A 72,089-nucleotide genomic window follows, 5' to 3' on the forward strand; every position below is an offset into this window, starting at 1 on the left:
GAAAACTTGAATGGTATACTGACTACATACTGTGTCGACGTCCTAATGCTGTATCGATTGGGAGGTACAGACTGAGCCTGGGGAGCGCTGCTGGAAGGAATGGACCTAACAGAGTGAGTGGACGCTCGCGGGGCGAGGCCCGGAGTGCCTGCAGGTGCTGTTCAGGTGCAGCTGTGGAGGACCTGGGGCGGGTCCTGAGTCTGCTGCCCACAAGCCCAGTGCTTACAGCTGCAGCGCTTGTCAACTCAAGTCCCAGAGACACGCTGCTCGCTGCCCACGTGTTACACGCTGAAGCAGGACTCACTCCTGGGAGGAGAGGACCGCGTGCTCGTCCACAGGTGTCAGGCGTGACATCCTATGACGACGTCGGAGAGGACCACAGTGGCTGCATCCCCTCTTCACACGTGATGAGGGCATCACCATGCAGATGATCTGAGTGCACGTGAAAGAAAGAAAACCAGCCACGAGAGCTTCATAAAAGTTTTTAGCAAATGCTTCTGTCCATTTATTTTCTGTACTCCTTAAAAACAAAACATCACGTTTCATACTGAAGCTCTGAAATACCGTATGCGAAAGAAAGGCACCTCCCACTCATGCTGCAAGCTGGTCCACGTCCTCTCTGCTTCTGTCCGCCAGGTGAGCTTCAATAATTTCTGCAAAGAGATTCCTCTTCAACAGATTATATGCAAGAGGTAAAAGCTGGCCAGCAACTTTATGAAAATACTGAAAAACAAAAGAAGATGACATTAACCAGCGGACGCAGCAGGTAATAAATAGAAAAAGCAGTTGTTGACAAAGCCCACTCCCCACATGCTGGGTTTCGTCTGCGTGAGAACAGTGAGTTCTGAGACAGCGCCTGGCACCGTCCCTGGGGCAGTCGTGCAGCTCTTCAGGACGAAGGGCACTTCTTGAAGGAAACTCAGAAGAAAAGCAGGTAAAAACTGTAAGCGTCCTTATTCCCTCAGATACGATTTATTCACCCCCTTTTGCCCCCAGTACGCTCAGATGCCTTTTCCTTCTCGGCGGCGTGTCCCCACCCGTTAAGACTTCAATCATCACTTCCGTCAGCTGACGCTGTCAGAATAAGGAGCTGAATGTGAGTTTTCACATCGCACTGAGGACTCCGTGTCTTCGGTTCCTTCTCTCCCCACGTGGGCCCCATGTCAGCCTCTGCCCCTGAGGTCGCTGCCTCCATCTGTCAAGGGCCCAGACGCGCTCCGAGGACAAGGGAGGGCAGCCGCCGTTGGCGCCTGCTGCCTGCCTCACCGTCCCTTGTCTTCTCAGGTGCTGCTGGATTCTCAAGACAACAGAGTTTCTGTGAAGCTGGTCAAGCACTATTCTGACCGGTCACTGACTGAATCTGGCTGTTAACCATTCTGATTATTTTTACTGCTAACAAACAACCAACCAGCCCTACACAAGGAAGACAGAGTCCCGAAAGAAGACTCCCCCGACAGCGGCGTCAGCCTGACCCAGTAACTGTCGATCAGACACGCAAATGCTCAGGCCCCAGTGGGAAGGGAACTCGGTGAGGCCCGGGGGGCTGGGGGGTCGGGGGCGCCCGGGGCACCCTGACGCTGGCGGGGCACTGCTCCAGCCCCGCGGCGTCTCCAGGTGACCCTGCACTTCACAGCCTGCAGTCAGCTTCTGGGGTAGAGGCTGACGCAGGAGCCGCCTGCCCGTGTGGCCCTGAGCACCCGGGGCTCTTTCTGTGCCGCAGGTGACACGGTAGGTGAAGGGAGAATTAGGTGGTCTCCACAGCAGGCAGACGGCCTGGGAGGGCCCCGGGTGGCGCGGAGGTGCGGGGAGCACGGCCCACGCTCACACGGCTACTCCCGGGGAGACGGGACTCAGGCCGGGGCAGCCGAGAGCCTGCCGGATCCCCAGCCAGCCGCGGCTCAGCGGCCTCCTGCAACTGCCTCGTACGTTCCTCCTACGTGATGAGCAGGGAGGTCACGGTGAAACGGCCTCTCCTCTATCGTAAAGAATTTCAAGCATATTTACAGCCAGCATTTCCTCGTCATCCAGGAATTCACGCACAAGAACCAACCCCCCCATGGAAAGAGAGGCGGAGCCAGGAAGGCGTGTCCACACCCAGTGAAGGGCACAGCCCTATACGCAGCTAATAAGTCACTTGGGCAAAACATCCGGGTCATTCACCTCAGCCAGAGTACAAGATGAACTTCAAATAAAAAATAATATGCTCACAACATCTGCTTAAAAATCATTTCAAAATGTTCATTTTGAAATTCAAGCTGAATCCGTACCCTGCGCATGCTGGACGTGGGGACGGCAACGAGCAGGAGTGCGTGTGTGGGGAGGGGCGGAGGGGAGGGAGGAGGGGGCAGGGTGTGCTCACTCACGTGGGAACCGTGGCAGAAGAGGTCCATCCCCAGCTCCAGCCCCATCCCATAATCGCACTCGTCATTAGCAAACTGCACGTAAGTCATCATTTCCTGAACAGGAGCAAAAGCTTTGAGTCTCTCAGCATCACTGGGGGCCTCCACGATCGTCCTGCAGATTCTCCTGAGACTGGCTGAAAGACCAAGGACACAAGGTTACCTGTAACCACGGTGGCGCAGACGGTGACCTGGCCGCTTCCTCGTGACTCTGTCCTAGTGCACCGGATGCCTCCTTGGTTGGCACTATAATTTACAGTGGCCATTCTATGGGTTTTCTACTTAACGATTCAAGCATGAAAATGGCTTACTTAACAAAACAGACTTCCGGTATTAGCACAGTGGGACCGTTTCCTGATGACGCTAGCTGCAATCAGCAATCAATCACAGCAGCTTCCAGAGGTTCTCCTGGGCTAGTCCAAGGTCCAGACTACGGCCAAACCTGACCCACCTGTTTTTAACTGCCCTCAAGCTAAGAGTGTTTTTCCATTTTTAAATGGCTGGAAAAAACAAAAACAACATGGAGACGGAGGACACGTGCAGCCCACCCCGGGCTCATCCACACTAGGAGTGGGATTAAAACAAATCCAGACAGAGAGTAAAGTTTGCTCGTTTTGCCCCCTCCTACCTTACTTAACAAAACAAAACAAAACCCAGAAAGAGACATACAAGAGACAAGAAATCATTGTAGAATTAAACCTTTACCAGTACTTTTACCAAAGTGGGGGAAGTGCAGCTACGGCCAAGGTGTAATCTGAGGTGAGAACAGAGAAAATTGCTAACAAACATTTATCTAAATAAAAAAAAGCGAGTGGTTTAACATTTCTATCTGGACTTTCAACGTTTTTCTCCCTGCTTTCGGATGCCAGGGTGCGTCAGCTCCCACGAGGCCCGTGAGAGGGAAGGCACCGAACGATGCCTAATTAGACTTCCTTTCTGACAAACTGGGAAAATCCGACAACGCAGACGGGCTGTCACTCACTCGGAGCAACAAGACACGTTCCTGGACACGGGGCTGCCCTGCCGGCGGGGACGAGGTTCGGTTACGACATGAACGGTCACGCCTGGAACTCGCGGTGCCGAGTCTCGTGCACGAGGGACTGATGTTACACACCTACTGACACTAACCTCAAACACAGGCTGGCGACAGCGGTGAGCGGCTGCCAGGGCTTGACCTCGGAACGCGAGCTCCCGGCACACACCCTGTGCGTGAGGTCACGGGCTGCGCTCTGGCCCCTGCCCCGTGGCAGGCAGTACTGCACTGGGCAGACAGCAGTGACGTTCACTGGAGGACAGACATGTTCTTCCCCCGGCAACATTCTGCAGCGCGTCACCTCACAGAACCCAAACTGCGAGACTGTGTAAGCAGCCTTCACCATCACTACGCTTCAGTACCTGCTGCTGCTCCGCTCCCGCTGCCACCACCGCCGGCACACCGACACGGAGCCACAGGCTGCGGCACAGGGAAGTCAGGCCGCCAGCTCGGCGATCACGCGACAGTCAGAGCCACATCTCAGGTCCCCACCTCCCAGATGTGAGAATAAGACCTGCTGTGAAGGCCTGGGTGCGGATTAAGTTAACACTGTGTACACATCCCCTGACAGTGTCAACCACGACACGATCCAGTGCTCAATAAATGGTACCCCCCCGGGCCCCGTTACAGTGTTATGTGTAGAGAGCCTTGGGGGAAACTGGTCAGGAGCAGACTTTACTGTGACCCGCTGAGCGCTGTCACCCGTCCACAGACCGCCAGCCACTTACACCTCCTGGCAAACAAAACAGTGAGACACTAGATCCTTAACTATGTCTGCTACCACTTCTCATTCAAAAATAATTAAACCACGGAAGGATCTAATGCTAGAATGTTAGAAAAAAGTACAAGTAGATAAAAGTGACCCTGGACATAAAACCCAGGGCACTGCAATTTAACACCCACCACGATCGCTATAACAAATGTCCTCCATCTCCCCAACAGGATAGTAAAGCTGCTGCTAAAGCGCGGGGTGGACTGGCTCACAGGGAGGCGGCGAAGACCAGGGTTTGCCCCCGCCCCCAGGACAGAACCCCTCTCCCCTCCAGCCTCAGGGAGGAGGTCCAGGAAGGTCCAGCGTGTGCAGCGCGTGTGCAACAGGCTGCGTGTGTCACCCACCTTGGCATCATACCAAAACAGAAACGTGAAAGTAGTTTTAAGCTGTCTAACCCAACATATCCGAAACAGTATCATTTCTACATATGGTCAACGTAGGAAAAACTTAACGCTGCTGCAGTTTTTACATCGAAGTGAGTTAAAACCAAGCCAGACTACAAGTTCAGCTCCTCCACTGCGGGGCCCACGTGCAGTGCTTTTCCCTGGGAGTCCTCCAGGCGGAGGGCAGCCGGGGCCACAGCTCTGTTCTGAACAAGGGAGGGCCTGCATTTTACGTGCTGCGCAGGGGCACCTCCAATTCCCTCTCGCTGAGTGCCCCTCACCCCACTGCCCCCAAGCGAGCAGGGTGACGAGAAGGTGGTGCCCTCGGGGGTGCTCAAGTAAAGAGGGGTGGGCAGGGGGAGCTGAGAAGCGATTTCATCCTCTTTTTTCAACGTGGCAATTCATTAGATTTTGTGTAGTTTTTATACTTAACAGATGAAGTAACTCAGCACTGGCTTCTAAAAGCTAAACAGACTTACATACAGATGAAAGACTGCTCACAAAGCACTACACAAACGCGTGCTGTCTCACTATACTGTACGTTGTTCGCTACAATGTCAAAGGTTCAGAAAAAGTCACCTAGACCAGAGGTTCACATTCTTTAAACGTGTAAAAACACTCTGTTTGTTTTGAGCGCTATCAGGCAAGCAGTGTGGTAAGCCCTTACGTGCTCGGTTACACCCCGAACACCCCTACGGAGGGTATTCACCATTACTAACCCTGTGGCGGATGAAGAAGACCACGGTTCAGGGTAGTTCAATAACTTGCTAAGGCAACACAGCAGCAAACCCAGCTTCAGTTCAGGCTTCACTGACCGTAGAGCCTGAGCCCTTCTTCACTAAGGGGAGGTGACTGTCCCCCAAAAGGCACATGTCCTCACCTACTTCTCAACGTAAGGAAACCTTTCTCCACATACATTAACGCACATGCACATGTTCATGTGAGAAATACGTTACCATCCGTTTCAGGGAGCTCTCTGTATCCCACATCATTTTTGTCTACTGGGACAACCAAGCCTGCCCCGTGAAAGGTCTTTGTCACGACCTAAATAAAAGGAAAAAACAAAACAAAAAAACCAAATTTAGTCACCGTAAATAGACAAAAACAACAACGGGGGGAAAAAAACCCCCAAAACAAAGCACACACACAAACCCTCAAGACTTCTGCCAAAACGCAACATTCAATGCCCTTTTATTTCAGTAAATTTGGACCCCAGGGCACAAGTTTAATATTATTTCTTTCCTTTAAAATTAGCCAGAAGTCAAGCACTTGAAGTAACTACGACAGCGGAACAGCCGGCTTTTATTAACTGTGTCAGCTGTCTGGAAGTCCGCGCCGTGCGTCCCACTACAGGAAGCAGGGCGCGGTGTCAGTTCCAGCCACGGCCACGGGATCTTCTAGGCAGAGAGCCTGAGGGACTGGGCCCTGCAGGAGAAGGAATGGTTTTTGTCAGCAGGAAGACGTGGAAGGCAGAACTCCTTTCCATCTTGTGAAATTCAGGTCCCCCATTTCTACCTGGAAAATTCAGGCTCGTCAGCAAACTTCCCCAAAGTAGGGCAGTTTCTAGTTTTGTGGTGCCCTTCACGGAGGCAAACAGCATAAACCGGTGAGCTTTTCTCAAGTGTTCATTTTCAAAGACAAACAGAGGTCCAAACACAACCCCCATCATAACCCTTCCAGTCTGCGTTTTCCTCTTACACTAGTGGCATTCTTTCTTAGGTCTTTCCTGAACAAAACATCTGCTTCCAGTATCTCTCTGTGCAGTCCAGTGACATTCCCGAGGGAAGGACGCTCTCAGTTTTAAGGTCCTCGCCCCCAAGTCTCTGTACCAGCTCTCCACCCTCTCGCTGCTTTCACTGTCTTTCATTAAGCAACACAGGGGACAGGTTATTCCAAACAAGTCCCAAGACAACTGCTCACCCCTTGGGAAAAAACAAATGATGTCACAGTTATGTTGTATCTTACTCCTGATACCAAAATAACTTGCAGTTGGATTTCAGGATTAAATGTAAAAATAAAACCATAAAACTACTAGAAGAAAAGGCAAATATTTTATATGATTTTGGGTTGGAGAAGGAAAAGACTTATAGACTTGACTACATTAAAAAAAAAAAAAAAAAATCAGACTTCCCTGGTGGCGCAGTGGTTAAGAATCCGCCTCACAATGCGGGAGACAAGGGTTCGAGCCCTGGTCTGGGAAGATCCCACATGCCGCAGAGCAACTAAGCCCGTGCGCCACAACTACTGAGCCTGCACTCTAGAGCCCGTGAGCCACAACTACTGAGGCTGCGTGCCGCAACTACTGAAGCCTGCAGGCCTAGAACCTGTGCTCCGCAACAAGAGAAGCCACCACAATGAGAAGCCCGCGCACCACAACGAAGAGTAACCCCCGCTCGCCGCAACTAGAGAAAGCCCGTGCACAGCAACAAAGACCCAATGCAGCCAAAGATAAAAAAAATTTTTTTAAACCAAGTAAAAACCAAGAACAAAATTAACACAAATTAAATGATGAAAAACATCTGCAATATATACATATAACAACAAAGTTAATAAAGATGAATGTCTTTAAACTATAAAGCATGTCTTAAAAATAATGGAAAAGACTTAACACCCAAATGAAAACACAAGTAATTCTAACCTGACAGGAAAAGGGGCAAAGTTCAAGCAGTTCACAGAAGAAATATAAATGGCCAGGGGAGAAATGAAAACGATTTAATGTCCTTTACAATCAGAGAAATGCTGATGAAAACAATGGTCGATCATTTTATACTTTTCAGGATGGAAAGACCAAAGGGACTGTTAAGACCAGCACCGGCGAGGGCCCAGGGAAGGGGGCGCACAGCCCTGCAGGTGGGGTGCGAAGGAGTCTAACTCCTGGGGGGGTTCTGCAAACAGAGAAAACACACACACACACTTTTTTTTTATACCTGTATAGATTTCTTTTAAAAACCACTTTGGACCTGGCAATACTACATCTAGGAATTTCTTCTAAGGAAATAATCAGGTAAGTGTGCAAGTAAAGGTACGAACGGTTACTTATGGCAGGCTGTCTGCACGTGTGGAGTTTTCGGCAGCCTAAGCCCTGAACGTAAGCGCAGCGCCCTCATGAGGCAGAGCTGCCACGCAGCACGTGGAGTGATGACCGCAGTGCGTTCACAAAGCAGTGCTGACGAGGGACGCAGAAGGGCACGGTGACGGCGCGACTGTCTTCTGCCCGACTCAGGCCGACACCCGACAAAACCACGCCGTGTACGCATTTTCACCAATGAGAAACTGTACTAATTGTCCATAAAGAGCTATCAGTTATTAGTAAAGCATCAGAACCCTAATTTTATTACGAAGAATCAGATTACCAGTTTAGGAAAACCCTGCACAAGGGTGGGTGATGTTGTGAGGCATCAGAACCAGAGGTGGATAGAATGATGGACCCTCATTTTACAGCAACATTAACTCAATGTCGATTTTAAAAGTGCCATCTAGGTATTAGAAAAGGTAAAGTGGCACATAGCCAGTGAGTCAGATGGGGTGAAAGGAATGCTAGCTATGAAAGATGTGAGCTTAGGTCTCAGATCTGTCATGTAAAATTCTGCACGAGGAGCAAAGCCTCTGCAAACCTACTGTGCTTGCCTGCCTGTCGCAGGGGTGGAATGAGCAGCTCACGGGGACTCGGGGCCAAAGCACTATAAGGCACGGCTGGTATAAACACACACATTCCCAGTGTGCTGTGGAGAGCTCCACTATCCTAGAATGCACGTGCTACTGTCACACGTAAGGACCAAGTCACTAACTCACATATACTGGTGGGGCTGAGTTTTTTTCAGGACTAGAAAAATATCTATTCCAGGAAGATCTCACAATAACAATAAACTTACAATAGAAAAGGATCTGGAAGCATTATCACCACATGTTGTCTTTGGGAAGATAAAATCATGGTTGCCTTAGAAGTTCTTTTTTTCTTTGAATTTGTGTTTACCAGCTATTTTTATAAGAAGAACAAATACTAAAAAGAAACCTCATGGGGGGAGGGGGCCAGGACAAACATTCCTATGAAACTTAATCTAATAAATTTAGATTAAGACTCAGATTAGATTAGACTCCTATCTAATTTGTAGTTATGGGGAAGGATTAATGAAATCTCATCTGAAATTACTGTTGATGACAGAATGTGCTGCTGGCAGCTGTTCTGCTCAGAGAAGCTTAGTCTTTAGTCAAGACAAGTTAGGATACGTCGCAACGGGGTGAGAAATGCTCCCCTTCCTACCCTATAAGGTGGGAGAGGCTCCCTATGAAAACTAGAAAGGTGAAACGGCAATATGAAATCTTGGAGCAACTGAAAAATGCCCCATTGCAAGGAGTTTCATTCAACTGAACATTTTTAGAAACTGCTTCTGATCTCAAGGACTAAGGAAAGAGTTGATCAGACTGCGATTCCGTGACTACAGCTTATCAGAACATCACCCCTGCAGCTGAGTCGAGATCAGAAAAACCGCTGAAGTAGGATTTTCAATACCTAAGTAAGCTGACGTACTTAGCCGCCAGCACTCGTTTACTCCGGGTTACCTAGCACTTTACTTGGCCTAGAACGTGCAGACGAAGCAGCCACACACAGGAGACACTGCCGAAGGCCGGCTGCCCTGACTCCGGTGATGGATGCCCTCCTTCCCCAGGGTGATGAGGACAGACTCCTACACGATTCTCATTCACCCCGGGGCAGAATTCTTCTAGCTCCTCTATTTACTTACAAGTGAAAAACCCAAAGGATCCAAAACCCAGAACTATTTGCTGTTTACAAAACCACTCACACTGCAGGCACCAAGGGAAGCGCTGGGCGCTGGGCTCCGTAAGGCAAGGAGAGGGGCCTCCTCACGCACCACTTCCTGGAGAAGTTCACACACCTCAGTGCACACGGCTCTCAAACGCCAGCTGCCTGAGGGGCTGTAACTGTAAGGCACCGTAAAGCAGACCTTTGCACATCTACCCCCAAAACACCTGGCACGAAGTCAACAGACCTTAGCCATTAAAAAAGAAATTCAACGGGGCTTCCCTGGTGGCGCAGTGCTTGAGAGTCTGCCTGCCAATGCAGGGGACACGGGTTCGAGCCCTGGTCCAGGAAGATCCCACATGCTGCAGAGCAGCTAAGCCCATGAGCCACAACTACTGAGCCTGTGCGTCTGGAGCCTGTGCTCCGCAACAAGAGAGGCCGCGATAGTGAGAGGCCCACGCACCGCGATGAAGAGTGGCCCCCGCTCGCCGCAACTGGAGAAGGCCCTCGCACAGAAACGAAGACCCAACACAGTCAGTCAGTCAGTCAGTCATAAATAAATAAATAAATTTTTTTTTAAAAAAAGAAATTTAAGCAAATATTATGTACAAAGCCACTTTCACTCTTCTTCTACAGGAGAAACTGGTAAATCAAGATTAACGAGCGAGAAGGCCTGGCTGAGTTCTGCACCCGCGGCAAGGGCACTGCGTCACGTGACCCAGCCTGGCCGACAACCTGCAGGACCTCCCAGGCCAGATCCTGGACAACCTCCGAGGGAGCCCCGCAAGGGCAGCGTCCAGCTCTCCCCAGGACAGGGCAGCGAGAGATGGAGAGAAGGTGCAGGTGGGAAGGAACCAAGAGAGGAAAACCCCCTATTAAAACAGCAAAAGAGTCAGAGACTGTTAACAGACGTAAATCATACTTTCTTATCTCTCTGTTTCATCTTCACGGTTCTCTGTTCCAGTGAGAACCCCAGTTCTCTGGCTGCTTCTGTGAGTTTCTCATCTATGGTTTTCAAGAGACTAGTTTTCTTTTTATCTGTTACTTCTTTAAGTTTTTTCATCAAAAATAATCTGAAAAAGAAGTAAAAGCCCTCATTAGTATGCAGGCCACTGTACTAAGCACACAGACCTTGGGAAGTTACGGGGACAGACATCAAACTCCATGCAAGGGAAAGACTGCAGAACCACCACCAGAGCCCCCCAGAATCCCGAACAGGTTCTTCAAGCAAGAGAAAAGCACTATTAATAAACAGCTGCCAGTCACAGAAACAGCAAACAAGATTTGTCTGTATTATCTCTGGAATGTCTACAACAAAGACATACAGTATTAACAAAATGAGGTTAAGCTAAGTTCCTGTCCATCGCTTGATGCTAAGATCCGGCAAACCGCCTTGGAGAAGTCTGACGTAACAGAAGAAAAGAGTGTGGAGACACCAAAAAGGATTTTCTACTTTTAAAGAGCCAGAGGACGTTTAGAATACTTAAGCATCAGCAGAGTCTTTTCAATGTTACCTTCAAATGTGCATTAAGATAAATTTTAAAAACATAAAAGGAAAGCAAAACTATTTTATAAGCTGATACAAAAGCACAATTCAAAATATTTTTTAAAGGTATGTGAATAGTACAACATATTATTGCCAGTTACGGAAATAATTTTATGTTAAGAATGCTGCAGAGGGTGTGGAAAAAAGGGAACCCTCTTACACTGTTGGTGGGAATGCAAACTGGTACAGCCACTGTGGAAAACAGCATGGAGGTTCCTTTAAAAACTAAAATGAGGGTCACGAGATGATCCAGCAATCCCACTCCTGGGCACATGTCTGGAGAAAACCCTAATTCGAAAAGATACATGCACCCTTATGTTCACTGCAGCACTATTTACAATAGCCAGGACGTGGAAGCAACCTAAAAGTCCACTGACACAGGAATGGCTAAAGAATATTACTCAGCTATAAAAGAACGAAATAATGCCATTTGCAGCACATGGATGGACCTAGAGATTGTCATACTGAGTGAACTAAGTCAGATAGAGAAAGACAAATATCATATATCACTTATATGTGGAATCTAAAAAGGTACAAATGAACCTATCTACAAAACAGGAACAGAGTTAGATGTAGAAAACAAACTTATGGTTACCAGGGGGTAAGGGGGAGGGATAAATTGGGACATTGGGACTGACATATACACACTACTATATACAAAATAGATAACTAATAAGGCCCTACTGTATAGCACAGGGAACTCTACTCAGTACTCTGTAATGGCCCATATGGGAGAAGAATCTACAAAGGAGCGGATATATGTATATGTGTAACTGATTCACTTTGCTGTACACCTGAAACTAACACAACATTGTAAATCAACTATACTCCAATAAAAATTAAAAAAAAAAAAAAGACTTTTGCCATCAGAGCAAGAGTGAAAGGAAGAGCTGGAAACAGTGCCCAGCTGGACACAGTTGGTCCCCTTCCTGCACCACTACCAGGCTCCCAGGAGGAAACCCGCTCCTGCCCACCACTAACGTTCAGCAGTTTGCTATGGGCTGGGCGCTGTGGGTGCTATTCTGATCCCCGTTTTACAGATCAGGAAACTGAGGCACAGAGGATAATCAACTTACCCAAGTTGACAGAATTAGTGCGCGTGGATTAAAGTGCCACAGAAGCTAAGACCACCAAAATCACGGTCTCATGATTACAGCACAGCATCACAGTAAACCTCACCTTCAACCTCACCAGCCGCGTATCAAGAGGCTCTGTCTACGACAACCATATGAAGCACACCGGCGACGCCAGGGCCCCGGGGCTGCTGTCCTCACTGTGCTGTTCTCTGTCCACAGCACCCTTCCTCCCGGGAGGCTCTCGCCTTCATCAGCGGGAAACACCCGCTCAGAAGACGTCCACCTCTCCTGACGGCCCTCGGTACTGGTCTTCTCTTCCTTACTACATTATAGGACCACTTCCTTCCCAGTTTATTAAGCTTTTGTCTCTCAGGTTCAAACCTGCTCTCCAATACTCTGCTGCAGTGTGCACACGGAAACAGCCAGAACGTTCTGTGCTGTCCCATTAAACCTAATGGGAGACTGTGAGCCTTGAGTGAGTCCTGCAGTCTGGGTCATGCAGAAAACACTGGCTCACTAAGTTATGCACATCTCCCAAAGACTGACCCCTTTCACTGTATCTGATTTACTCCATTCTATCACAATATGAAAAAACCACATTTGTTAATAGTACCACCAACCTCGTTAGCGAAGTCTTCAGAAGGTGAGAAGCTGTCAAGCTCACAAGGGTGGTCACAACTGACCCCAATTCTAACGTTTGCTTTTGAAATCTTAAATTTTAACACTGGCAACAAACACAGTCAGCTGTTTTCACCGGTTCGTTTGAGACAACGCCGGCCAAACACTCCTGTCAGTAGCCAGTGTCTGCCAGTCTCTCTCCAGCAAAGTGGAAGAAAGCTGGGCTCACAACTCGGCCTCACAACACCTTTTTCCTCGAGACAAACCCTAACACCTAAGTGTGCGGAAGTGCCTTTTCCGTACCTCCCCTCCCGTCACACAGGACGTTAAGAAGACACGTGCCCAGCGGCAGGGATCCGATCCGCCTTTACTGTCATCACGGACCTCCGCAGTGACACCCGCGTCCCGTTAACCCACCAGGCCCACTGCCCCGACCCCGTCGCGGCGCCAGCAGGGCTTCCCGCCTCCACCTTTGTGCTGTTGGTGTGAGAACGACTGTCATCACCCAGAGTTTGCAGCTCACAGGCCTCCTGGGAAGTGGGCAGGCACCCCTGGGGGGCCACACCCCACTGTTTGATAGCTGCTGTTAATGGTTTTAAACGAGACTACACGTCAGAACCTCCTGGGTTCCTGGTTGAAAGTGCCCAGGACAGCTACGCAGGGTGGCAGAGAACACTGGGGGGTGCCGACAAGAGGAAAAGAGACTATTTAGCAGCGCGTCTCGACCCAAGCGCTGATACCCTGCCTGCACGTGCTCTGTACTACGCACCAAGTGTTTTAAGTGGTCTTTGGGCCCGTACAAAGGAAGCGTTCATTAAATGTTCGTTAAAGTGAATGTTCATTCACTTACAACGTTCATTTGAAATGAATTTTTTAAACTTAAGAATTAAAATTATAGATGTACAGGTTTGAGATTTCTACGTATATCCACACTTAGATACGCCTGGAACATGTATTTTTAAAGAACGTTCCCGAGTCCTGCTCTAGACATGCAGAAGTGGAGCCGAGGTGAAGCTCTTAACCACAGGCCTGGGAGCCTTCCGTGTGTAGTCAGGTTTGAAACCATTAACTAAACAGCAGTGGTCAAATAGTGGTCTGTGGACCCCAGGGACCCCTGAGACCTTTTAGGAGGTATGTGAGGTCCAAACTATTGCTACAATTATTTTAGGAAAAAGAACAGAATAAAAAGAAAATCATTCCTAATTTTGTTGTCCAAAGGTAAGTATTTTAAAACTTTCAATCTATCTAGATTTCTCTCCATGTGCATTAGAGGATGTGAAAAGGGAACCTGTTCCACACTGTTCTGTTATTTGACCTCTTCACATAATGTATCAACTCCTTCCCAAAACAACGGATCAATATCCTGGTGTTACACTTTATGGACATTTTCTATTTAGTTACCTAATTTTCTCTAACTGCTGGATATGTATGTTTTTTCTAATTTTTCCTTTTTATAAATAATCTGAAATATACACAGATATTTATGTGTACCCATCCAAAATTTCTTCAGATAAATAGCTAGAAATGGAATCACTGATTTAAGGTATAGCATATTAGCTGGCAATGTTCATTATCTGTTAAGAAATCTTTGAAAAAATATTTAAACTACCTTATTCCAACTGCTTTCCACAAACGTCTTACCAATTAACACATGTCAGAAAGGTTTCTTCTACCCTAACCATCCTTGGGTATTACCATTCTTTAATCTTTACTCATCTCTGCTAGATGAATTTGCATTTCTTTGGCTACTATTAAATCTTACACAAAGAGAACTAGTTTCCCTGGGCATAAAAATAATTTGTGTATAACAAACGGTCTGCCTTAAAAGACATTACTGAGGCTGATATAGAAATTGTTTTGATTAGCTGATTTAAGTAAAGTCTCAAAAAAGTATACTATATATACTGTAACACTTGAAAGTATTATAACCTTTTTACCTTTATGTTTGAGATAAATTATTGGAGGTGCAAAACATTTTTTGTGTGAAATAGCATTAGGTACTCAAATATACTCACTTGCTGGTCTTCACCTAAGTTATAAATCACCAATGTATTTTTGTTTTCTATTTCCTTTTCTGTATTCTCCAATAAGCTAAAAAAATACCAGAACGATCTTGCATTATTTTTGATAACAACTGTATCTTTCTTTTTTTTTTTTTTTGTAAGACCACTAGGACTAATGAAAACTTAGTTGTTTTTGCTGTCAGAGTGTTTGTGGAATGATTCACCGAGCATCTACAAGGCAGGTGCTGTGCACAAGAAAAAGCCCCTGCCCTCATGAACTTACACATTAGTGCAAGAGACAGACAATAAGGAAATAACTATAGTTGTTTCCAATAAAGACAGCACCAATTTAAATTCAACAATAAATCTGAAGGGTGTAAAGAACTATAAATTATAGACAGCAAGCAACGTTTTCTATAAATTTCAGTTATCAGAAGAGAAAAAAGAGCCTTTCTGGGACATCTCCCACGCCCTTTAGATACACCAGTATGCACACAGCAGCCCAGCAGGTGCACTGATCTACTTAGTTTCAGTTCTGTTTACTGCAAATTTGTGCTATTAAATCACAGGGAATGAAAGTCTTCTTAAAAAGTAGGGTAGGGACTTCCCTAGTGGCACAGTGGTTAAGAATCCGCTTGCCAGTGCAGGGGACACGGGTTCAAGCCCTGGTCCGGGAAGATTCCACATGCCGCGAAGCAACTAAGCCCATGCGCCACAACTACTGAGCCTGCGCTCTAGAGCCCATGAGCCACAACTACTGAAGCCTGCATGCCACAACTACTGAGCCTGCGCTCTAGAGCCCGCGAGCCACAACTACTTAAGCCTGTGTGCCACAACTACTGAAGCCCACACTCCACAACTAATGAGCCTGCACGCCACAACTACTTAAGCCCACATGCCACAACTACTTAAGCCCCGTGTGCCACAACTACTTAAGCCCCGTGTGCCACAACTACTTAAGCCCGCACGCCACAACTACTGAGCCTGCGCTCTAGAGCCCGTGAGCCACAACTACTGAAGCCTGCACACCTAGAGCCCGTGCTCCGCAACAAGAGAAGCCACCGCAGTGAAGAGTAGCCCCCGCTTGACACAACTGGAGAAAGCCTGCGTGCAGCAAGGAAGACCCAACGCAGCCAAAAACAAATCAATCAATCAAGTAATTAAAAAAAAAAAAGGGTAAAGAGGTCACGCAAAACATGGTCTACTTATTTTGCCCAAGGTGATGAAGGTGCTTTCTTCATTTTATTAGCGTGTCCACGGCCCAGCCGCTGCGGCGGCTCCGGATGGTGTCTGTGTCCGCGCACCGCGGGCGGCTCCCTGGCTGGGCTCTGAGCCGCCCCGGCGCTGCGGCACCACCCGCCCTGCGCTTCAGCTCGCGCTGCGGGCGGGGCCGATGCCCCACCCGGCTGCAGACGCGGGGCCCTGACCTCGTGGGGGGCGGGTGTGGAGGTGCAGCTCCGGCCCCACCCGCGCACGCAGAGGTCTCCGCCTCCCGGGGGGAGGGGCGGCGGGCAGGGCCCCCCTCTCAGCGGCGCAGGTCCTGGCAGACAACGCGGTCCCGGAGCACTCGTGCGGCCGCAGCTGGCGCTCCGGCGGGGAGCCCCCTGCGATGTGCCGACCGTGGCTTCACCGCGCTCAACCTTCCGTCTCAACCACATACCACGGGTTCTCGGAACGAACTCTTCGAGACTGTGTTTGACCTAAGATGCCTAAAAAATCTTTTGAGTTTGCCATGGGACAAACAAGGTCAAGATTGAGTAGTATTTTCATTAAATAATTAGTTATAAAAGAGGTCTGTTTGGCGAAAAGTTGAAGTGTGGATAAGATGCCTGCAAAAGTCATGTAAATGATCTCCAGGTATCTAGAAATTTTTGGTTACCTCATTTGCCCTCAAAGACAGACTGATACAGTACAAAAACTGTAAACCAATATAAATAGGAGACATACTGAAATAAAACATTTTCTTACTTGACTGCAGCAAACACATTATCTCCATTTTGAACAATTATACAATTTTTCTTTGCTTCATTTGTACCGACAAATACAGGAAGTTCATCAGGCGAATCCCTGTTTAAGCAAAAGATATTAAAAATTTAGCTGCCCATAATTTGTATTATCAGAAAAGTAGAATTTTAGGTCTATAAACAACAAATTATATCTGCATGTTTTAAAAAATTGCCAATGAATTTGCCAGGTTTAAGCTCTAGGTTTCTTAGGAATATGTATGACAAATCTTATTTATATAAATAGCAGAACATAAAATTAAGATTCTTAGGACCTAGTTATTTTTATACCTGAATACAAAGAAAGAGGTAATAAAGCTTGTCAAAAGAAGGCGAAATTATACACAATCATCTCTATCCCAATTTAACAGTCTGTGAAAAAAAGAAAGGTGGAAAAACCAAAAGAAACAGGGCAGAAAGGATCATAAAACACTGGCAGTGAAAGGAGCGGGTTCACATCTATAACCAAATCCCCTCGCTCTACGACTGAGGAAACCGACAGAGAGACGAAGCGACTCGGCCGAGGCCCCGGTGAGGCGGCAGGCAGCCCGCAGACCCAGGCGCCCAGCTCCCAGCCCCGCGCGTCCGCGGCTCCCTGTCACCCCCGCACCTCCTCCACGCCCTCTTCTCCTCGCCTGCCAGCGACAGCGCCCCCAGAGGCGGAGCCACCCCCCACCCCCAGCTCCACTTCTAACAGCCCAAGCTTCCTGCATGCATCGTTTCACCCTCCCTCCGAACGTTCCCGTTAGGCGTGTCTCATGATCACAGGACAGGAAACTGAGTCGCAGAAAGTCACAGGCGCTAGAAGGCAGGCACGGGGTCAGCCAGGTAATAAGTAGGAGGACCAGCCTGCCTCCAAAGCGCGTTCTTAATTCTATGGCCCCTGGAAGCACAGGGCCAACTTAAGTCACAGCAGCTGCTCTAAATTACCTTTCCTAGGCTAAAAGAGCTTTTCTGAACTCAAAAGGAAAAAAAAAGTTTATAACTACAGAGGAAAAGCTGGAGAGGTTCAGCCTAACGAGTTCACCCATCCCAGGTTAGGTTAGTAGGTTAGAACAGCAGACAGCCTGTGTACCCACCAGGAGAGGGTACACGTCCTTCACCTTGGGTGAAGCCAGTGAACATCTGCTTACACTCGTTACAGGGGCAGTAGCTGTATTTTAGGAGAAGAAAAGACCCTTTACCTGAAATACCCCATGTGGAACTCAGTTTTACAATCTCCAATAATAATGGTCTGGAACTCAGGAGGATCATAGTAAAATCTCCAGTGAAGGTTAAAATTCAAGCTTGCTGACTTTTTCTTCATTTTATGTTTTCCGGCAAGGATATCATAAGGACCCACTAATCGAAGTCCAAGGCTCGCAGAAAGCGAATCTATAAATTAAATATGTTTATTTAGACAGTGCCTTTCTGGAGGCAGATAGGAAATACTGCCTTTCATTCAGAAAATATTTCTAAGCAGTTGTCTTAAAAAAGAGCTTCTAAAGGAAAAGAAAGAAGTCTTTAGTTACATGTGAAGATGTTAGTTGTAAATACTCAATGGAAAAGAAATCAGAGCAATGAAGATGTGGCACTTACATTTAGGATTTCCTCTTAACTTTACCACTGATGACATTTCAAACATTCCTGCTGTTTCTTATTTTGGCCAAAACAAGACTGTTTTGTGTTCCTATGCGCTGCAAACCTCTACCTTGTCTCATTACTATGTTGCTGTCGGCCTCAAATATTTGTAGCACATCCAGACCAAGGGAGAGGCAACAGACAGCACATGAGGACGAAAAATTTAACTAAAAATGTGTTTAATGAAAGTATTTCCTTCCCCTTCCCTCCACCTCAGCTAATTATCACTCTCGACTCGTTGCCTCCTTGACCATCCATCTGGCTCACCCTAATCTTGGATGAGCCCAGCTTCTTTTTCCATCCACAGATCAGTCATCAAGTCTGTTCAAATGTACACGTTTACAGCATCAGATGGGCCCTCGTGCTTCTCTAAGAGGGAGGCAAGCACTTCAGGCAGGACCTGGATATGCAAGGAGGTGAGGATGGAGAGAGGAAGAAAATTCTTGCAAGAGGTAACAATGTGAAAAAAAGGCATGGGGACAGTTTAATTTCTCCCCTCTACAAACAGATATAAATATATAGATGTTTTAAAGGGAGATCATGCCGTTTTGTAGTGTTTTTTTGTTCTTCATCCTGTCCTCATTTAAATCTTCTGAATAGTTTCCCATGCTACTAAATGCTTCTTTAATATGTCTACTCTACCACTGCTAGGCATTTACTGTTTCTTTTTTATTCTAAACAATGCTTCAGTGAAGATCTTTGCTAACACATGTTTGTGCACATCCATGAGTACTTTTAGAGAAGTTGCTGCACGGTTGCAGTGTTCTGATATACTGCCAAAATTCAGTTATCTCCCAGTACACATTTTCGTCAGCAGTCTCTGGGACTGCTTCCCCCCACCTCATGTGAAGACATTTAAACAGTACAAAAGGGTAACAATGAAAAGTAACTGTTACAACATTATCAGTTTTTAGTGTACCTTTTCAGAGATAGTATACGCACATAGGAAGTATGTAGGGATCTGTGTGTGTGTGTGTGTGTGTGTGTGTGTGTGTGTGTGTATTCTTGACCTAAAAATACTAACGGTAGGATATGCTACACACTCTCCTTTTTTCGTTTGAAATATTCCAGGCATGATACTTTGTCATCGCTTAAAACTCTGCCTGAGGGCTTCCCTGGTGGTGCAGTGATTGAGAATCCGCCTGCCAATGCAGGGGACACGGGTTCGAGCCCTGGTCCGGGAAGATCCCACATGCCGCCGAGCAGCTGGGCCCGTGAGCCACAACTACTGAGCCTGCGCGTCTGGAGCCTGTGCTCCGCAACAAGAGAGGCCGCGATAGTGAGAGGCCCGCGCACCGCGATGAAGAGTGGCCCCCCACTCGCCGCAACTAGAGAAAGCCCTCGCACAGAAACGAAGACCCAACACAGCCATAAATAAATTAATTAATTAATTAATTTTAAAAAAAGGAAGAAAAACTCTGCCTGATTCTTTTAAAACTATATATGTCCACTGAAAGATGTGTAACTGATGAGCATTTAAGCCATTTTCTGCTTTCTGTTTCAGTATCATTTAACATAGTTTGGGTTCACCTAACCCTTACGACAAGTTCCTAGGAGCTGCACTGCTAAGTCACACTAAAAGTCCTGGAACACACAGAAGTATATGCTTGTTTTCTTTCAAACTCTCATCAAAGCATGTTGTGGAATGATGTACCTTTGCTAGTATAGCATTTTATTTCTCTCATTTGAAACACCTTTGGAAAAGTTCCTTTTCCATGAACTGTTTAGCTCCTGGGTCCAGTTTCCTACTGTCTTTTCCACTGGCAGAAGCCAGAGAAAGATTCTGGAGCAACTCACCAGCTGGCTGTTCAGGAGCAAGTCCTTCACAGAACCTCCAGAAGTGATAGAAATCTTCAGGCAGAGAAAGCCTGTAATGACTTTCTACTTCTTTTCGAAGGTCACTGGGCACGTCAGCTTCACAGCATTTACCCTTCTTCACGGCGACTGCTTTTTCACACTGAAAATCCGCACACAAAACTTTGTTTCTCCCCAAGTAATTTCAGCAACTTGGACTGCTTAATTATATTGCTCATTTTTGTTCTCCCCAACTCTATGTGTTTCCTTTAAAACTCTATAAATGGTATTTGAGTAAAATCTGGGGATTCTTTTGGGTGAGGAAAAAAAGGAAAGAACAGTTTATAATACATAGGTGTCAAGAGGGACACACACAGCAACTCTTTAAACATATTTCCCTAAGAAAATGGAAATGCAGAAAACAAAAAACCAAAAAGTATAAAAGAAAAGAAAAGGTAAACAGCAGGAAAAGAGGAATAAGAAAATGGCAGGTTTTGCCCTGTTTTGGTAAACAGGATGTCATCATGCCTTTCCTTTAAATAGACTCAGTGACCACACCAGAAGCAAATTGACAGAAATAACTGGACGCAAGGGGATTTACCGGTTAAAACAATGCTTTCAGAAAAGGTCGTTTAAGGCCAGACCAGGTTGTAAAACTCCGCTCCAGCAGCTCTGCAGTACAGGTTCATTCTGTACGTACGCTAGGCTTTAGGATGCTTATGACATCTGTGACCTGTTCCCACAAAGACAAAACCTTGGCTGGAGGGCACGCATCTTCAGTCTTGGGAGCGGCCGTGCGTGTTGTTCTTTCTGGGAACCTGGATCCTTTCCTTCCTGCCTTTTCTTCCCATCTACCAGTACATCAGTGCTGCCCAACCCGGAGGTATTCTGCCCCCAAGGGGACACGTTGAGCAGTATCTGGAGACCTTGTCGGTTGTACAAACTTGGGTGTGCGTGTGTGTGCTGCTGGCGTTCAGTGGGCAGAGGCCAGGGCTGCTGCTAACATCCTACAGTGCACAGGAGAGGCCCCTTAACAAACACCTATCTGGCCCCGATGTCCACAGGGGTCATGACTGAGAAATTCTAACCTGATGTTTCTCATATTTACATTCTTCCAGCAGGCTCAAGTTTGTTGATGTTATTTTGGGTATCGTTCAAAGTCTGCAAAGTGTATTTATGAACCAGATGACATATACAAGAATGTTCTTGATGGCATTGTTTTACGAGTGGAAAACAGGACAAATGAAAATGCCTATTGCCAGGAGAATGGTTACAGGACTTTCAAACAATGGAATGTTACGCTTAGTGAAAAGGAAATAGAGCCACACACAGTATGGATCAATCTTAATAATATAATGCTGCATGAAGAAAAAAGTCCCTGAAGATTATATGCAGCATGATAGCCTTTTTATGAAGTTCCAAAAATACTGTTCAGGCATAAACTCATGGGTGATAAAGCCATAAAAAGAAGACAGAGGAAAACAAACAGTTCAGGATCGTAGCTACACCGAATGGAGTCGACAGGAAGGAGTTAGGCAGAAAGGACAGGTGAACAACGTGAAGATGGAGAGCCACGGTCAGCCTTTCAGTGCTTGGCCTGGGCAATGGCCTCACAGGTGTCTGTCCTGTTATTAAACAAATAAGGTAAAACAGGACCATGACCAAGAATAACAGTGTATCACGCCAAGGATTATAACATGTCTATCTGAGGTCATAAAAAATTAAATTGAACAAAAAGGCTGTTCAAATATGGATCCAAAAATTGATGGTGATAATAGCAAACAGTAATAAACATAACAGTAAAAACAATAAGTAATAACTACTTGTTATGCACTTACGACGGTGCCAAGCCACTGTGCTAAACTCCTTCTATGGATTAACTCATTTAGTCCTCAGAAGTTCCTTATGAGCTAGATTCTATTATCCACATTCTACAGACAAGGAAACTGAGGTTAGGTGACTTCCCCTGGGCCCCTAACTAGAAAGTGGGAGAACAGGCATTTAACCCCAGGTGGGCTGGCCCTCCAGCAGATCCAACCACTTCATGCTGTCTCTCCAACTGCAAACACACAACAGCAGGAGCATGTCACGTCCTGACCCAGCCTCCTCTCTGTGTGTACGCCCGCCTTTGGTGAGACTTCCAAAGACTGGCTCAAACTTAAGATGTTAGAAAGAACAGCCTTAAATCTACCTTGCTGAAAGGCAGTGATGCATAATGGTTAGGCTGCCCTGGTTGATTCTTGACTCTTCCCATTTCCAGCTCTGTCACCTTGGGCAAGTTACCTAACCTCTCTGTGCCGTTCTCTCAACTACAAAAAAAGGCCCATGTAGTACCTCTATCATAGGGTTGTTACAAAGAATAAATTATTTGTAAAAATACACAGAACAGTGCTAGCACAGAATACATAAATGCTGGCTATTACTGTTGGCCATAGTCTCTGTAGACGCATAGTAATTTTTGATGCTTTATCTCTAAGACTAACACTCTGTCAAAGTAGTTCATTGCCCCTGCCTGAGCTCACACGCTAGCTGCATCCCCAAATCCCTAATAACTAGAGTTTAGGATGCCTGTGCCCTTCAGGGACTGCCCTTATCCTTTACCCTTTTGTTCCTGGAGAGCGGGACCGGGGTAAAGAACGCGGCCCTCCTGCACCGTCTCACCCCACCCAGCTGACAGCGCAGCCAGAAGGAGTTTTGGAAACCTCTACTTCTTTCCTGCCTGACTCTCTGCTGCTCTTGCAGTGGTGACAGGACGTGTGAGGTCGCAGGAAAGCCTGAGCCGACGCCCCTCCGTGGTCAGCGCCCCTCCGTCCCCAGCCCGGCCTCCCCGCGGCCGAGCTCGGCGCTGCGCCCGGCCATCCCTCCGCCGCGTCTCCCGCCTTCGGGGACGCCCTCCTTCCGGGGCGTCCGCGACTCTTTCTACACTCGGCGGGGCCGGCCGGACCAGAGGGCTGAGTCAACCCGCCCCCCGGGTGAGGGCCCCTGACTGCGCCAACCCGGCCCCGGGGGAACCCCGGGCTGTAACCCGCCCCGGGCCCGCCCCCGGGGGACGCAGGGACGCGAGGCGCCGCTCTCCGCTCCGGCTGGGGGCAAACGCGCCGCGCCGCCCTCGGACCCGCGGCCGCCCTCGGACCTCCGCGCGGTACCTGCGGCCCATCCCCGCCGGGCCTGCGCTTCCCGCCGCCGCCCACCATCCTGTAGCTGCTGCTGGAAGAATCCCGTCCCGCCGAGAGCCCGAGCGCCGCCGACTGCTTCCGGTTCAAGGGCGACCAATCGCCTCTCCGCGCCGCGGCGCACACAAATATAGGGAAGGCCCCGCCCCCAGAACAGAGCGCGCGGCCGAGGCCCCGCCCACCCGGCCCGCCGGGCAGGTGTGCCCTCCGTCCGCGCGTGCGCATCCCGCGGGCTGATCCGCCTGAGCTTCTCCAGGGGCACATGGACCCCGGCCCAGACTCGGACACTGCGGAGGTCTGCTTCCTCCCCAGGCCTTCACTGGGGCAAGGCCGGTGCTCCTTCGTCTGTATTTGTTTAAAAGATTCCTCTTTCTGTCCCTCCGCTACCGCGTTTTTCTTGCCCAGCACTGATTCATCTTCAATGGTTTGGAATCACACAATTTATGTCCACCCAAGCTTTTGTTTTACTTCACTGAGTCGGTCTTAAATAAGATCCTCTTGAGATTTGAATCTTTGACAGGTATTCTTTTTTGTTAATAAAAGTTTGTAAGACAAACTAAAGTCTGCCTAGAATTAAGCTACAGTGTGTCCATAGATTTGTATAAGATTGTTGACCTTGCTAGGGGAAAAGATAATATTTCTTTGGATTTTTTTTTTTTTTTTTTTTTTGCCAAATTTGGGGTAATACAATTATCACCACCATACTTTAAAATAGATATTTTTGTTGGTGATGGTGCTGGTGGACTTCTGAAGGAAAATTCTCTATATGAAAACGGGAATTGACAAGTAAAATCAGTGAAATGTTTAAGATCGCATAGTTGAAGGCTCTCAGACTCAATAAAACGCTAAAATAGAAAAGGATGCTAATCACAGTACAGACTGAGAAAACACACACTGCAAAAATAGTAGCTACCAAACGAATATCTTTTTTAGAGCTAAAAGTCACTGGGATTACTATTTAGGGGTAGACTGTTAGTAAACATGGATTAATAAAAGACAATGAAAATGGAATCAGAATTCCTCTGTATTCCTTAAGAGTGATTGATTCTAGGATTCAGCTAACTTTAAGCTCCTGATCCAAGATAAGATTTTAAAAGGAATATTTATTTCCAATCTTTTTCATGCTTTCAAGACAATAGACGTCACATCTGGCCTCTGGAATAAACACCTCTTTCTGCATTTGTTATGAGAGCTGCTGCAAATTAAAGACAAGACGGGATGCACTTGGAATTCCAGGTCCTGGGGTGAAACCAGACCCCTACTGAAGCAGTATGAGGCTCTGGATGTGGGAACCATTAACACTACCAATCAGGAATGAGCCCCTGACAAGGCACTGCCCACCCCTGGAGGGTAGCACCAGCATTGAGAAGGCCCAGAGCCCCTAGGGCATTCAGGTTCCTAGCCTGTCCTGGCAGAAAGGACTTCTTGTAGGGACTGTTGATCGTGAGGGACCTAATTAGGGAAACCCAGGTGATTGTGTTAAACCCAGAGGATAGGGAGAGGTGGGAAGGGTCCATTTTTGTCTAAGTTGCCAGATCAAAAGTCAGAGGCAGCTTCAGACAGAGCTGGTCCCAGGTGGTTGCTACACTGATGGACTGCAGATGAGCTGTCGAATTCATCTTTTTTTAAATGTAAAATCCTTGATGCAATCCACTTCAGTTTTTTGTTGTTGTTGTTCTGTGTGTGTGTGCTTTGTTTTTTTTTGGCTGCGCTGGGTCTTCCTTGCTGCGTGTGGGCTTTCTCTCGTTGTGGTGAGCGGGGGCTACTCTTCGTTGTGGTGCACAGGCCTCTCATAGCGATGGCTTCTCTTGTTGTGGAGCACGGGCTCTAGGCACACGGACTCAGTAGTGGTGGCGCACGGGCTTAGTTGCCCCGCGGCATGTGGGATCTTCCCGGAACAGGGCTCGAACCTGTGTCCCCTGCATTGGCAGGCGGATTCTTAACCGCTGGACCACCAGGGAAGTCCTTGAGTTAATCTTTGATACTGTATGCTGACCCTATCTGTGACCACTGGACCCTAGCAAACTACCAACTAAACAGTGACTAAACTCTGCCCGGTCTGACCCTGTGACCACTGGACGCTGGCAGACTACCAACTAAACAGTGACTAAACTCTGCCTGTTCTGTCCAGCTATGCTTAATCCAGATCAGTAGCCCTGGGACCATTTATCCTTTAGTTAGCACCAGGAGGATGATCCAAACGCCTCTTAAAAAGGCTTCACAGATGCCTGAGCCTTCACATTTACACTGGATTACAGGTCCAGCTGATGCACCAATCCACATTTTTTCTACTACAATTTCATGGAATCTAGCTCCAAGCACAAAGTGGCACATCATGGGTTCTCAATAAATATTAATTGACTGGCTGATCTCCATTAGCAAACAGCCATCACCACCATTAAACAGTTACCCTTCCTTCCATCCGTTTAGTCATTCACTCATTCGAAACATTTATTAAGTGCCAGTTACGGATCAGAACTGTGTTAGGCACTGGAAAAGCCAAGATGATGCAGGTGGTGTGTTCCAGGAGCTCACAGGCGACTGAAGAGTCCTGGAGACATGGAGAATCCTGTATCCACGTAAACAGGTAGAAGCATCACGTTGTCTTTATCACACTCCAGTCTTCCAGATGTCTTGCTCCAGATCAGCCTCTTTCAAAGAACTGCTCTAATCATTTGTATTCTTAGAAGATCACAGAGTTGATCAGACCTAAAATTCTGAGCAAGTAGTGTTATTACCAGGAAATGACAAATGACACAGCAGCAAAGGGCAGCACTGATGAGTACTTGATTAGGGGACCAAGCTCAGTTGAAACAAGGACTTCACCTGGTGATGTTACCGGGGGGGTGGGGGAGTGGGCATCAAAAGCAGTAGCCAAGACCAAGAATGAGGAAAACAGCCAAGGAAACAGGAGATGGGAGCTTGGGGAGCAGTTACTGCAAGGATGCAACCAAATTCTGCTGAGTAATATCTGTCTTGGATGAGGTCATTCTCCTTACCCTCCAATTTTATTTTTTAATTTCTAAATATAAAGTTGTAATATACATTAATTTTAGAAAGTCTGAATAGTATGGAAAAATACAGGAATTATCATATCCCACCACCTAGAAGCAGCCTCAGCTAAGATTTAGTATAGTATTTTCCTACTTGTTTCTTTTTTTAAATAATTGAGATAATACTGCTCTTAAAATTTTATAACTTGCTCTAAAAAAATAAAGCTTCACAAAAAACATTAATACTTCATAAATATTTCAGTGGCTACATAAATATGCCATTGGACAAATGTTTAATAAGATAATGAACTTTTCTCTTAGTAATAAGTTTTCACTATTTTTCCTAACTTTTTGTTGCTATGCATAACTCTATGTGCAACATCTTACATTTTGGAATATTACCTCAGTGTGGATCCTCAGAAGGATCGCTAGATCCCAAGACGTGAAAAACTTAGAGTCATGACACATGTTGCAAATTGCTTTCTAAGTAAAGCAGTTTGAAATTAGAGCAAAAAACGTTTTGTCATTTAGAAGTAGTATGTGAGACTGCTCTTTTCAAAACAGCATTGGGCATTCTCGTTAAAAATAATCTTTGCGGGCTTCCCTGGTGGCGCAGTGGTTGAGAATCTGCCTGCCAATGCAGGGGACACGGGTTCGAGCCCTGGTCTGGGAAGATCCCACATGTCGCGGAGCGACTGGGTCCGTGAGCCACAATTGCTGAGCCTGCGCATCTGGAACCTGTGCTCCGCAACAGGAGAGGCCGTGACAGTGAGAGGTCCGCGCACCGCGATGAAGAGTGGCCCCCACTCGCTGCAACTAGAGAAAGCCCTCGCACAGAAACGAAGACCCAACACAGCCATAAATAAATAAATTAATTTAAAAAAATAATAATCTTTGCTAATTGTTTTGTATTTCTTTTGAAGTTAAACAGCAAAGATGGTAGCTATTGACCAAAAGTTTGTGCTCACTTTTTTTAAAACATAAATTTATTTATTTATTTTTGGCTGCGTTGGGTCTTCGTTTCTGCGCGAGGGCTTTCTCTAGTTGCGGCGAGCAGGGGCTACTCTTGGTTGCGGTGCACGGGCTTCTCACTGCAGTGGCTTCTCTTGTTGCGGAGCACGGGCTCTAGGCACACAGGCTTCAGTAGCTGTGGCACACGGGCTCAGCAGTTGTGGCACACAGGCTTAGCTGCTCCGCAGCACGTGGGACCTTCCCGGACCAGGGCTCGAACTCACATCCCCTGCGTTGGCAGGCGGATTCTTAACCACTGTGCCACCAGAGAAGCCCTCTCACCTTTCCTTAGCGTGAGTTTGTACTAGGAAGGAGGCAGTGGTCCAGCCAGGGACTATTTCCCAGTCCCTCCTGCATCCCCGTGTGTCCAGTGACGCAGTGTTGCTGATGGACTGTGGGCAGAAGAGATGCGTGTCACGTCCAGGCCGGGTTTTCTCAGGAAGCATGTGTGCCTTCTCCACTTACTCTTCCCCTGCTGGGTGGCTGAAAAGGGCCCTGTGGCCCCAGGGGATGGCAGAGCCGCAAGGTAGAAGAACCTGGATGCCTCAGTCATCATGGGAGGAAAGCCACTGACAGCTAAGCACAGCTGAATTGACTGGACTGCTTCATGAGCAAGAAATAAATGTTTATTACATTAACTCACGGAAACGTTGGCAGTCACCTGTTACAGTAGCTAGCTTTATCCTCTCCAACATAGGTATCCACATAAAAGATGATCACACAGAGGGAACACCAAGTGCTCCTTTTCTTTCATTTTAACTGTAGAAGCCATATATACATGTCACAATGAACATGAAAAATGCATTACCTAAAAATTAGGAATGAAATTGATGTCTAACACAACCACACTTTCAACCATTCATCTATCCAACCAGGCAATCATTTAACAAATATTAGGGGTCACACACGTGTAAGACACTGAGAACTGGTTTCTGTGATTTCCTGCACATCCAGATGACCCCCAAATGACCTAGGCACTGGGTACCATCCCACTGAGAGCCGGTGGCAGTCCACCCCACACAGACATATCAGGAGCACTTCCGTTAGGAAGGAGGTGAGATTTCGAGGTCGTGCAGCTCACGCACCCAAGGACAGTTTTGGGGAAGAGGGTCCACAGGCTGGATTGAACCAGGAACATATTGGTTATCAGGGTGGTCCGCGGAAGCTCTGAGACCAGAGAGAAGAGAAAGCATCCTTGGGAAGAGCCAAGATAGGGAGATATGAAACGTCAGGTGGGAAGTGGTCTTTGCGTTGTGCCGCAGATGCGTGAGCAGACCCTCCGGTTCTTCTCGGCAGGCAGGACAGCGGGCCCTTTCTGTTCCTTGACGAGGAGTGGCGTCCAATAGGTCAAGTTCAGAACAGTATTTTTTTCCTGTTATTACTTTCTGGTTTTGAGCTGTATCTTGGATAAACTGAGGCCCGCTGTCTTGGTTTGTTTTGCCTTTGCCCCCCCCCCCCCCGCAAGTTCATGTCCTTCTGGTATGTCATCAACTCAAAAGTCTCAGTCCAAAGTCTCCTCTAAACACCATCGAAAGCAGATGTGGGGGAGACTCCAATTCCTCTCCAGCCGTGAATCTCTGGTTCCAAAACACAGTGGTGAGGCAGGCATAGTACAGACAGAGGAAGGACACAGTGCCCAGCACCTCCAAAATCCAACAGGGCAAGGGTGGGTCACACCTCAAGGTTCAGGAATAACCTTGGGCTCGGTGTTCTGGCCTCTGGCCCACCTCGCGGAGGTTCTGCCTTCCAGACACACTGGGATGGGGATTCTGGAGCCCCCCTTTGGAGGGCTCTAGAGGGCCTGCCCCGGGGGCTTTGCTGGGTGGGAGCCCAGGCATGTGGCTGTCTCCATGGGAACTCACCACACCACAGCTGAGTCCACTGGCTTCCCTCTGCTGTCCTGCTGGGCATGGCCCTGGCGGGGGCTCTCGACACGGGCCCCACTCCCCCCGCGGTTCTCTGCCTGGACCTGAGGCTCTTGGGGGCATCCTTTGAAGTCAGGGAGGAGGCAGCTACGTCCCCACAGCTTTGCTCCACCAGGGGGGCGATGGAGTGCAGGGGGTGGGGCAGAGCCCCTCCTTTGAAATCGGTTGTCCCCAGCCCCTTGCTCTCAGGGCCTGTGATGGGAGGGGCAGGCCTGATTCTCACAAGAATTGATTAACAATTCCATCTTTGTCATGTCTCTCTTCTTGCATTTTATTATAAGCAGCCAAGAGGCATCGGGCAATTTCTCTGACACTTTGAAATTTTCTCAGCCAAATATCCAGTTTCACCCCTCGAAAGCCGTACCTTCCACAAAACCCTCGGAGGTGAGCATAATTCCTCTAAGCTCGTTGCTACTTTGTAACAAGGTTGGCCTCTCCTCCATCACTCACTCAGCTGTTTGCCATTTCCATCTGTGATCTCATCAGGATGGGCTTCGTTGTCCATATTCCCACCAAGACTCTGTTCAGGATTCCTTAGGTATTCTCGAAAACACTGAGGCCTTCTCTAGAAGTCTATTCTTTTCTTTCTGGTCTCTGACCAGAATCGCCCTTCGTGGTCTGCTCGTGGCAACTGGGCTTCTTCCAGCAGGAACCTCAAAGCCCTTCCAGCCTCTCACCATTACCCCATTCCAAAGCGTCTTCCACATTTTTATGCATTTGTTACAGCGGCATCCTACTCTCGGTACCAACGTCTGCCTTAGTCCGTTAGGGCTGCTATAACAAAAGCCCACGAACTGGTGGCTTATACACAACAGAGATTTATTCCTGTAGTTCTGGAGGCTGTGAGTCCGAGATCATGGCGCTGGTAGATTCCGTGTCTGCTGAGGACCTTCCTCCTAGCTGACGGCTGTCTTTTCACTGTACCTGTACCCGCATAGGCAGTAGGGACGAGGGAGCTCTGTGGGGTCGCTTTCGTAAGGGCACTAATTCCCTCATAAGGGCTCTGCCCTCATGACCTCATCCCCTCCCAAAGGCTCCCCCTCCTCACACCATCACAATGGGCGTTAGATTTTTAGCATATGAATTTGCGGGGGGACACAATCATTCAACCTATAGCACCTGCCAGATAAATTATTTCCGGATAAGTGGAAAATTCTTTTTCGTTTAACATTTGGGACGTTTGAGTCATGGAAATAGGTGGTTTTCCTTTTTTTAGGCACAAATATTCTCCCACTGTTGACGTGGCACCGAATTCCGGGCTTTTCCCTTTGGTAAATCACCGCCATGAAATTGATGAGAATGGCTTCAGAGGCCACCCACAAAGTAAGGAGGTAAACTCTGTTCCTTCTGTCCTCAGGCTTTATTTCCTCTTCCCAGGGAAATGTGTATTTGTCACAGGGCTGTTTATTCCTAGGTCTCTTAGACTCAAAGCACCTTGTCATGGCTACAGCTGCAGTGAAGCTGCTTCTTCGCATGCTTTTCTGCTTACGTAGGGAATCATTGCTTGATTAAATTAACCACTGGAGGGCTCCATCCCAGTTTCCAGGAAAAAAATGTCTGCAATTGTACTTTCCTGGCACATAACTGCATCTCTGCAGTTTTCAGTGGGTCATACCTATTTAAACAGGTGAAATAAGGAGCCAGGGCATGGAGCTCAGCTACATTCAGAATGTTCATTTGAAAAGTCCAAAGATTTTTCTGGAAGCCTAGAGTGTATTTCTGTGGGAAATAGCACGAAAACGAGACTTGAATTGATAAGCTCTGGTTTATTTATTTTATTTTCATCTCAGGCATCTTAAAATTCATAGCAACAGTTTATATTCAGGATATGCAGTTAATTTACAGGTGTCACATGAAAAAAGCACCTATTCTTATGCACTATCCATTATTTTTCTTCCTGTCCAATGAAAAGACTTTTATTATAATCCAGTCTGATGGTCCAAATGCTCCACGCCTTCATTTTCATGTATAACAGTGCTTCCTAGCATGTTCTACAAGATGACAATAGCTATTACAAGAAGAAAATTATCGGGACTTCCAGGAGGAACAAAATTGAGTGCAATTCTTTACTACAGAGGTTATCAGCACACCACTCTGCAACTCCTAGAGAGGCATTTCATACACATTTGCTGCACTTCTTGGAGATGAAAAGCAAGGTTTCAAACGTTACTATATCAAAAAAACATGCCTGAAAAGAGAATCCCAAACCTGAGACCATACCTATTCTGAGAAATGGGGAAAACCACATGGAAAGTATAAATTATTGTATTGCCTGACGCTTTTGTAATTTCCTCCTGGACCTCATTGACAGGAACCCTTATAGGCATACAACACAGGGCCAGACCCAGCAGTAACCGGGACACCCCCAGTTTTGAAGTTCTAGCTCAATCTCCTGTAGCTGTCAAGGGTTGCACTTACCACTTTATTTGTCTCTTTTTAATTTGGAGAAAAAAGTAGTAGCTAGGGAGTCTAGTAAATGCAAACTCTTGGTGACAAATGTGACTGTGTTTGTGGATTAAAGCACATGAGCCCAGACCAGGGGAGAGATGGTCACATAGGAGATGAAGGAGCAGCATGTGAACTGCTGATTCTGAAAGAAAAATCACTAGTCTCATCATTTCACAATGAAATAACTCTATAAATCACCAAACATAACAATAGGTAATACATACTTTTTTAAAAAATAAAAAAGGCATTTTGTGGCTAAATGGCAGTTTATGTCACACTTCCTGAGAACTCATTGAAAATCGTGACTGGCTTTGGGGAGATGAATTGATTTTTCTTAGTTTTGACGGATCCACCCTCTAGGTCATCCCGCTGTTGAATTCCCTAGTCTGAGTCTATTCTTCCCTGTATCGCTCATGTCTCCCCCGCCCCCAAATCCTACCCTCTAAACACAACGGAAGATTAAACCAAAGCAGCCTGCCCTACTGGACACTTCTTTTTTTTTTTTTTTTTTTTTTAACAATTTCATCAGGAATTTATTTTTGTATTATATGAAGGAAGGCTAACTCCATTTTACTCTAAATTTTGCAACACTTTCTTTTCCTTACCTAGTTTCTTCTTTCTCACTGATGTGAGATTTAATAATCATTGTATTAGTCAATATAGCTTTGGTCACACTATGGCAATACATTAACTCTAAAATCTCAGTAGACAACTGATTTTTGACAAGGGTGCCAAGGCAACTCAATGAAAAATGAATACTTTTATCAGCAAATGCTTCTGGAACAGTTGGCTATCCGTGTGCAAAAAGCAAAACAAAAACAAGACAGAACAAAACCCTCCACACATTCCTCACACTCTATGCAAAAGTTAAAGCAAAATGGATCATCAACCTAAATATCAAAGGTAGGTTATCAACCTTCTCAAAGAAAACCAAGGAGAAAACTTTTTGTTGCCTTGGGACTGGCAAAGAGTTTTTCAATATAACACCAAAAGCATAATTCATAGTATAAAAATTAGTAAATTGAAACTTATCAAAATTTAAAACTTTCATTCTGTGGAAGACATTATTAAGAGAACGAAAAGCTAAACCATGGACTGAGGTTTGAACGTTTGCAAAGCACAAAGTGTTAAAAGATCTCGTAACCAGAATATATAAAGGTAAATCAACTATACGTCAATAAAAACAATAAAATAAAATAAAAAATGCCTCTGATGATGTACACAGCCCCTGCTCCTGCTGACTACCTCTCTGCAGCACCCAACACTGTGAAATCCCGCCCCCAGCTGAGGTCACTCCAGTCCTGTGTCTCCTTCCTTTGCCTACTGGACACTTCTGATTGGCATTTTTCTTTATCTGGGTTGAGGAAAAGGAGAGGAAGCAGCATGAGCTGCCCAGGTGCATGAACACAGGACTGTGCAGATAGAGACCCTCCTGTACAGGGCTGGCAGATCAAATCCTGCTGCCACAGGAAATAAAGAAGTAAACCCAGGCAGCAGCTCAGGAAAAACTTGTCATGTGGCCAGCACCAGGGGAGCTGGGAGCTCGCAAATGGGACACATATCTTCCAGACACGCTCTTTGGTTACAGTTTTTTTTTTTAATACAATTTAAAAAAATTTTATTTATACTTATTTTTGGCTGTGTTGTGTCTTCGTTGCTGCGCGTGGGCTTTCTCTAGTTGCGGCGAGCGGGGGCTACTCTTTGTTGCGGTGCGCGGGCTTCTCATTGAGGTGGCTTCTCTTGTTGCAGAGCACGGTCTCTAGGCACGCGGGCTTCAGTAGTTGTGGCTTGCAGGTTCAGTAGTTGTGGTGCACGGGCTTAGTTGCTCCGCGGCATGTGGGATCTTCCTGGACCAGGGCTCGAACCTGTGTTCCCTGCGTTGGCAGGCGGATTCTTAACCACTGCGCCGCCAGGGAAGCCCTAGAGTTCTTAAAGGCTGCTCTTCTTAGAGTGGAGATGGTGGAGTCCACCGCCCTAATCCCAAGGCCATCTTCCACGCTCCTGCTGAGACGACTCCTTTGGTCAAGTATCAGATTAGCCACACCTGGGCCATCTTTCTCCTTTCCTCACTTCGTTCCTTTGTCTGTTATTCCACTTCCACCTCCCATTTTGGAAAGTTCTCTCCAGGGTTCAGAAATGGACAATGTTGGTTCGAATCCCTGATCCTTCACTTCCCAGCTATGAGAACTTAGACAAATTACTTGATATCACCAGGCTTTAATTTTCTCAGCAGTAACTACAGATAATAATAGTACCCCCTTCACAAGACTGTTGAAGGGATTAAGGAGTAATATCCATGTAAAACACCATATTGAGCTTTTATTATTACACAGCATTCATGTCTCAAATTCACATCCCACTTCCTCATAAAGTCTTCTCCAATGAGCCATGTTGGAAAGGATAGTTTCCTTTGCTAATTTCTCGTAGCACTTACTGTGCTCATGACCAATAGGGCCATAGTCTACACAGCCTTGTGGTCTAGTTATTTGTGTACATGTTTTCTCATCAGAACTAGAGGCAAAGTTTCTGGATGGCAGGGAGTGTGTCTTATGCAGTACCTAGCACAGTGTTATCCTGTAAATTTTTATTAAATCAAAAAGTCAAATGGATATTTTAGTGAATTGGTCAAGTCAATCAAAGGTGTAGGTGGTCAGAAACCAGTAATGATCTCAATCCATTACTCACATATCTGGAGAATTTGGCCTGGGATTCAGCTCCTGGGGACCCAGAGGCACCTGAGCGAGTGGGTGCCCAGGTGTGGGAATGAGAGGCCAAGGAGAGAGAAGCCCCAGGTCCACTTGGCCGTGTTAGGCCTTAGCTGAGAGAGAAGACGTTAACTCCGAAGATTGAAATTTTAACTTATTGCACCAGACTGGATATAGTCGTCACTGAATCGATACAAATTTTTAATGACTTAACATTGCTGGAGGCTTTTTGATATCTGAGGGTGACTGTAAGAGTTTTTGTCCAAATGCAAGAGGAAGAGCCTGCCCAGAGAGTGGATGTGAATGGTCAGGTGGGATTTCACAGCAGGAGGCCTGCTGCAAGGTACCAGGTTCACGAGCTGACTCCGTGTGGCCTTGGCCAGTGGAATAGCAGCGAGAGATAGAAGTGTCTGCAGGGCGGGGAATGAGAGGGATGGCCTGCCCCTTGCCCACAGTCCCACGGCCGCCACCTCCATCTCTCCAGCTGCCTTGACTGCTGCAGAGGATGTGGTGGTGTCCCAGACCCTGGGCTTTTACTTCTCTCTCCCCCAGGTGACAGCTTCCTGCCATCTCCCGTGAGCTCCCTCCCCAAGTCACTGCCCAGCTTTTGCTTCTTGGGCCTCACAGGTCAAGCCAGGAGCAAACCCTCCAACTGACCAGGCTCTCAGGGAAGTTCTGATTCTTCCAAATCTCTGTTGGATTGCTTTTATTCTAATGTTTCTGTTGGGATGCAATTGCCAGTTGCCATAGTATTCTGTGCAAACAGAAGCTCTTTTATTCTGTGGGATGATTTCATCATGCAGTGTCTGTCACAGAATGAATTGCTATTAGAACCAGTTTGTTTATAGGTTACACCTCTAGTTGGCAAGCCCTTGAGATTTTATTATGCGTGTTAGCTGCACCTGATATCCATTTGAGACCCAGCGCTCACATATTATTCCACGTGAAACTGTGAACTCTCAATTAGGTGCCGTTGATATTGGCTTGGAGAGGAAAAGGTACATTTTGAGGGCTGGCAGAGATAGGAACTAGGTAGACTGTTTTCCTTTAATGCCTGCGGATTTGGGTAATAATTACAGAACCCAGGTTTCGCTGTAGCATCATAGCAAACACTAGTTCAGCGGCCAGAGGTAGAAACTAAGTTGAGGATGGTTGCTTTGTCATCTCTCCAGCTTCCATTTCTTTTTTTTTTTTTAATTGAAGTATAGTTGATGTACAATATTATATTGAATGTTACAAGTGTACAATATAGTGATTCACAATTTTTAAAGGTTATACTCCATTTATAGTTATTATAAAATATTGGCTATAGTCCCTGGGCTGTACAATTATGTCCTTGTAGCTTATTTTATACCAAATAGTTAGCACTTCTTACTCCCGTACGCCTGTGTTGCCCCTCCCCGCTTCTCTCTTCCCAGTGGTAACCACTAGTTTGTTCTCAAGATCTGTGAGTACGTCTTTTTGTTATATTCACTAGTTTGTTGAATTTTTTTAGATTCCACATATAAATGATATACAATGTTTGTCTTTCTCCGTCTGACTAATTTCACTTAGCATAATGCCTTCCAAGTCCATCCATGTTGCTGCAAAAGGGCAAAATTTCATTCTTTTTCATGGCTGAGTAATATTCCATTGTATATATGTACCACATCTTCTTTATCCATTCATCTGTCAATAGACATTTAGGTTGCTTCCATGTCTTGGCTATTGTAAATTCTGCTGCTATGAACATTGGGGTGCATGTATCTTTTTGGATTAGTGTTTTTGTCTTTTTCGGATATATCCCCAGGAATGAATTGCCGGGTCATCATTCTATTTTAGTTTTTTGAGAAACCTCCATACTGTTCTCCACAGTGGCTGCACCAACTTACATTCCCCCCCAACAGTGCAGGAGGGTTCCCTTTCCTTCATATCCTCATTAACATTTGTTATTTGTCCAGCTTCCTTTTCTTTATTTTTGGCTGTACCACTTGGCCTGTGGATCTTAGTTCCCCGAACAGGGATTGAACCCAGGCCCTCTGCAGTGAAAGTGCGGAGGCCTAACCACTGGACCGCCAGGGAAGTCCTGAGCTTCCTTCTCATCTCTGCCTTGTCATTGCCTCTCCAGTCCCCACTGTCACCCACCACTTCCCACTTTAGAGCCCTGAATTTGTAACTTCTGGGTAGTGTCCCCCTTTCCAGACTCTCCTGTCCTTCAGTGGTAATTTATCACTGCTAAGAGAACAGCTGGAAATACAACATATAAATCAAGCTCAAGCTATTAGTGGGAGCTAATGGCTGAAGGCACGGCACTGGGGCTTGAGAGACCTGTTTTCTTTTTTCTCTCTCTCTCTCTTTATAAAAATTTATTTAGTTATTTATTTATTCATTTTTGGCTGTGTCGGGTCTTGGTTGCTGTGCGCAGGTTTTCTCTAGCTGTGGCAAGTGGTGCTTCTCTTGTTGTGGCTCGTGGGCTCTAGGTGTGCGGGCTTCAGTAGTTGTGAAGCATGGGCTTAGTTGCTCCGCGGCATGTGGGATCTTCCCGGACCAGGGCTCGAAACTGTCCTCTGCATTGGCAGGCGGATTCTTTTTTTTTGGCCGTGTTGGGTCTTCGTTGCTGCGCCTGGGCTTTCTCTAGTTGCGGCGAGCCGGGGCTACTCTTGGTTGTGGTGCGCGGGCTTCTCATTGTGGTGGCTTCTCTTGTTGTGGCACACGGGCTCAGTAGTTGTGGTTCGTGGGCTCTAGAATGCGGGCTCAGTAGCTGTGGTGCACGGGCTTAGTTGCTCTGCGGCATGTGGGATCTTCCCGGACCAGGGCTCGAACCTGTGTCCCCTGCATTGACAGGCGGATTCTTAACCACTGCACCACCAGGGAAGTCCCTCTCTTTTTTTAATTGCAGTATAGTTGATTTACAATGCTGTGCCTATCTCTGCTGTACAGCAAAGTGACTCAGTTATACACATATATACATTCTGTTTTTCATATTCTCCATTATGGTTTATCATAGGATATTGACTATAGTTCCCTGTTTCCATTACGGTTTATCATAGGATATTGACTATAGTTCCCTGTGTTCTACAGTAGGACCTTGTGGTTTATCCATTCTAAATGTAATAGTTTGCATCTACTAACCCCAAACTCCCAGTCCATCCCTCTCCCTCCCCCTCCCCCTCTCCCTCTTGGTAACCACAAGTCTGTTCTCTATGCCTGTGAGTCTGTTTCTGTTTTGTAGATAGATTCATTTGTGCCATATTTTAGATTCCACATATAAATGATATATGATATTTGTCTTTCTCTTTCTGACTTACTTCACTTAGTATGATAACCTCTGGTTTCATCCATGGTGTTGCAAATGGCATTATTTCATTCTTTTTTATGGCTGAGTAATATTCCATTGTATGTGTGTATATATCTATATCTCTATATATATATCGCATCTTCTTTATCCACTCATCTGTTGATGGACACTTACATTGCTTCCGTGTCTTCACTATTGTAAATAGTGCAGCTATGAACATAGGGGTGATGTTCTTTTTGAGTTATAGTTTTCCCCTGGTATATGCTCAGGAGTGGGATTGCTGGCTCATATGGGAGTTCTATTTTCAGTTTTTTAAGGAACCTCCATACTGTTCTCCATAGTGGCTGCACCAACTTACATTCCCACCAACAGTGTAGGAGGGTTCCCTTTTCTCTAGACCCCCTCAAGCATTTTGTTATTTGTAGACTTTCTAATGATGACCATTCTGACTGGTGTGAAGTGGTACCTCATTGTAGTTTTGATTTGAATTTCTCTAATAATTAGTGTTGTTGAGCATCTTTTCATGTGCCTACTGGCCATCTGTATGTTTTCTTTGGAGAAATGTCTGTGAAGGTCTTCTGCCCATTTTTGGATAGGGCTGTTTGTTTTTCTGCTGTTGAGTTGTATGAACTGTTTGTATATTTTGGAGATTAAGCCCTTGTTGGTCGCATCATTTGCAAATACTTTCTCCCATTCCGTAGGTTGTCTTTTCATTTTTTTTTTTTTTTATGGTTTCCTTTGCTGTGCAAAATCTTGTAAGTTTGATTAGGTCCCATTTGTTTATTTTTTGTTTTTATTTCTATTGTCTTGGGAGACTGACCTAAGAAAACATCGGAACAAAAATATGCCACGCTTCATAAATTTGTGCGTCATCTTTGCGCAGGGGCCATGCTAATCTTCTCTGTATCATTTCCATTTTAGTATAAGTGCTGCTGAAGCGAGCATGGGAGACCTGCTTTTAAACTGTGATGGGAAAAATAAACTTTGCAGGATGCTAGTGGAGCAGGGGCCCCAGCTTGAGCTAACTCCCAGGAAACGTATTCTCATCGGGGATTTGTCTGGAGGAGAGTGGTGTCCGCGGAGCCTCAGGGAAGGATGCAAGGATGAGGGAAGCCTGATGGATCAGAGCGCAGATTCTGCGGCCAGAGGACCTGCCTGGGGTCAGGTCTCCCAGCTCCACTGCCTAGGGGCTGGTGACAATCTTGGACAAGCCGCTCCATCTCCTTTTACAACTGGGGGTGTTGGCAGTTGCATGCCTCTCAGGGGGGTTTTAAGTTGATCTGTGTAGCCCACTTCGAGCAGTGCGTGGCATGGATCACGTGCTCTGTAAGTGCCAGCTGTTAACGTGGCTGTGTCTCTCCAGCCCTGCGTGCTGGACGCCTGTCGAGCTGGCAGAGAGAGGACTGCGCGACCCCGGGACACGGCAGCACTGTGTTTATCCTCAGCCGAAAAAGTGTGACCCAGAGAGGGAAAAGGATCTGTCTGCCTGCTACCTGGAGCAACGCGACTTACTGTGGTGCAGTGAAGACCCCAGGCTGTAAAGGCCCCAGGGTTCCCTCCTTGGGAGACGGTGCAGATTCCACGAGGGCCCAGCCCCGATGCTGCCGGCGAGCGCCGTGGAGCGTGAACGAAGGGCTGCTCTACCCGCAGAGCCACACCAGCACCTCAGAGACGCTTCAGGGGCTTTCCAGGGGGCCAAGGTGGCTTATAAGAGCAGGCTGGGAGCCGTTTACCCTGAGCTGTAACTTGTATGGCCCATCCAGATGAAAGGCTGGCAAGACCTTGGGAGACTCCAGTTACCCCAGTAAAAGAGATCTCATGAAATCGATCGACTCTTGGAGACTCTTCTTTTCTTGCTTTCTTAGCTTTCCCTCCTTCCTAAACTATGCAGTTTTCTCTTAAACATTTGCGTTTTAAACATAGTTTTGGTCGTGTCTATGGGAACCGGAAACCAGGCTGGGAAGCTATTTACCCATTGCCTCTACTCACGGCTTGGGGGGGGTCTTTCCCGTGGAAGCTGCCTCAATCTCCCCACTGCCCTCCACACACAATATTACTCTTTAATAAAAGACAATTAATAAAACACACAGACACAAATACCGTTAACAAAGCCGAGATAATACCGGAGCAATAGCGATGTTCTGTGCTGGCTGATGATGTAACTGACTCTGACAGGTGTCACCTCAGTGCTCTGTAGGTACGAAGGGACCTGGGTGTGCTCCTGCCCTGTGTTCTTACTGACAGAAGGAGCTGGCTCGGGCTTGAGGACTGACCTCGGGGGCCCCAGGCAGGGCAGGTCCTGCTCAGCGTCTCAGACTTCAGCCCCTGACCGCCCTCTAGATGACTGCTTCATACGCTCGTGCTGTCTCTCCAGGTAGACGATCATTTCTTGCGGACAAGAGTCCTTTTACACTTCTTTGGTATTTCTGCAGTATTTAGCAAAGTCCACAACATAATAAAGCCTTACTAAATATAAACAAATCAGCGCCAGGGAGAAGACATTTCCTCCGTACAGCTCATGTGGCATCCACGCTCTTCCCGTTTGTGTGCTATTTCCCCTGTAAGGAGAGACGCGTCCCATCCGCTCCGCTCTCCTTACTTCTCCACACCTTCCCTTGGAAGGTGGCTGGTGTGGACTTTTTACATATTAGGGAAGACATTGCTGCCGTGTCAGTAATACGGAAACAAGGAGTGAGGGTTCATAGGAAAGCTGACTGTAAGAAAAAAATTCTTTTCATTTGTAAACTCAGCTCTGTTGTGACTCGGCAGCGATGGTGAACAGACCCAGGATGCAGTGGCAATCCAGTGGGTCTGAGTAACATCAGACATGCACGTGGAAATGAACATGTGGTAGAACAGAACGCAGAAATGAAAAACAGGTCTTTACAGATGGATCCTCATTAATTTATTCAGTAAGAGTAATTCTGTCCCCATTTTGTTGAAGCAAACTTTTGCTACCCATGCACATACGGGACACTTACTTGCACAATTGCCCTTATGCATTTTTGCATACACCACATTTTGAGAATGCAATTGAGAATTGGGTTTTTGCGCACAACTGCTCTCTTTTACTGCGTTGACAGAGATATGATTGTTAACAGACTTCTCTATGAGGATCGTGCCTCTCTTTTTCCAAATGTTGCACACAGTGCTAAATTAAGCCAGCAGGCAATGCAGTTCTTTCAACACAAAAGCTATTCAGCCCTTCTGCTCAAGCGCTCCTTCTCCATCCTCTTCTTCTTCCTGCTTCCTTGTACCAGTTCTGGGCAGGGCACCCAGGGCTGCTGTACCCTCCCAAGTCCCACCTAGGGGTGTGGATTTGTTTGCTAGGGCTGCCATAACAAAACACCACAGACTGAGTGGCTTAAATGACAGAAATGTATTGTCTCCAATTCTGGAGGCTGAAGTCCAAGATCAAGCTGCCAGCAGTTTAGTTCCTTTTGAAGCCTCTCTCCTTGGCTTGCACACGGCTGCCTTCTCACTGTGTCTGCACATGGTTGTCCTTCTGCCGTGTTTTCTGTGTCCTAATCTTCTTCTTGTAAGGACACTAGTTGTAATATGACCTCACTTTAACTTAATTACCTCTTTAAAGGCACCGTCTCCAAATACATTCACATTCTGAGGTAGAGCAGTTAAGGCATCAACATACGGATTTTGTGGGGACACACTGAGCCCTTAACAGGGTGTTACTTGAAAATGCTGTTCTTGTCTAGTCTTGTTCTAATTAGAATAAAAATACATAAGCTCAAGCATGATTCTTGAAATATCAGAAGTAAATACCACCTTTTAAATATGTAGCGAACAGTTTCTTTTTCTTCTCTTAAATGATTAGTGATTTTTAGGGAAGGCAGAACAGCTCTTGGTAGCATTTTAGAAAATTTCTGGAAGTTTTGATTATCACAATGATTGGCAGGTGCTATTTTAAGGCATAGCAACTGATTATTTCTGTAGTAGCTACACACTGAACTACATTAAGAAAATTACAACTTTCTTTTTGTTTATATTTTATAACTAAAATACATATTATATTTTATAATTTATATTACAATTTATTATTATTTACAATTAGGGCATTATAATGGTTTTCTGAATTTGTAGGTAAACTACTTATGGATTTTATATCAGAATCGTGATGGTGGCATCACAAAATATTTGTTTTAAGAAGGAGTGTCGGGTTTGATAGGGTTGAGATTCTCTGCACCAGATGTTAAACTCCTAAGGGTCAGACTCTTTTCTTTCCCGAACTCTAAACCACAGGAGTGCACAAGAGGTGTTCAATGCATGGCTGTTAACTAAGGACATGCTTTCTACAGATCTTCTATTCTTACCATTGTGAAACTGCTGAAGAAGGAGAAATGTGAACAGCTCTGTGTCCCGGTGCTTTCACTGATGTCTGCATACCTTTGGGTAGTGTACTCTTCATTTTTTGGTTTTATTTATTTATTTATAAAATTTTTTATTTATTTTTGGCTGCGCTGGGTCTTCGTTGCTGCACGCGGGCTTTCTCTAGTTGCGGCGAGCGGGGGCTACTCTTCGTTGCGGTGCGCGGGCTTCTCATTGCCAGCAAGTGCAGTTTCAAGCCTGTGGTGGCATATGCTCTGTAGTAAAATGGGGTCATGGTATGGTTTTCTCTCTCCGACTTGTGACATCTTCCGGTCTTCTCTTCGAGGATTTACAGTCTTGCTTTTCTCTTTTCCCTGGGAGTAAATGTTGAAGAATGAAACAAATGCATCAAAATCTGAAAATGGTCAGTGTAATACCGCATCTAAGGCAGATAGAGGAACATGTCTCTCCTGCCCTAACAAAGATCGTTTTTCCCCTTCGTGGGACTGAGGTGAGAAAGTTCATGACTCAGCGTGGGACCTGTCAGAACAAACAAAACAACTCTGCTTAAACACTATCCTCTCATTTACCTTCGAAGGTGATGAGGAAAATCATCGATATTCTGTGGCAGGACAATCAAACTAAGACAGAAAGAAGAAAAAAGAAGACGAATGACATGTGCCCTTTGGGCAGGCTTTTCCCAGTGTGCGATGTGCATCTGCATTATACATTAACCAGACCTCCTCAGAGCAGGAGGACGAAATCAACCTGTGAGAAAAAGTTGGCCCCTTTCTTCAGAGGCCAGCATTGTAATATCATAACTCTATGATTAATATGTTTCTTTTTCATCTCATACAAGGGTACAAGGGGCCGCATTGACCAAAGGCTTGTCTGTACATGCATAATTGAAAAAAAAGAAAAAAGAAACTTTGTTGATTGAACTATGGATACAATGCTAACCTGTCAATATGATACACAGTTTCTTTGTCTCAAAAATGTATAAAACTGCATCTTTAATTCCCGATCAATGGAGCAGTTCTCAGAGCTTCTGAGAATCTGTTTCCCAGGTTATAATCCTCAGTTTGGCTCGAATAAAATTCTCTTTTCTTTCTTCTTAGCTTGATTATTATTTGATTTCTCATCGACAAAGGGAATCACCAAATTTAGCCACCACAGTGCACACCAGCTCCCTGGGCCATATTTTGTTTCCTGTTGGTTTTCTCCCCGCTTCTTGCCAGACACTTTTAGAGGAAATTCTCAGATCCTGTCCTCAGACGACCTCCCACATTCAAAGACGCTTCCTCAGCTGAAAGACTTAGGCTCCTTATTCAAACTAATTCTAGCTTTCAGACAATCCAAAAGGCTGGCATTTGTTTTCCCGACTAGGAGAAGCTTTCTGCTTTGGGGCCAGAAAAATCTATCTTGATTTCAATACCAGCAGCTAAAAAATGTGTGATACAAAGGGCATAAAACAAGCAGCAAATTTAAAGTAATATTTCTCACGGTTTGCGTGGCACCGAGGGTCTTTCATCTTATTTTCACACCGAGCATTTCCATCTTTAGAGAAGAATGTATGCAGTCTGGTTTTCACTTCCCTCAATCCGTAGTCAGAATGTTCAGATTATGCTGCATTGAATATAATGCTCAGAAAGGATGTTCCATTTGTGTCCTGTTCCGAGAGGTTCCTGGAACCTCCAAGGAGTTCCACAGAAATCTCTTCACGGGTCCGTTGTCTCTTACTGTTCAAACCTTGGGCTTTGATTTTCCACGTGGGTTCTCTTGGGCGTGATTTTGGAAGGCAGATGACCTTAGGGTTGTAAGATGCCTCCAGATAGGCGGTGCCGGGCACCCAGCAGCTTCAGAGACGGGAGGAGGTGGGAGCTGCCGGGAGGTGCCTTCTGTGTCCGCTTGTCTTCGGGCTCTTTCCTCCAACACTGTGTGTGAGGTACGTCCCTGTTTCTGCGGTGCACAGTTGTGGGTGATGTCCTGTCTTTGCTGTGTGCGGGTCATTTTACACCTCCCCTCCGCCCCTTACTTTGGTTTCATCATCAAATCCTATCAATGGGATCTTCAAGTAGACCTAAAACCTGCGCCCCCTGCCCTCTCCTCACACACCACCCAGGCCCCGGCCATCCTGCCTGGATGTTGCATGGTCCTTGGGGAGTGTCCTCACTTCCAGCCCCGCTCCCCTCCTGTCCTGCCTGCTCAGGCGGCCAGCGTGGCCTTTCAAAGAGACCACGGTGCGTCAGGGTGATGCCCACTGCCCACCCACGGTCACGAAGCACCTGGCTTCGCCCTGATACTCCCCCCACCATTACGCGCTCCCAGTCTCTCAGGAGCCAAGCTCCACCCGCTTCTCCACGTGGGCACCTGTTATCTTTCCTCCTTAATCTGGCAAATTCCTACTCAGCCCTTTCTCAGAGAGACCGCCTTCCCTGACGCCCCCGTCTACATCGAATAGGTCGTTTTCAAGGACAGTGATGGCCACGCCCCACGTTAAACAACGATTCGTCGTCCCACTAGGCTGCGGCATCCCAGGGCCATGTCTGGTTTGCTTACTGCCTCTCAGCATCTGGTACAGTGCCCGGCAGGCAGCCCCCCCCCACAAGCCCAAATATTTTTGGAATGAACAACTGATTAAAGTTTCAGGGACATCACAGCGTGTACCAGAAAATGCATTCAGGGGACTTCCCTTTAAACCTTTATGATCTGAAGCTTTGCAGCTGAAAATGGGTAGATTGGGCATCAGGAATTCTGAGCACCGTGCAGCTCAGTCAGTGCCTGAAGGCAACAATCCCCTTCGTGAGCTGCTCTGGCCAAAGCATTCTCGAGAAACACAGCCCCTGAATTAGAAGCAGCATGAACGCGATGCCAGAGTCCCAGCCTGGAACTGGAACGCTGATTCCATCCACACACGCTGCAGCCACAGGCAACAACATCCATCCCAGCCCCTGGCTGCTTGCCCACCACTGTAGCAAATATATAATTTATTAAGAAAATGTGCAGTGAATAAAATGACCTAAGAAGCTGACCAAACTCTGAGTTGCCAATGGCTTTTTAGGCCACAAGAGGGCGCTGTTTAAATTCCTGTTAAACATAAAGAAAAAAATTGAAAGAGAAGAAATTGGCAATCATAAGGCTGGCCAGATGGACACCTATTTATATGATGTTGACTCCGGAATTCCATTTATTTTTTAAGCTACAAAAATTCCAATTCTTTTTGTCTGCAAAGTAATTTGCATTTTAAATAGTGTTTTTAAAGGCAGAGAATTGTTTTTCCCTTAAAATCTAATTTTAAGTCTAATTTAACTAGTGTGAGGAAGTGTAAGTATTCAGCGAAGGGACAAAGAGATGAAAATTCCTTTCGAAATGAATCTTTTTTTTCTAAATCCTTTTTTTCTAAAACAGCCTCAGGGGCGATATAAGCTTTCTTTAAAAAGTTCCTGTTTCGAGACACAGACTCACAGACATAGAGAACAGACTTGTGGTTGCCAAGGGGGAGGGGGGTGGGGGAGGGATGGAGTGGGAGTTTGGGGTTCGCAGATGCAAACTATTATATATAGGATGGATAAACAACAAGGTCCTACTGTACAGCACAGGGAACTATATTCAATATCCTGGGATAAACCATAATGGAAAAGAATATGAAAAAGAATGTACATATATGTATATGTATAACTGAATCACTTTGCTGTACACCTGAAACTAACACAACATTGTAAATCAACTATACTTCATTAAAAAAAGTTACTGTTTCTTTCACTAATTAGCCTATAAGACTTCAAATATCTAAATATCTGTGCCAATCATCAGATTTTTAAAAGAAATGTATAGCCTATGGCTTGAGAATTTATTAAGAACACTGAGTCTAATCACCAATGTGTTTACCTACCACGAATTAATTTATAGGAGCTCCGCCGGCCAGCCCTCCTGGTCACCCCGAGGACATGGGTGAGTTGTTGAAAGGGCCTGACCCAAGGGCAGAAGGAGGCTTTTCTGAGAAGCTAGTGAGAGGGCACACGGGGGCTTTGACGGAGTCAAATGACCCGTGGGGATAACACCACACGGGGAGTGTCATGCGGTCCAGGCTCTGTGCTGGGAACTTCACATGGACCAGCCAGTCTGTCCTGCACAGAGATGTGTGGAAGCCGTGGTTATGTTTCAGTTTGGGGATGGGAAAACTGAGGCTCAGAGAGAAAGCCTGAGTGTCTTGTATTGAGTCAGGGGGCCACGATTTGAACCCCCCTCCAGGGGGAGGCCCTTGAATGGAATTCTACTCAACTGGCCAGTTTGAGTGTGGGTCAGATCACCGGGCCCCGGGTAACGTGCTTCTTCCTTATAACGGGCCAAGGATGTACATCGTCACCCTATTGAGAACACCAGGATTTGGCCAAGATTCTCTTCTTCCCCTAAAATGTTTTGCCCTAAGAGGGAGAGAGGAAAGCTTTTATAGTGTCTCAAGGGCAGCTATTTCTGGGATGATTGTCAGCAAATAGTAAATGTGGTAAAGATGCTGGTTTTCTGCTGACTCACCTGAGTGATGTCAAGCCTTGTGGGAACACAGAGAAACTCATCTGAATCATGATGAACACACACCATTTCATGTTCGAGAGAGGTCATCGAAAATGCTCTAAGCACATGACTTTTAAAAATTCCTACACTCTTCCTGTAGTTGTCTAGAGCCTGAGCGTGTGTTCTGAGTGAACACTCAGACACGTGCTGCGAGCAGACATCAAAAGATCATCTTCCTGGCTCGGGGTGGGAATGGTGGTGAGGGGGCGGGAAAGACCTCTTGCTACTGACTGTCTACTGTCTGCCTGCATTTTCTCCTGACCCTGCTCTCATCCCTACTCCTAGCTGGCCTCCTTTAAATACTTGGAGAACATTGCTGGTTTTTCTCATCAGAGTACCTAGGAGAAAATGGCATTCCTGAATATAAAAATAAATGACCCGTTTCTTATCCTTTCTTTTTTTAAAACGTCTCCTCACGTCTTTACTCAAGTTTTTATGAACCAGGCACAGAGTGTGAATGAATTTTAAGAAGGACTGACAATCGTAGTGCCTTGGGATGCCTGTTTTCTGTTGTTAATGCAGGGTCAAGCCCGCTTGCCTTTTCATTCCAGCGGTTGACCAAAGTCCAGCATCAGGACTGGGACATGATTCTGCCCTTAGAAGCATGTATTCAAATATGGCAGCAGATTTGAAAAGGTTCTCTGGAATTAGACAGGCTGAGGCTCAACCCTCAGGCAACCCTTCCCCACAGCGTCACCTGTTTAAGTATAGGCTGTTCAGGACTTCCCTGGCGGTCCAGTGGTTAAGACTCTGTGTTTCCAATGCAGGGGGTGCAGGTTCGATCCCTGGTGGGGGAACTAAGATCCCACATGCCATGTGGCACAGCCAAAAAATTAAAAAAAAAAATACAGGCTGTTCAATCCAATTTGAATTTTGGATAAACAACAAATAATTCTTTTCGTAAAAGTATATCCCAAGTATTACATGGGAGATACTTGCACTTAAAATAATTCATTGTTCGTCTGAAATTCACATTGAACTGGGTGTCTTGTGTGTGTATTTGCCGAGTCTGGCAGCCCTTCTCCCTGCCTCACCGATCCTGGAGCTTCGTGGTTGAGGACAGGCCCTGGAACCAGAGCGCTGGGATGCCCTGCCAGCTGTGTGGACTTCAGCAAACTACTTGGCTTCTCTGTGCTTAGTTTTCCTATCTGTAAAATGGGGACAATAATAGAATCCCCCACCTCAGAGTTCTGTTGTCAGGATGAAACAAACTAATGCATCAAAGCACTTAGTAATCAAGGTGATACTCAACAAATGTTAGCTGTTATTATTCCTATTACTTTTAGAGATGGTCTAAAATGCGGACAGGACCAACTCCTCGGTCCTACTAGAGCGGTCAGACTAGAGCCCTCCTGTGCTCCTATTTCCAGGAAAGGCCAGAAAGGGGAAAAGAAAGCTGAGCACCTCATGTTTGGGCTCAGCTTTGTCTAGAAAGGAAGCAAGACGGGGATGAAGATCAAGGCCAAACATGAAAGTACCTGCCCCTCAGACACTGAGGGAGCCCCAAGGTTAGAGCCAGAAGACACTGGAACCAGGATAAGGCGTGGATCTAACACACCTGATACCATCTGTCAGTTTATAGGCAAGGAAACCAGAGCCCTGGGCAGGCTGGTGACTTCCACAAGGCCGTGGGTCCGGGTATGGATCTGGAGCTAGGACCCTGTCCCCTCGTCTCCCCGGCTGCTGTCGATTTTGTAAGGTGACTATTGCCATCCTCACAGGTGCCAGCTGACATCCGCTGAGCACTTACACCTGTCGGAGGGGAGGACAGGGAGGGAGGACACAGCCCTGAGGAGCTGGGAGTCACTCCAGGAAGTGGAAATGGTTGGGACTGCGCTTCAAATGCCCAAACATTTTAGGAGTCAGGGCGTGCGCTGTGTATGAGTGTGCACGTGTGGGTGATGGGCGACCCAGGAGGACCTTGGGACCGGGAGCGTTTCAGTGGCCACCATACGATGTTAAAAAAAAGCCTAAGATGTGATTCCTGCCCCTCTAGTATTTATAACCCACCTGAGGGAGAGCCGTGACTCGCCCTGTTAGAGGCAACCAGCGCACTTGGTGTTTTAGAAGCGAAAGTGTAGCCCACTTTTCTGACCCTTGGGAGAACCAGCTTCTGTGAGTCTCTCCAGTGAAGAACACTCTTTTGTCTCACGAGGCGGGCATGTGTGGCTCCTAAGGAGACCAGGAGTCTTAAGCATATAGCCTCCTGTTTAATAGAAGATAAAACACCAGTGGCCTACACTTTTTTACCAGTTTAAAATTTTCATCCAGAAATTGCTGTCATAATGCTTTTACCAGGAACATGCTGCAAAATATTTTTTTCCAGTGGCATTAGAGTCACAATTCTCAGTTTTTCTTTTCCTGACAATTTTCAGATGTCTGCCCTTTTCTCTCTCCTGTCTTCCACGGCCAAGCATTTATTTTGTAATAGGACCCTTCAGTGTCACCTTAATAATAGTCGAAGATGCCATGCTGGGTGCTGTTTCCCAGAGATGAGAAAGACACAGCTTTCCCTGATGGAGCAGGTGAGCCAGGGGGGGCAGGAGAGCAGCAGAGGGGGAGGGGCGGAGGGGGTGGGACCGGTGTGAACAGTGCCCTGAGAGAGGTACCAAACATGCCACGTGAACCGGAGATTAAGTCCACTTTGGGGCAGCCTTGAGGGAAGAAAGGGAGGAATTGGGAAAGATGGTGTGTAAAAGATGGCATTGAAACTGGTCCTTGAAGCATAAGAGGCAGGATGTTCCAAGGCTGAGAAGTGTAGAAGAATCAGGGAAGAATGAACAGCCCCGCTTGGCTGAAAAGTAGGTTATTCTAGGGAACTGGTGGACGTAAGACTGAGAAAACGCTCTGAGAGAATTTTGTTTGAGGAGGAGTTTGGGTTTCAGTCGATGGGCAACGGGGAAGCCTAGACCATGGCTCAGCAGAGGAGCCACAGGTCAAATAACGACTGTGGTTTTGCTACCAGGCACTTCTGTTAGAGAGAAACAAACTGCAAACCTGCTGGCTGCCCCAGAGATCGTGCTCACACCGAGGACCACTCAGCTGTGCTGCTGAACTGGGTGCACCGTATCTCCTGCACTTTCTTTTTTTTATTTTTAAATTTTTACTTAAAAAATTAAAAAAATTGAAGCATAGTTGATTTATAATGTTGTGTCCGTTTCAGGTGTACAGCAAAGTGGCTCAGTTATACATACATATATATATATTCTCCTTCAGATTCTTTTCCATTATAGATTATTATAAGATATTGAAGGGACTTCCCTGGCGGTCCCGTGGTTAGGACTTCGTGCTTCCATTGCAGGGGCACGGGTTTGATCCCTGCCCGGGGAGCTAAGATCCCGCAAGCCGAGCTGCCAATCCATCAATCAATGAATTGAATATAGTTCTCTGTGCTGTACAGTAGGTCCTTGTTCACCTATCTTATGTATAGCAGTGTGTATATGTTAATCCCAAACTCCTATTTTAGTCCTCCCCCTTTCCCCTCTGGTAACCATAAATTTGTTTTCTATGTCTGTGAGTCTGTTTCTGTCTTGTAGATAAGTTCATTTGTATCATTTTCTTAGATTCCACATGTAAGTGATATAAGTGCTATGGTATTTGTCTTTGTCTGACTTGCTTCACTTAGTATGATAATCTCTAGGACCATCCGTATTGCTGCAAATGGCATTATTTCCTTCTTCTTTTATGGCTGCACTTTCTACATGAATCCTGTTGTATCGGCGGTTTGAGGGCTGCAAAGCACTACTTCGAGAATCGTCAGGAGAAGACAGGCAGCAACGTGGACGCATCTCACAGGAAGTGTGCTAAGTGACGGAAGCCAGAGTCCAAAGACGACATACCGTGCGACCCCATTCACACGACACTCTGAAAAAGCCAGGACAGCAGAGGTAGAGACCAGACCAGTGGTCCCCAGGGGTTGGGGTGGGGAGAGGGTCTGACGTCAAAGGGTCAACATGAAGGAGTTCTTCGGGGTGATGGAGTGATGCTGTTTCCTGCCTGTGGTGGTGAGAAGAATCTCTGCATAAGTTATAGCTCAGAGAACTGGACGTGAGACATCTTACTGTAGGTACATTTAAAACATAAATAAATATGAAAAAGCAGGTTAATTATGTTCAGTTTTCTGGAAATAATATGTTTAGTTATCCAATTTTTCAAGAACTGGTAAATTCTTTGTAGTACATATGGCAAGTCTGCATGTAAAAATTAATGTACAAATAATTATATAGCACTATATGATTATATATTATTTAATATATATTTAATTAATCAGAATTAATTATCTAACTATGGCTATCAGAAAAAACTTGCTATACATTCTCAAATGTTTGGGAACTCCTAGGGGCAAGACGGGAATAAAGACACAGACCTACTAGAGAATGGACTTGAGGATACGGGGAGGGGGAAGGGTAAGCTGAGACAAAGTGAGAGAGTGACATGGACACATATACACTACCAAATGTAAAATAGATAGCTAGTGGGAAGCAGCCCCATAGCACAGGGAGATCAGCTCGGTGCTTTGTGACCACCTAGAGGGGTGGGATAGGGAGGGTGGGAGGGAGACGCAAGAGGGAGGGGATATGGGGATATATGTATATGTATAGCTGATTCACTTTGTTATACAGCAGAAACTAACACAACACTGTAAAGCAATTATCCTCCAATAAAGATGTTAAAAAAAAAATGTTTGGGAACTTTATTAAAGATTGCGCTGGCCCTCATGTATTAAACAGATGACATCTATGAGAGTATATATATATTTTTATATTTAAAGATTTTTTTTACAAATTCTTCTTCCAGTCTTGTTTATGTTAGAAATTTGCGTAATAATCTTTTTGATTATAATCATATTAAATGAAAATCTCAGATCAGATTGGATCTCATAGATTTTGACTTAGTGGTGACTTAAATGAAGTTTGTTTGTGAAGTCTGGTTGTTATAAATACTTTTCTCTCAGTAGAGAATCTCTATAACAGCTGGCCACGTTTTCAAAGTATAGCTACTACAGCACATAATCCAAATCAAAGGTTCAACCTATGTTATCAGTGCGTGGAGGACGGAAAGTAAAGGGCTTTGCTGTTTATTACAGCTCAGGATCAGAAGGGGGGCTGACCCTGTTACAGATTAGAAGTTCCAAAATGATTTCCTTCTTTTTCCTTTGAAGCCTCTTTCCACTTACCCTAACTTCACTCTGTGTCTTTGACTAAAATAGCGGTTGGCAACAAAATAACACATTCCCTTTTAACTTAAACCTGTGTTTACTTCGTAGAATAATAGGCTCCAGGATCTAAGTGCCGTGCTCCTCAAAGCCACCATGATCACAGCCTGCATGTTTACAGGGGTGGCGCTTCCCGCCAGAGAGAGGGCCCCAACCAAATCCAACTTCTCTGAGAGCCACGGGGCTGCAGCCACAAACCACATAAAGTCCGGTGGCATGGGATGGAGTGAACAATTTGGGTGTCCATTGAGGTTTTTATTTTTGTTCTCATGAATGACTGTCGCTGAGGATAAAAGGAAATTATATGTTGTGAGGGCTATTTTTTAAATCAGTAAAAGTAGGTTGTCGAGGTTTAACATCCTTAAATGTTCCAGGGCACTGCCTTCATCAGATGCAATTTAACATCTTCCCTTGTAAGTTTTACTGGGTTGGCCAAAAAGTTCATTCCGGTTTTTCCGTAACATCTTACGGAAAATCCCGAACGAACTTTTTTGGCCAGCCCCATACTTCTGATGCACAGTTCCTATCTCTGCCCCACTGTCACTGGGCAGAGCTCTCCCCGAGCTTTTGCTGTGTTCTGGCTGCCCTTGCTTTCACCCCTTCATCTACACCGCTGCAGAGCTCACTGACAAGCAGGTGTATTTAAAATTCTTGAGTGGATACTTTCTGTTCTCAGGATAAAATCCAGAATCCTCAACAGGACTGAAAAGGCTGGCATGGTCTGGCCCTTGCGCACTCTGGCAGCTGCCCTCCTACTGCTTCGCTGTGGTTTTCCTTCCTTAGAGCCTTGGCTCAAGCTCCCTCTGCCTGGAATGCTCTCTCTGGACCCCTCTTCCCCACCCAGGTCTCCGATCCCTGTCTGAGCATCCATTCCCAGAGGCAACCTCCCTGAACTCCCAGGCTGTCACTCCTTCTTGGTATAAACATCTTCCATTTCCCCTTAGTAGCACCTGTCAAAATTGTAGTTGAGCAATTACTTATGAAATTATTTGTTGATTGTCTTCTCTGATGGAATTGGTCCCTGTGCTTCCAAGGAACATTTCTGGCTTGTGTTCTTGTGTTTCTCCAATGCCCAGCCAAGTGCCTTGTTCATAACACTTGTGCAATGAACATTTGTTGAGCAAATAATTGAAAATCCAAGGCAACCATAAGTTGACTATCGAATGAGTCGAGTGGTGAAATGGGAAGGGGTACAGGTTGATTCCAGCCTGCGAATCCATGGGTCTCAAATCTCCCTGTGCACAGGGTTACCTTGGGAGCTTCCCGAACAAGCAGCTTCCCTGACTCCACTCTCAGAAACACTGATTTCATACATTTGGGGCAGCGGCCAGGAGTCCGCACGTGTAATGTGCATCCTGGGTGACGTGATGCAGGTGTTCGAGGATAGTCTTCGAGAAGCGCTGCTGTGAGTTGAGCTGCACGTAAAACCAGCCCAAAGTTATAACAAGTGCATTTGTGGAAGCGATTTGGACATGGTGATCAAATTCAACTAGCTACCTTGGAAACAGGCTTGCAACCTTAACAAAAGCTAAAAAAGAAACCCCTTATAATCAAGTAGTAATTAAGATGTGGAAATAATTGGAAAGTTATTCATTATAAAATTGGGCTAGAATTCTGCATCTGAACAATAAACAAGCCAAGGGGCCTGATGTGGTTCAAAGTAAACCAATGTCGATGCATATAATAGAAGGTGTCAGTTATGATGACAAAAGACTGATGTTTCCAAATTAATCCTTTACAGAAAACCCAAGTCCTTTCCTCCCCTAACCCCCAACAGCATGAGCAGCAGAGCTGTACACAGTTCTCTTGGGCATCTGTCAGTTTCGTGTTTCCTGTCATTTCTGGCACATACATCTTTTGGGGGCAGGGTGGCGGTGGTTTTATACATCTTCTAGTGTGATTACCCAATTTCACCTAATTTCACACCAGGTGACGGTGACTCAGAATCACTGTGAAGAGAAAAACACCCAGAAGCAAAAGATTATGGTTTTCACCCTTTAACTTTGTTCCATTTGGGGTAAAACCCAAGGCTGATGGGACTTTCCGGGGTTTTGTTTCAATGGGATAACAGAATGTGAAGAGCAGACCAAGGGACCATCTGCTTCTGAAGGTCTGCTTCTTCATTACGTGTTTTGTTAGAGGTGCCATAAATGCACTTTCTCTCATGCATTTTTGAGAACTTTTTACATTGTAGCCATCTGGGCTACAATGCATTTTCTCTCATGCATTTTTGAGAACTTTTTACATTGTAGCCATCTGGGCAAATTACCACCCTATTTAAATTAAGCATCCTTAAAGAGATCAATTCACAGTCCAGATGAGCTAAATTCCACGTAGCAATTAATGCCTGAGAGATTTCTCGAGCGCTCCCGGCTTTGTCAGTGCTGAGTACTAACGATCCTATTCCAGGACTCAGCATCCAATTTGCATTACAGAGCCTGCTGTCTGCAGGTTGGGTTAGAACCTGTTAGAAGAACATGAATGACATAAAGGACATGTTTGGATTGTCATTGTGAATATCTCTGCTCTGTAATACATTTGCATTTAAGGCTTTGGATTCTGAGATAACACATTTGTTTAGAAAATCTTTGCTCATCTTTGCTAATCTTTTGGACTTCTCTATCAATGCCCCTGTAGAACAGTAACTTTTTTTGGTGGAAATAGCCTTTCCATTTCATTGAGTCTTTTCAATACCAGGATCTCTTTCATTTAGTTGGACGCCTGCCTTGAAATGAAGTTGTCACTGGACACGATCAACTGCTATCCTCAAAGTGTCCAGGTGTCAATTTATCCATAATGATCCTTCATTTAACAGCTGTGTTTTGGTATTAACGACAGTGTGAAAGTCGTTGGGGGAAAAATCTGGCAGGACCTGGGGTTCACCTGGGAAAGATCCAGGCCTAGGAAGGTAAATTTCCCGTGTACTCTGCCACTGAGACCAAACTGTGTCATCCCCAGGGCCATGGCTGCCCTCTGGAATCCTGAGTCCTTCCCGTTTGAGAGACCAAAAGCTGGGCAGTGGTGGTGGTGGGAATAAGCATGGTTCTCGCACACTACAGGACCTATATCTGGCACAGGTGTGAGACTCTTACCAAAAACCAGCCTCCTGTGGGTGGACCTGCTTAAGAAACTGGGTCTTGGAGAGTGAAAGACAGCAGGCTTGCTCGGATGAATTTTGCTAGCAGGGAGCTGTCCGGGGTGCTGACCCTGTAGACCTGAACCTCTGCAGTCCTTTTGCTGCCCTGCTTGCCCAACACTCGACAACTGGTCAGAAAGGAGGCAGTGCCTACTGCCTGAAACAAGTTCTGTCCTGTTGGCCTGGTCTGACCCAGGCTGACCTGGCCTGGCCTAACCTTTGCCCTGCCTGACCTGTGCCTGTTGGAGCTGGGACACCGTCCACTGTGACAGCTACCCTAGTTTTGCCCTAAATCAATGGCTCCCAAACCTGGCTCTGACCAGAGTCGCGAATATCATGAATCAGAGTGTCTGGGAGCAGGTCTAGGAATCTGAGGGTCACTGTCTTGGAATAACTTCTTGGTTCCTTTACCATGTTTCCTTTCAGTATTGGGTCTAATTCCTCTTGTCTATCTCTTTCACTGAATGGAAAGTAAGTTGTAGTACCTAAATTTTTCAGAGGGGTTATTGAGGAAAAGTGTGTTGAAAAACCCATGCCCTATGGGTTTGGAGTCTGAGGTTCCTAAGAAGATTCAAAATAAAACTACCATATGATCCATCAATCCTACTTTTGGGTATTTATCCAAAAGAATTGAAAGCAGAATTCTGAAGGGATCTTAGCACTCCCATGTTCCTTGCAGCCTTATTTACAATAGCCAAGCTATGAAAACAACCTAAATGTCCATCAAGGATGAATGAATAAAGAAAATGTGGGGACTTCCCTGGTAGTCCAGTGGCCAGGACTCCGTGCTCCCAATGCAGGGGGCCTGGGTTCGATCACTGGTCAGGGAACTAGATCCTGCATGCCACAACTAAGAGCCTGCATGATGCAACTAAGAGCCTGCAAGCCACAACTAAAGATCCTGCATGCAGCAACGAAGATCCCATGTGCTGCAACTAAGACCCGGCACAGCCAAAGAAAGAAATAAATAATTTTAAAAAATTATTTTAAAAAAGGGGGGCTTCCCTGGTGGCGCAGTGGTTGAGAATCTGCCTGCTAATGTAGGGGACACGGGTTCGAGCCCTGGTCTGGGAAGATCCCACATGCCGCGGAGCAACTAGGCCCGTGAGCCACAACTACTGAGCCTGCGCGTCTGGAGCCTGTGCCCCGCAACGAGAGGCCGCGATAGTGAGAAGGCCCGCGCACCGCGATGAGGAGTGGCCCCCGCTTGCCACAACTAGAGAAAGCCCTCGCACAGAAACGAAGACCCAACACAGCCAAAAATAGATGAATAAATAAATAAATAAAGTAGCTATTAATTAAAAAAAAATTATTAAAAAAAGAAAATGTGGTATTTACACACACGACTGAATATTATTCAGCCTTATAAAACAGGAAATTCTGACATGTGCTACACTGTGGATGAACCTTGAGGACATGATGCTAAGTGAAATAAACCAGTTCCAAAAAGACAAGTGCTATATGATTCCACTTATATGAGGGATCTAATGTGGTCAATCTCAAAGAAACAGAAGGCAGGATGGAGGTTGCCAGGGATAGTGGGAGGGGGGTGGGGAGTTGCTGTTTAACGCGTACAGAGTTTCAGTTTTGCAAGAGGGAAAAGTTCTGGAGGTCTGCAGTACAACAATGTGACTACTGTTAGCACCACTGAACGTTGAAATATGGTTAAGATAGTGACCTTTATTTTACATGTTTTGCAATATTTAAAAAAATTAAAAAGAAACCACCCCCCATACGCTGGCAAATACTATATTTTGGGACAATTAAGTTCAAGGTAGAAATGAATAAATTGATAACAAGATCCACGTATTTGCTAGACTCTAGTTACCTCGGATTTCATAGGATTGCCACATTTTATTTCTCTCTCTCGGCCCAGATTTTATTTAACACCTCTGCTCATAGTATCTGGGTTTGAGTGTGGCTGCTTTATAGAAAAGGATGTTCTTGAAGTGATTTTTTATCCATATCTGTATCAGACCTTAGGGAATACTAGAGGACTCTTTTCTCTGGGTCACACTTCAAACTAAATTGGTTTAGGGACTTCCCTCGTGGCACAGTGGTTAGGAATCAGCCAGCCAATGCAGGGGACACGGGTTCAAGCCCTGGTCCGGGAAGATCCCACGTGCCACGGAGCAACTGAGCCGGGACGCCACAACTACTGAGCCCGCGTGCCACAACTACTGAAGCCCACGTGCCTAGAGCCTGTGCGCCACAAAAAGAGAAGCCACCATAATGAGAAGCCTGTGTGCAGCAATGAAGACCCAACGAAGCCAAAAATAAATAAATACATTTATTTTTTAAAAATTGGTTTAAATTTTGTTGATATTATTTGGTTTCACTGAAACATATTTAATTCCCAGTCTAAGTGCTGGAAATCTGTAGAACTGAAAGAGTTTTAGCAGCAGAAAGTAAAGTTCACTGGGTCACTATTAACCACTAATGTTTGACATGTAAGCGAATGCAACAGGAAAAACTATTTTAGCAACAACTGCTCAAAAAAACCAACCTAACTTTCCCTTTGGAGTGTCTGGGGAAATCCGCATATTCCTGACCAGATCTGACCCCTTTTTCCCCACTAAGCCTGCCTTACAAGCCATATAAACCTTTGGTTTGGCTTTGCTACTGCTCAGAGCTATTGGATAAATAGCTCTTGCGGAAATAGCCTGAGTGATCCCATCTCGAAGACGAAGAGAAAACCAAGTTCTCTGTCCATCTACCCAGCACTTGTGACAACGTCAGGCTTCTGTTCAAGGACAACCAGAGGATGCTGGTAGAGGAACCAGCCTGGAGGAAAACACACGCTCTAAACTCAGGAGGACCAGGACAGGTGGCCACCAGCTGAAGCATCAGGAGAAGCACGTCCAACTCCCAAACTTCCCAGAGCCACGTACGTCCTGGCCAAAGCTGGTCAGCTCTAGTTGCTCCTTACTCAGGCCCATTCAAACCCTGCATATCCAAGTCCAGAGCTGTGATTCCTACTTTCCTTTCCTTGTTTCCAAGCTCGGCTGGGTCTTCCAACTGCTTGGCATATATTTATGGCCGTCTGGACCCCTGTTTCTGTCAAGGAAAAAGGAGGACTGCTTACCTATCGCCACTGTCCTGGGGAACGTTGTTCCGACTTGAGTTAAAGTTTTCTCACTAAATACAGATGTAACTTGGAAATACGGAATGATAGAATCCAGGATCACTCTGGGAGAACGTTTATTTCTATCTTAAGCTCAGATGTCAGCATCACAGAATATTTCATCGTTAGCCAGCTCTGACTCCATTCTCCACCCCTCTTAGGATGTATGTTTAACGGGTGGCAAGTGATTATTTTCTATTCACATCAAGTCCTTCCTGTTTCTCTCCTGGACTGGAGAGATTATAAAAGAACGAGATGAGGTGAAGGGCTTTGTACTGCACTCCTGTCTCTCTTGTTTTCCAAGGATTTCTTGTAAATCCTTTCTTGGGTATCTTAAAGACAACGGTTTTATCTCCCTTATCTACTGATTGCTAATTATCTAAAATTTGCTCCATATTGGGGTAAACCTAGGGGTGTCACCCTTCTAGATCATGATTTAACAAGGACTGTTAAACAGCTGAAATCCACTTGACTGGAATGGAAATTTCCCCCATACCTCTCCTGAGTTCTTGTGGCTGAACTAATAGTAAAATTGGCACAAAGATTAACAGGAGAAAAAGAAACAAATTTTAATTCGTGTGCATGGAGGTCTCATAGAAATGGGACCTAAGAAGTGGCCAAAGCAGGCAGCTTTAGTGCTTTTAAGCAAAGACAACAAATTTGTGAGGAAATGACATGACAGAAGAAAGCAACCTAGGTTTTGGAAGCTCAATTCGTGAAGAATCTACACAGATTTTAGACTGGGGGCAGTCAGTTAAAGAAGTCACAGGGTTTTTTGATACAGGCTTCTTGCCCCAAATCCCTTATCTCTGGCAATAAGGGCATCCTTCTACCTACAGATGCAGGGGTACACCTTTCACAGGGGAGGTTTATTTCCTGCTTTCAGGGAGATGGATAGGAGGCTCAGAGCATCCCTCTTGTGTTGACTGTTTCTTAAGTAACCTTAATTCAAAATAATCAATATACCATTGATGCAAATTTTGGGGCCGCCTGCCCTGAGCCCCAGTAGTAGACTACACACAAAAGGAAATTCATAAGAGGTTCCTAGAGTCTTAGTAAAATCTCTATTACCTCCACAGACTTGAGCAAAAATATTTACTGTCTTCTGCAATAATGTTTTTTTTTTCTCATAAAAAGAATACAGGCCCTTCCATGTAGAAAACTGGAGAAATACTTAAACGTACTAAGTGCAAAGAAGTAAAGAAAAGTAAGTAATATTTTCTTACCATAATAGGTGCTATGATTAAGTGCCTTTCTATGTGTCAAGTACTGTGTTAAGTGCTTTACAATCACAATCTTTTTTATATTTACAATAATCTTAAGAATTAGTATTATTATCCTAGGTTTACAGATGAGGAAACTGAGCCTTAGAGGTTAAGTGACTTGCCTAAGGTCACACAGCCTGTGTGTTGCAGAAAGAAGATTTTAAATCCATGTTGGTTTCGCTCTAAAACCCAGATTCTTAACCAGGAAGCTAGTTTTTAAATTTATAACTTTATGTTGTGAGAATTTCTCCATGCAGGGGAGCAAAATTTGCTACTCCAAAATGACTCTTCGGCATGAGGATTGAATTAGGCTGATTAGTTTTAAGAAACAGAAGACTCGGGAAGTTTTTCTTCTTACCTCCCTCTGAATGGCCTAAAAGAATTTAGCTACAGGGCCTGTTCCTGGAATAGAACCATCACCAGAAATATCTGCAAAGAACATGGGCCGGGTGTGGTAGGGGAACTCAGCAGAGCCCAGAGATAAGAATCCTCTCTGTCTTGCTGTCACTGTCTGGCCCAGCAGACATTTGTTTACCAAACATTTGCTTTTCTGTCTCCATGCAAATTGCCTTCCTCCTCTTTGTGGTCCAAACCACTACCCCCAGCATCCTTTTTTGTCTTTAGTTAAAGATGGTATTTAAGGTGAGTGTTTGGGCCATTTTGACGAGTGACTCAGTTTTCCTGGGTCTCTCCCATGTATACATGTTATTAAACTTTTGTGTGATTTTCTCCTGTTCGTCTGTCTCACGTCAACTTAATTTGTAGAAGAACCTAGAGGAAACTGTCTTCTTCCCCGACGCTGTAATCAAAACAGTCTGGCACAAAGATAGACATATATCAGTGGAACAGGTTAGAAAATCCAGAGATAAACCCACTCACCTATGGTCAATTAATCTATGACAAAGGAGGCAAGAATATACAATGCAGAAAAGACAGTCTCTTCAGTAAGTGGCGCTGGGAAACCTGGACAGCCACATGTAAAAGAATGAAATTAGAACATTATCTAACACCATACCCAAAAATAAACTAACAATGGATTAAAGACCTAAATGTAAGACCGGATACTATAAAACTCTTAGAGGTAAACATAGGCAGACACTCTGTGACATAAATCAAAGCAATATCTTTTGGGGTCCACCTCCTAGAGTAATGAAAATGAAAACAAAAATAAACAAATAAACAAAAGGGACCTAATTAAACTTAAAAGCTTTTGCACAGCAAAGGAAACCATAAACCAAACAAAAAGACAACCCACAGAATGGGAGAAAATATTTGCAAACAAAGTGACCGACAAGGGATTAATCTCCCAAATATACAAACAGCTCCTGCAGCTCAAGAAAAAACAACAACAACAGCAAACAACCCAATCAAAAAATGGGCAGAAGACCTAAATAGACATTTCTCCAAAGAAGATATATAGATGCCCAAGAGGCACATGAAAAGATGCTCAACATCACTAATTATTAGAGAAATGCAAATCAAAACTACAATGAGGTACCACCTCACACCAGTCAGGATGGCCATCGTTAAACAGTCTACAAATAACAGGTGTGGAGAAAAGGGAACCCTCTAAGACTGCTGGTGGGAATGTAAAGTGGTGTAGCCACTATGGAAAATAGTATGGAGGTTCCTTAAAAAACTAAAAATAGAGTTACCATATGATCCAGCAACCCCACTCCTGGGCATATATCTGGAGAAAACCTAATTTGAAAAGATACATGCACCTCAATGTTCATTGCAGCACTATTTACAATAGCCAAGACATGGAAGCAACCTAAATGTCCATCGACAGATGAATGGATAAAGAAGATGTGGTATACACACACACACACACACACACACACACACACACACACACACATACAATGGGCTATTACTCAGCCATAAAAAAGAATGAAATAATGCCATTTGCAGCAACATGGATGGACCTAGAGATTATCATACTAAGTGAAGTAAGTCAGAGAAAGATAAATATCACATGATACCCCTTATATGTGGAATTTAAAAAAAGGATACAAGTGAATTTATTTACAAAACAGAAACAGACTCACAGACTTCAAAAACAAACTTATGGTTACCAAAGGGGAAGGCAGGGGTGGGGAACGGATAAATTAGGAGTCTGGGATTGACATGTACACACTACAATATATAAAATAGATAATCAACAAGGACCTACTGTAGAGCACAAGGAACTCTACTATTATTAGGATATTATTGAGGATATTCTGTAATACCCTAAATGGGAGAAGAATCTGAAAAAGAATAGATACAGGTATATGTATACCTGAATCACTTTGCTGTACGCCTGAAACTAACACAACATTGTAAATCAACTATATGCCAATATAAAATAAATTTTTTTTTTTAATTAAAAGCAAATAAAGTGAGAAGTCACATTCTGTTTTGTCTCAGTCATCTTTGATTGTTAGAGGGTTTCGGCTGAGCTGATCCAGGCTTTGGGTAAAGCTGGGCTCTGCCCTCTGTGAGGGACGTGGTTCCACCTCCTGGCTCTCCTTCTGTCCAGGCTCTGCAGGACTCTCCCCTCTCCGCGGAGCTGACCCCCTGGCTCCTCTCACAGCTGCCCTTCTTGGGTGGTTCTCGCCCATTCTTCTCCCGTGGCCCTACTTCGGATTTTCGCTGACATCAGCCTTTGCAAGTTTACACCCCTTGGTGTATTGAGATTCTTTCCTTCAGCAACAGATTTTTGCTGCTTGCTATGTGCCCTGTACTGTTCTAGGATCTGGGAAAAGAGCAGCAAAACCCCCTGCTTCGTGGGCCTTAGGTTCTCACGGACACAGAGGGGAAGCCACGGTGAAACGAACACGCAGCACTTTAGATACAGACGGAGCCATGAGAAAAGAAAGCTGCGAAGGGTGGCGGGAGGTGAAGGGAGAGATTTACGGTGTTAAATGCAGCGACTGGGGAGTCTTCCCTGAGAAGATGATATTTGGGTGAGGACTTGAAGCTTCCCTTACCTGTGGAGGGAGCACCGTGTGCTCCAGGGGAAGGACTTCCCAGGCCGAGGGACCAGCCCGCACAAAGGCCCTGAGCAAAATGTGCCGGCACGTGCAGGAACAAGCAGCAAGGCAGCACTGGGTCAGGGAAGTCGTGTTTTGGGGGGATTTGTGTGTCTGTGGGGAGCAGGAGAGATGAGAAGGGCACTTGAGGGACACCCGCCTTGGACACTTGGTGTGACTGAGAAACAAACCTCTCTTGTGCTGAGCCTTGAGAACTCGGGGTGGATTTGTTTAAACAGCGATTAACCTGCCCTAACTCATCGAGGAGGACCCCACCGGCAGGATGATTACTGGAAGCCTCTTGAGGGATTCAACTTTTTTTTTTTTTTTAAATTTATTTATTTTTGGCTGTGTTGTCTCTTCGTTTCTGTGCGAGGGCTTTCTCTAGCTGCGGCAAGTGGGGGCCACTCTTCATCGCGGTGCGCGGGCCTCTCACTATCGTGGCCTCTCTTGTTGCGGAGCACAGGCTCCAGACGCGCAGGCTCAGTGGTTGTGGCTCACGGGCCCAGTCGCTCCGCGGCATGTGGGATCTTCCCAGACCAGGGCTCGAACCCGTGTCCCCTGCATTGGCAGGCGGATTCTTAACCACTGCGCCACCAGGGAAGCCCCATCTCTTTTTTTTTGAGGAAACTCAGAAAGACGTAAAGGACGGAGTAACATAAAGTCATTTAAAAATAAATACGAGGGACCAGAGGAAAAAACCAAGGAGGGAAGTAAAATGGTGCAGATGCAGATCCAGAGGACTGGGAAACTGGAGTGGAATACAGCAGGGGCGTAGGAATGGAGAAGGAAGAGATGGAGTGAATTCACAGCTGCTTATAAAAAAAGAAAGGATGAACGGGAGCAGCTGATGGTGTAAGTGAGTCAAAGATATCGGCAGGGTCTAGGCTGCCGTTTGGAACAAAGGTGGTGCCGGCAGTGTTAGCGGGGCACACGCGGTAAAAGGGCATACAGCCCTCTTTTTGGTTAAACTCCATTGACGTTATTTAAAAACCTCTGGCAATACTGGACAGGCTGACTCCATCGTCACTCTCTCTTGATTCCACTCTTTTCCGGTTTATTTTGTTTGTTTGTTTGGTTTTTTTTGGCCGTGCCACACGGCATGTGGGATCTCAGTTCCCCCACCAGGGATCGAACCCTTGACCCCTGCAGAGGAAGCGCAGAGTCTTAACGACTGGACCGCCAGGGAAGTCCCTGTTTAACCCTCCACTTCTCAGCATCCTTCGAAGATTCTTCTTTCTCTGACTCCCATTTAACTGTGGATGTTTCCCCAGGTGTAGACTTTCGTCCTTTTTTTTTTTTATTACTCCACACTAAAGGTTGGCAATTTTTTCTGTAAACAGCCAGATGGTAAATATTTTAGGCTTTGTGGACATACGGTCTCTGCTGTAACAATTCAACCTTGCTGCTGTAGTGTGAAAGCAGCCGCGGACGCTATGTAAACAACGGGCGTGGCTGGTCCCCGGAAAACTTTATTCAGAAAAACGAGCAGTGGGCGAGATTTGATCCGAGGGTCCAAGTTTGCTGAGCCCAGACTTACACTGTGCTCTTGGTGACGTATCAGCTCCCATCCATGTGACGATGGCTCCCATACGTACTGTATTTTCTTTAGGACAGACTGTCTCCTCAACTCCACAATCCTGTGTACTACTCGTTACTGGACACCTGCATCTAGAAACCCGCATTCCCAGTTTGGGGCTCACGTATCCCTTCCACCCCCAACAGTACCACACGTACATCCTTTTTGCTGAGCTCGGAGCGCCGTGAACCCCTCTCCCCAGGCAGCCACGTGGAGACAGGTAGGCTGTCTGTCATCTCCTCTGCTTAACTCAGCGACGTCCTCTTTGAACTCACCGCCACTCTCCATCCTTGCTCCCCTTCTACTATCCCCCAATCTGCTGCCAGAGGCATCTTTCTACCACACGATATGGTTAAGTTCCTTCCGTGGTTAAGACTTTGACTGAAGCCTCAGAATAAAACCCAAACTCCTCAGCGCGGCCTGCAAGGCCCTTCACCATCCAGCCCCTGATACTTCTGGAGCCTCGCTTCGTGTTGCCATCCGGCTGCCCACGCAGTGAAATGGTGCAGATCTCAGATCTCTCAGCCACCCTGGTGCTCCCACCGCCGGGGCTTTGCACACGCTGCATCCTGGGTCGGGAACACCTCTTCCAGGTGCCAATGCCCCTCTCTGATTAGCACCCACCCCCCGTGCCCATCCTCATCAAGATGCAGCCTTGTGCCACCTCCTTCTAGAAAACTTCCACGAGATCTTGTTAGGGGCAGGTCCAGATTTTGGGGGCCATGAAACTTATACCATGTCATTTTTGTCTCTATGACCAAAAAATACAAAAATATGTTTTGTTTTTTTCAAAATTTACAACGTATAACCATGTGAGTACATTACCAGGGTCCCGGGAGGGGTCTGTGCAATTGAGGAGCCTGGAGATTGCATCTGGGAATCTGCCCCGACCTGCCCCATGCGGGGCTTCCTTATACCCTGGACCCGGCGCCACCACAGAACCCAGCAGACGGCACTGAATCCAAGGTCTGCTCATTTCTCTGTGCTCCACGCTGGACCGTAAACTCCGCAAGGACCAGCACTGTGTGCCAGCACGCGGCAGGTCTCCAATAATTGCTAGTACAGTGAATGGCAGCATGAATGACTGTATGCCAGGTCTGCAGAGACAGGTGCAGCCTGCCCTGACTTCAGGTTGTGTACAACATGGGCGTGAGGGGAGGGGCAGGGTCAAGGAGGTGACCTCTGGCGGAGAGAGTTGTCCAGGGTACAAAATCCTCTGCCTGTTCCTGTCGAGAATTTCACAATTCTCAGCATGTGGTGAATGTACATTGTTTCCTAAGGACTACAAGTGACTTTCCAAGAAAATGCTGTCGTCATTATAAGTCTAACTTATGTCATTGCCCCAGTAACATCACGCTTTTTCAAGACTGCATCTGAATGTGGGGAAAGAGGTGAGAAGTGCTGGCACCTGGCCAGGAGACTTGGTCACAACACAGAAATACAGCATCTAGTAAAAGATGATAAACTGACAGACTTGAGAAGAGAAAACGAAGAGAAATAAACTTCGCTATGTGTCTTCTCCTCAACTAATATGACATTATAGAATTATTTAAAGAATGGGAAATGCTGGAAACACGGAAGCATTGCAACTATAATTAAATTATATGTCGTATAGTATTGGATCGAGATGTAGAAAACATGCCTCTAATGTCAAATGACAAATGGCCTGCTCCGTGGCTGTCAGATGTGAAGTGCATCTTATAAGTCAGGAATAAAGAGGCGATGCCTCAAGGCAGTTAGTAGACCTATAAAGTGGGGATCTCGGGGCTGAGCTTCTCATCTCTTCTCTACATACACATTTCCCCAAAAGCTTGTGGGTTTAAAACCCCTTAATATTTAATATTCTAATGACTCCCAAACTAATACCTGTTGACATAACTTTTTCACTGGGCTTTAGACAAGGATACACAGCTGTCTACTTAACATGTCCACTTGGATAAGGAACATGCATTTCAAACTCTGTGTGTTCCCCACAGAATCTCCGATTTCCCCCACCCCATCCCATTTCAACAGATGGCACTGCCGTTCAGCCAATTACTCCAGCCCCAAACCAGGGAGGGATCCTTGGTTTCTTTCCTTCCCTCACTCCCCGCAATCAATCCATCATCAAGTTCTATGAGTTCTACCTTCAAAATACATCTCATGTCTGTACCACCATTAGCAACTGCTTAGATGTGCGCACCCAACTATGAACTGCTGCCATGTTTTCACCCTTGTCCCTGCAACGCAGCTTCTACAGAGCTCTACGGAGCGGAGAGATCTTTTAAAAGTGTAAGTCAGACCATGGCCCTCCCACTGCTACTTACAGCTCTCCTGACCACGGTGGCCTGGGGGAGTCACAGCAGCCTCGCCCGCCTCTGCGACTGCATCTCCTGCCTCTGCCCCCTCTGGCTCTCCTGCCTCGTGGGTCACACCAGGCCATGTCCAGTCTGGGGTTTCTATACTAGCAGTTTCCCTCCCTCACATCTTCAAGTGTTTGCATATTATGACTTAGGTCTGATTCTCATTATTTAGGTCTTGGCTCAAATGGTGCCTTCTCAGAAAGGCCCTTCCTGACCAATCTAAGTAATTCCAATCATATCTTTCTTTGTTTTCTTCAAGATATTTACCACAAATTGAAATCATGTGTTCATTTTTTTTTTTTTTAAGATTTTGTTGTTGTTGATGGGGATCATTTTTAAAGTCTTTATTGAATTTGTTACAATATTGCTTCTGTTTTATGCTTTGGTTTTTTGGCTGCGAGGCATGTGGGATCTTAGCTCCACAACCAGGGATTTAACCTGCATCCCCTGCATTGGAAGGCGAAGTCTTAACCACTGGACCACCAGGGAAGTCCCCCATTTATTTGTTTTATGCCTAACAATCCCCACTGAATTGTGAGCTCCAGAGGGTGAGTTCTCTGTCATTCACCATTTACACCCAGAGCCTGGAGTAGTGCCTGACTCATGGTGCGAGCTCATCAAAACTATTTGTTCAATGAATGAATGAATGAATGAATGATCTGCCTACTCTGAGCATGACCTTTGTACTAGGGCCTGGCTCTTTATGCTAATGGAAGGAATGAGACATTTTGCCAGCTGTACCTCCATGGGAGGGTCAGGTGGGTAGCGTGGAAAAGGCAGACCTGTGTTCTGAGACGTGTCTCTGAACGATGGGTGACCTTGCACAAGCCTCCCAGCCTTTCTGCCCTCAGTTTTCTAACCTATGCAATGGTAATAAATATACAGGCTGCTAGAGTTTTTCAGTAACATTTATAGAATTCAAGTCCAGCTGATATTTGTAGAACTTCTATGTGTAATTTATGAGTAAATAGCATATAATGATAGCAAAGAATATATACAAGTATAGCTATAAATACATATATATTATTGCTCAGAAGAATGGTTAGTTCCTTATGGGTTACCTTTCTAGCAAGAAGCAGAGTCCTTAACAGCCTTATTTAATTGATGTTAATTGGTATTAATAGGGTAAATTTACAGAACTCACATTTTAAAAAAAATGACCTCCTCTTAGAGTGTTGACCCTGGGAGTTTTAAGAAGAACCATCAAGCTTGCTATTCAAGAAGTCCCTGCCACCTGTGACTAACAAACAGACCAAGGAGAAAGGGGTTGAGGGACCCCTTCAAAGTACTCAAATCCCTCAAATGTCGGTCAATCAACGGAACCCTCCAAATGAAGGCCGTTTCCACTTGGAGGCTTGTTGTACGTTTATAATCTCTTTCTCTCCCTCTTCTCTCAGAAGTGCTAATGAAATGTATTTCTCCCCCTTTTCTTTCAGGAAAGCCTGTTAGAAGCTTTTAAGATCAGTTTATCCTGCTCCAGATTTTGAGGTTATTTTTTGGCCTTTGGTCGGTAGGGTGGATCACAAAATTAGAATTTAGAGTTGGAAGGGATTTGATACCATGTAGTTCAAACTACTTTGTGCATCTTTCTCACAGATTAAAAAAAAAAAATGTGCTGTCAATTTTTAATACTGTTTTCAAGTCTTTGAAAGAAAGAATTTTGCTTTTCATAATTATAGGCCAGAACCAGCAGCATTCCAGGCTGTGAACTCTGAGGGTGGGATGGTTTCATTTGTTTTATAAGCCCAGTGTCTGGCATGGCTCCCACAAGAAATGCTTGAAGAATGAATCATTCCTGATATGTCACTTTGCTAACTAGACGAGCTTGTCAACATTTAATTGCTTACATTCAAAAAGACAGATGCACCGCAATGTTCATGGCAGCACTATTTACAATAGCCAAGACATGGAAACAATCTATCATCTGTCTGACATGGACAGACAACAATCTGTCCATCAACAGATGAATGGATAAAGAACATGTGGTCCATATATACAATGGAGTACTACTCAGCCACAGAAAAGAATGAAATAATGCCATTTGCAGCAACATGGGTGGACCTAGAGATTATCGTACTAAGCGAAGCAAGTCAGACAGAGAAACACAAATATCATATATCGTTTATATGTGGAATCTAAGACAATGATACAAATGAACTTATTTATAAAACAGAAATGGACTCACAGACTTAGAAAACAAACTTATGGTTACCAAAGGTGGGGAGGTGAGGGATAAGTTAGGAGTTTGGGATTAACATATACACACTACTATATATAAACTAGATAATCAACAAGGACCTACTGTACAGCACAGGGAACTCTACTCAACACTGTGTAATAACTTATATGGGAAAAGAATCTGAAAAAGGATACATGTATATGTATAACTAAATCACTTTGCTGTACACCTGAAACTAACACAACATTGTAAATCAACTATACTCCAATATAAAGAAATTAAGAAAACATTTAATTGCTTACAACAAAATAAAGGGATAAAGGCATGGATAATCTAAAATAACAGGTAATTCAAGAATGATTTTATCAGATTTAGGAAATGAGTGAGAGGCCCCCCAAATAAGTCTAAACTTTTTCACAGAATTTCCTGTTTTCCACACTATGTTACTAAATTAATATCTCCATCGGTGGTTGATGCTTAATTGTGCGATAGGAACATAAAAGCCCTGAACTTCTCAGATAATTCACAGAGCAGAAAATCGATTTTAGGACCAAAAAGAGAAATCAGAGTGTCAATAATTATTACCATCTCACTGACTTCACCTTCCACAGAACTCAGTTGGGATGGCATTGTCACACGTCCACATTCTACACGTGCAGACCTCTGTTACATGGCTCCACATTTTGTATCATATGCGTCTATAAAACCACCAGATCATTCGTGATGAAACCTACAGCACAGAGAGGTTCAGTAACCAGCACAAGGCCAAACAGCTAGTTAGGTGGCAAAGCCAGAACTCTCAACCAGGTCAGGCCCTCTTCACTCTGCCTCACTGGTTCTGCCTGACAAGTCACAGACCTGAAGGGATTTGAAGGTGACTTAATCGTATGACTTTGTGCCACTGATGAGGACCCTGGGGCCAGAGAGACGGGGACACGGCCCTCAGGCACACACAGCTGGTGCGTGGCAGCCTCCTGACCATGGACTTTCACGCCTCCTGGAATTGAATGGGGTCCGAGCTAAGGAAATGGAAGTGCAGGTCCCAGAAATGACGTGGGAAAACACCCCCCACTTTGTTTCCTGACGTACGAGCAGCAAAGGAGTCACAGCGTATTTGCATTTCAGAAATCTCTCTCTAGCACAGCTGGAGGATGGATTTGAGAGGATCCAACCGTGAGGAATGAGGAGGGCAGTTCCTCAGACGGCAGTGGTAATGGGGGTGCTGCAGAGACAGGATAACATGTGGCTTCAGCAAGTGCAGGCGACAGGTGGCGGCTGGCAGACCTGGGATTAGGATCCCGCGTCCCCCCGGCTGTGCACAGCGGCATCGCAGTTGTGGCTTATTGGGTGTCGCGTCCTCCCAGGTGCACGGGGCACTCTGTCCACCCTGCTCACGGTTACAGCTTTAGTGCTCGGCACGCTGCGGGCACACAGGAAGCCCTTACGTACTGTTCAGCGGATTAAATGAACATTTCACTCTTCCGACATGGCTGGGGAGAGAGGCAGTCTGTGAATGGATAGTTAAATCTTTAGTGTTAAAGCTGTATCTTTATGGGATGATAGTTAAAAATACAGTATTCAAATTCAGCGTCTTACAAACAACACATTGACCATTCATTTCCTTTTCCTAGATGATTGTCACATATCCAGGTGTTCGGGTGCTCCATTTTCTTGAGTTGTCAGATCCTTGAGAGCAGCAAAATGCTGTATTTGTCAGATAAACCAAGATAAAGCTACTCCAGTAAGCCTGCTGCCAACCTCCCACTTAAGAATGGGAGGTCTTATGATTCCAGCAGCCTTGGAAGGAAGAGACATAAAGAAATGTTTTGGAAGCCTGCAGACTTAAGGCTCATTTTAAGAAAAATTCTAAGGAGCAGAGACGTCAAACATTTAGGTTTGATAGACAGTCTTCAGCAATTCTGGGCAATTCAAAAGAGGTGCAGAGGAAAAGCTGGTTCTTGTTCTCAGTTGCAATATTAATAGATTCTTATTTGAAATATATTTTTTGCTATTATATAATCTGTGGCCTGAAAACAGATTGAATGATGCTGGCAAGAGTAATTTACAAGATGAAAACAAGGGAAAGGACAAGAAATATTGATCAAAGAGAAAATGTTACAAATAAAAGGCTTTTCCTGAATTAAGAAAAAAAGATGGCATTTGAACTGAACAACCAACCAATAACTTGGACGGTTAGCAAACCTCTTAATTTCCACTGCATTAGATACTTAAATTGATCTTGGGAAAATGTTGTTATCTGCTCAGGCATTTATGGTAATTTAATTGTTCCTTATCATATGCTCAACAGTATTTTAGAAATTGTAGCTATTACAGAAAATTCATTTTATCTCTTCAACTTGAGCCAAGAACAGGTTTATTTTATTTTTTGAAACATTAAAGTTATAATGTGTTATAACTAACAGCAGGTGTCACCAAAACGTCTATAAATAATAAAGGCTGGAGAGCATGTAGAAAGAAATCCTAGTGCACTGCTGGTGGGAATGGAAATTGGTGCAGTCACGGTGGAGAACAGTATGGAGGTCTCTCAAAAAAAAAAAAACAAAACCTGAGCTACCATATAATCCTACAATTCCACTCCTGGGTATATATCCGAAAAAGACAAAAACACTAACTCAAAAAGACACATGCACCCCAGTGTTCATAGCAGCATTATTTACAAGAGCCAAGACATGGAAGCAATGAAATATTACTCAGCCATAAATAAAGAAGAATGAAATAATGCCATTTGCAGCAACATGGATGGGCCTGGAGGGCATTATGTTAAGTGAAATAAGTCAGACAAAGATAAATACTGTATGATACCACTTATACGTGGAATCTAAACATACAACAAACTGGTGAATATAACAAAAAAGAAGCAGACTCACAGATATAGAGAACAAACTAGCAGTTACCAGTGGGGAGAAGGAAAGGGGGAGGGACAATGTAGGGGTGGGAATTAAGAGTATAAACTATTGGGTGTAAGATGGGCTCAAGGATGTATTCTACAACACGGGGAATATAGCCAATATTTTGTAATAACTGTAAGTAGAAAGATACCTTTAAAAATTGTATAAAAATAAAAAATTAAAAGTCAGCACTTCCGGAAAAAAAAAAAAATTAACAGCAGAGCTAAAGGTGAACCAGAAGAAGGGAAGCAAGTGTAGGGTTAGGAAACCTACTGCACGTCCCTGACATCACGCAGGACTGATTGCACCTGCCCCATCTCGGACTGAAGGTTGCAGTCTGATGTTTAAAGACTCTGAAGGGAGAAATCTGCCCTGTTTCCACAGTGTTTTCAATGATTACATGAGCCAGTGAGGGGTTATCGGAGTAAAGCAGAGGGTAACCTCAGGTTTCTCTCATTCCCTCCCTGCCTTAGTCCGTTCGGGCTGCTGTAACAGACCACCGTAGACGGGGTGGCTTAGAAGCAACAGAAATCTATTTCTCATGGTCTGGAGGCTGGAGGTCCAAGGCCGAGGTACCAGCAGATTCGTACCAGCCTTCTGCGTGAGACTGCCATCCATGAGCGCTCCACTCATGACCTCCCAAAGGCTCCACTGACAAATGCCGTCACATTAGGGATCATATGGATTTTGAGGAGACAAACATTCAGGCTATGGCACTCCCATGATCAAGAAGGGCGTGCATGAGTCTGTGTGAGTGTGTCTGAGAGTACGTGTGTGGTTTTAACTCAGACCAATGCTCCTGTCCAATAATGAGAGTAACTGAGGCATGACTGAATTATGATTAAAGTTCCACACTGCAGAGTTGCCATTAACAAAGTCTGAAATCA

At 45.5% G+C, this 72,089-nt stretch overlaps 1 protein-coding gene and 1 non-coding gene across 2 annotated transcripts; both read right to left on the reverse strand.

Annotated features, from left to right (window-relative positions):
• Nucleotides 1-475: 475 nt before the first annotated feature.
• Nucleotides 476-23,267, reverse strand: LOC132368148 (histone PARylation factor 1). The gene is made up of 8 exons (XM_059926746.1): nt 23,156-23,267; nt 20,013-20,172; nt 17,780-17,969; nt 16,561-16,659; nt 10,272-10,422; nt 5,544-5,631; nt 2,364-2,536; nt 476-723 (listed from the first exon to the last, which is right to left on the reverse strand). The coding sequence occupies exons 1-8, from the start codon at nt 23,201-23,203 to the stop codon at nt 592-594; spliced, it is 1,041 nt and encodes a 346-aa protein (XP_059782729.1). The 5' UTR covers nt 23,204-23,267; the 3' UTR covers nt 476-591.
• A 15,112-nt stretch (nt 23,268-38,379) lies between these two features.
• On the reverse strand, nt 38,380-38,486 carry LOC132368326 (U6 spliceosomal RNA). The gene has a single exon (XR_009504063.1). It is a non-coding gene; the product is annotated as a U6 spliceosomal RNA (small nuclear RNA).
• Between the last annotated feature and the right edge of the window lie 33,603 nt (nt 38,487-72,089).

This window comes from Balaenoptera ricei, chromosome 6 (genome assembly GCF_028023285.1).
Source record: "Balaenoptera ricei isolate mBalRic1 chromosome 6, mBalRic1.hap2, whole genome shotgun sequence".
In the NCBI taxonomy this organism is placed as follows: Eukaryota; Metazoa; Chordata; class Mammalia; order Artiodactyla; family Balaenopteridae; genus Balaenoptera; species Balaenoptera ricei.

Bases quoted from the DNA above. Each gene is read 5' to 3' on its own strand.
- LOC132368148 (XM_059926746.1), bottom strand. From the start codon at position 23,203: ATGGTGGGCGGCGGCGGGAAGCGCAGGCCCGGCGGGGATGGGCCGCAG. The intron at 17,970-20,012 runs GTGAGTTGCTCC...TTTAATTTATAG, and splicing joins TGCTCCTGAACAGCCAGCTG to ATTCGCTTTCTGCGAGCCTT. The intron at 724-2,363 runs GTGAGTGAGCAC...TTTGTTTTTCAG, and splicing joins TCTTCTGCCACGGTTCCCAC to TATTTTCATAAAGTTGCTGG.